This window comes from Chenopodium quinoa, unplaced genomic scaffold (genome assembly GCF_001683475.1).
Source record: "Chenopodium quinoa cultivar QQ74 unplaced genomic scaffold, ASM168347v1, whole genome shotgun sequence".
Lineage (NCBI taxonomy): Eukaryota > Viridiplantae > Streptophyta > Magnoliopsida > Caryophyllales > Amaranthaceae > Chenopodium > Chenopodium quinoa.
Window position 1 is genome coordinate 3239493 of NW_018743292.1, and position 68621 is coordinate 3308113.

General features: G+C 36.1%; 7 protein-coding genes across 8 annotated transcripts; 2 read left to right on the forward strand and 5 right to left on the reverse strand.

The window, feature by feature from the left end:
* Positions 1-4997: 4997 nt before the first annotated feature.
* On the reverse strand, positions 4998-6699 carry LOC110737212 (high affinity nitrate transporter 2.5-like). The gene is made up of 2 exons (XM_021917582.1): positions 5507-6699; positions 4998-5400 (listed from the first exon to the last, which is right to left on the reverse strand). Exons 1-2 carry the CDS (start codon positions 6664-6666, stop codon positions 4998-5000), a joined length of 1563 nt encoding a protein of 520 aa, XP_021773274.1. The 5' UTR covers positions 6667-6699.
* A 5993-nt stretch (positions 6700-12692) lies between these two features.
* Positions 12693-14644, reverse strand: LOC110736429 (high affinity nitrate transporter 2.5-like). The gene is made up of 2 exons (XM_021916648.1): positions 13487-14644; positions 12693-13336 (listed from the first exon to the last, which is right to left on the reverse strand). Exons 1-2 carry the CDS (start codon positions 14641-14643, stop codon positions 12952-12954), a joined length of 1542 nt encoding a protein of 513 aa, XP_021772340.1. The 5' UTR covers position 14644; the 3' UTR covers positions 12693-12951.
* Positions 14645-16500: 1856 nt separating this feature from the next.
* LOC110736426 (GDT1-like protein 3) lies at positions 16501-22717 on the reverse strand. The gene is made up of 9 exons (XM_021916645.1): positions 22206-22717; positions 22036-22104; positions 19658-19777; positions 19375-19473; positions 19140-19212; positions 18400-18485; positions 17727-17810; positions 17481-17540; positions 16501-16929 (listed from the first exon to the last, which is right to left on the reverse strand). The coding sequence occupies exons 1-9, from the start codon at positions 22308-22310 to the stop codon at positions 16741-16743; spliced, it is 885 nt and encodes a 294-aa protein (XP_021772337.1). The 5' UTR covers positions 22311-22717; the 3' UTR covers positions 16501-16740.
* A 5003-nt stretch (positions 22718-27720) lies between these two features.
* LOC110736431 (zinc finger CCCH domain-containing protein ZFN-like) lies at positions 27721-34521 on the forward strand. Its single transcript, XM_021916649.1, has 7 exons — positions 27721-28086; positions 29118-29290; positions 30034-30096; positions 31539-31658; positions 31786-32073; positions 32556-32885; positions 33920-34521. Exons 1-7 carry the CDS (start codon positions 27969-27971, stop codon positions 34196-34198), a joined length of 1371 nt encoding a protein of 456 aa, XP_021772341.1. The 5' UTR covers positions 27721-27968; the 3' UTR covers positions 34199-34521.
* Positions 34522-34810: 289 nt separating this feature from the next.
* Positions 34811-35932, reverse strand: LOC110737213. The gene has a single exon (XM_021917583.1). The coding sequence runs from the start codon at positions 35930-35932 to the stop codon at positions 34811-34813; it is 1122 nt and encodes a 373-aa protein (XP_021773275.1).
* A 7052-nt stretch (positions 35933-42984) lies between these two features.
* Positions 42985-44378, forward strand: LOC110736432. Its single transcript, XM_021916650.1, has 2 exons — positions 42985-43337; positions 43478-44378. Exons 1-2 carry the CDS (start codon positions 43260-43262, stop codon positions 43775-43777), a joined length of 378 nt encoding a protein of 125 aa, XP_021772342.1. The 5' UTR covers positions 42985-43259; the 3' UTR covers positions 43778-44378.
* A 5326-nt stretch (positions 44379-49704) lies between these two features.
* LOC110736433 lies at positions 49705-55420 on the reverse strand. Of its 2 annotated transcripts, XM_021916651.1 has the most exons (15): positions 55195-55420; positions 54953-55069; positions 53628-53750; positions 53429-53488; positions 53254-53349; positions 52924-53004; positions 52712-52830; positions 52468-52569; positions 51783-51899; positions 51470-51526; positions 51276-51342; positions 50895-50948; positions 50718-50807; positions 50503-50535; positions 49705-50153 (listed from the first exon to the last, which is right to left on the reverse strand). In XM_021916651.1, exons 2-15 carry the CDS (start codon positions 54965-54967, stop codon positions 50034-50036), a joined length of 1134 nt encoding a protein of 377 aa, XP_021772343.1. In that variant the 5' UTR covers positions 54968-55069; positions 55195-55420; the 3' UTR covers positions 49705-50033. The 2 variants fall into 2 exon arrangements, with proteins under 2 accessions (XP_021772343.1, XP_021772345.1); XM_021916653.1 differs by lacking the exons at positions 54953-55069; positions 55195-55420 and adding an exon at positions 54365-54872.
* Between the last annotated feature and the right edge of the window lie 13201 nt (positions 55421-68621).

A 68621-nucleotide genomic window follows, 5' to 3' on the forward strand; every position in this document is an offset into this window, starting at 1 on the left:
GGTACGGTATTATGATGTAGTTGTACATTAAACAAATTAATCCCACTGCAAGTCTACATGTGGCGTCATAATTGAAGCAGCAATTCAAACGAATAATGAGTAATTAAATAAGAAAATTCTCGTTATTAGTCGTTTAACGTGAAGTGTTTATGAAGTGCTGGCCACCAAATGCGTTTCCCGCTTTCCGCATATCCTAATTATTTTGTTTTTTTATAATTAAAAAGTACCCCATATTATTATAGTATGGTATGACTCGTATGAACAAGTATCTTACTAACTATAAGTCGAATTTAATTCTAAATGAAAAAATCAATTTGGCTTTCGACCCTTCAAAAAATAAAGAATCGAGAAATTAAAGGTTATATTATAAAAATAATTTTTACCCACCCTAATCTGATCTATGAAGTGTACTAATTTGTACTTCGTATAATCAAATGGAGTTTGAGATACTCCATACAAATACGGGACAAATATTACTTACCAATAAAACAAGTATGTAATAATTTGACTCTATTTTTTTAGTCCGGTTAATTATATTATTATTTTTAATAATATTATTACATCAGTTTAAATCGTTCCGTTCATCCCATTTTAGCTCAATAAAGTAGATAATTACGTATTGTACGAGTGTACGAAGTAATAAATATGTAGGTATAGTAGCTTCGAAAAACATCTTTGTCCACTAAACACCTCTCATAAGTAGGGGTGTTCATAAATCGGTCCGGATCTAAAAAATGGACCGGACTGACTCCGGTACCGGACCGGACCGAATTTATCGGTCCGGTCCTCGGGTCTAGAAATTTATTTTTCTGGTCTTCAGTCTGGTCCGGTCTAAAACCCTCTAAAAACTGATCTTGGACCGGACTGATTTTTTGCTTAAAATTATGTGTGAAACCTTAAATAATGGTTAAGATTAGCCTTTATAAGCTTAGAAAACTTTAATTTTATGAACTTTTTTGTACTAAACATACAAAAAAAAGACGCTAAAATATAGTTTTTCCTTTACTTTTTTCGACTTTTCCATAAAATTATTAAATTTTAGAATTTTTTTTCTAAAAAAAAGTTCTTGATAAGGTCCAAAGCAGTCCGGTCCGGGGTTTGGACCGATTCTTTCTGTCCGGTCTGGGTTCGGTCCCAACTTAGTCGATCTGGTGTTCGCTTCTTAAAATTCTAATTTTCGATCTTTGATCCGGTCCTATTCGGTTTTGGACCGATGAACAACCCTACTCATAAGTAAGTTTATTCATAAAAAAAAAGTAAGTTTGTTTTACACCTCAAGGCTCAAGCTGATTGAAATTGTGTAAGCTAAGATAACATAATTATCTCATTTGTTTCATAGAAAAATTTTATACTACTGTTGTGACAATTTATAAAAGTTTTCATCCGTTGACTAAAAATTACAAAACCACAATTATCTCCCACTAAATTGCAACTACTCTATACCGTACTACGGAGTATAAAGTAAACGTGTACAGTTTACATGGCTTTTTTAACGGCAAGTTAGTCAAATAGATCGAGTTCTTCGTATCAACAATTTGGCAAACTCACTAAATTATACTCGGATTATTCTTCTACCAAGTTACTTAAATATGATTAGATATGCGTATATGAAGGTGATGATAAGGTATCATATGCTTCCATTACTGCGCCCGTTTAATAAGTTAATTTGTTTAGATTAACTTATAAGTATGGTCATTGACTTGTACGAAAGTTTAATTTACTCAATGTTCCATTTTTTTTATAGTTTTGTTGTGATCAAACTCTTTTGTAATAAAAATACTCCGTATTTAGTGGAGTTGATTTAGCTACCACATGCTAATATTCTTTTTAGTAGCTAGCGGATGGTTAATCGAGTGTGCTCGAGCTTGAACGAGTTTTTTTTTATGATTTTTGTTCGAGTTTAGTTCGTTAGGTAACTTAGGTTAAAGAATTGCTTGATCGAGCTCGATCATCAACTTGAGCTTGCTCATTTGTACAATTGTTCTCTCTCTCTAACAAAATTTTCAATTTTGATTTTTTAATACAAAGAAAAAAAAAAACTTTGAGAGAAGGGAAAAGATCGAACGAGCATTAAACAAGTTTAGTTTAGTATTAAATGATTTACTCGTTTAAAATTTGGACTTTACCATTATACAAGCTAGTTTATTGAAGCTATTAGTGAGTTATAACTTATAAATGCATGAGATGTTCACGATTGACACTTATGAGTCAAACGCGACAGTACGGTGAGCTTATATCTCATTTGGCAAGCGAGTCAATATAAAAAATTTATTTGAGCTTGTTCAATTCGATCATTGTTTGAACAAATTTTGACCCAACTTGTTCATGTCCCGTTTGCAAGCCTATCAACTCATTTATTACATCCTTACCTTATTACTACTGCCAACAACATAAAACAATAATATAAAATTAAAAGATTAAAAATAAAGGACTACCACTTAATCATATTAGTCATATATACTCTTTGCAACTAATTAATACTCCGTACTTCTTAAGTTTTAAATGTGGTTAAGCCACAAACCGCACCATACAAAAACCATTTTTGCTATGCGATTTGGAGTTAAGGAATATTGCCATGTTGGTGAGGCCAGCCTAATTAAGGTGGTGGTTTATGGATGGATTACTTCCGGCGGGCTTAATTAATAGAGATCAAAATAAACCGGGTAATTAATAAGGAGTCCTTAACGAATCAAAAAGTCAATGGAAAGAAGGCTAGGGTATGTCAACGAAAGGACATTGCTGAGTCATAACTGATGTGGAAGGCCGCCTGAAGATCTGAAGTCGGCAGGCACCTTAGTTTAAGGAATTTCCGTTATCCTAATAAAAGATCCAGCTACGAGACTGATCGCCGCAGCGTTTATTAGGGAGGTCATTGGATTTGTACTAAACCGGCATCCATGTCGTCTACCTTACATTTTTAGTCTATTAGATTTGATTGCACGCGATGCTTGTTTCATGTTTTAAATATTAAAATACATCATCCGTTTCCTTAACACACTTTGGCTGGTAGCCGCTGATTGATATAACTGGTTGTATTAAGTCATTTGAATAGCTAGTAATATCTGCTAATTTAACTAGCTAATTGTAAATAATTGATTGTGTAAAAGTGTTTGGTAAATAATTGTTATTAATTGTTAGCTATTTTAATGTAATTCATAGCCAAAAAGCTAATTTATCAATAAGCTTTCATATTGAGCTTTTTGAGCCCATTTAGCTCTTTTAATAAACTATTTATCAAACGCCTATCCAAATTAGCTTTTTAAATTGGTCAAACATTTAATAAGAATTAATAAGCTAAAAGCTCTCTAAAAAGATCTTTACACAACGAGGCATTTAACTTTTTTAATATTTACAATGTAGAGTACATGCTAATTTTGATTATAAATTTTGAGTGAAATATGAAAAACAATTAGTACTCTGTATCATGTAAAATATTTTAAATAGATATTAATGTGAGTTTAATAATATTAACTTTTTAGTATTTTTTTAATTATTGTTTATTAGATTTATAAACGGTTAAACTTATGCATTGACATATGTGTTAGATTATAGTGTGTCAGCGGAGGATTGTGTAGTTATGTACACTTTGTTAATTAACAATGTTATGGAGTATATCTTAGATAGTTTAAGTTGATCATCACAATTATGTTCATCATCTTTTCTCCGTGTAGTAATTTATTTCTTTACTTATGTTTAATTACTTTTTTTTAACTAGGTAGAAGTTGAACCCTAGCAGTTAATGTGGATTGAATATACTTTTGTTCCCTAAAATTCTACAAAGGCATATAACTAATCTTATTTCTGGTATTATATAGAGCTGGGATAAATTGACACGACACGACAACACGACATGAACCGAATACGAAAAAAACGGGTTAGTGTCAAGGATTTTCAACATGTTTAATTAAACGGGTCGACACGACACGACACATTTAATTAAATAGGTTGGGTTAGTGTTGAGATTCTTAACACGACATTAACACGACCCAACCCGCCTAACATAAAAAAATCCAATAATTTATGAAATTATTAATAGATATATTGAATAAGGCCAATATTTTTCAATTCAACACGACAACATGACATGAATTGAACACGAAAAGTGTTAAGGGTTTTCGACACGATTAATTAATTGGGTCAACACGACACGACACATTTATTAAATGGGTCGGGTTAGTGTTGACCTTCCCCGACCCATTTAATTTCCGACACGAAAACGAACACGACACGATTATCAGGTCAAGTATCATATAAGAATAATGCCAAGTTCAAAGTTTGTGATAGTATATATAATATATATAGACTTAAAAGCATATACTTAGAGAAGCCATTGATTATTGATCAAAAAAGAAATTCTTAATTTTCATAAAGGGTGCATTTTACTATTGTATTGGTTCATGCTAGTGGAAATAATATTAGTGTTGGTGGTTTTGTTAATATAGCTCATAATTCGTCTGTTTGATTACAAATTACAACCCCCATATAATCGATAATAATGTATTTTTATTGTCGAGGAAAGAGTGGAGTATTGCTTTATGTTCTTTTATGCGTAATTTTGCATGAGAAGTATGAACAGAGACTTAAAGATGAGAACTATCAACAAAAAAATTTTATTTTTCATGAAAGACTATCTCATTCCTGTGAATCTTGAAAAGTCAAAAAAGAATGTATAAACAAGAAGCAGAATGAACATTCTAAGAAGGAAAATGCCGGAGTTCATAAATGAGCTGGTCGCACTCATCCCGGCTTCTTTCGACGACGAATTTCATGCCTAACTTATGAACGAAGGCCTTGTTTATGTTCATGCTCATTTCGTTCCCATTCTTTGAAGCCGCAGTATTAGTCTTCTTCGGTAAAATGTAGTTTAAGAATGGAATTAATTAATTCCTGCGATTGTGAGAAATGTACGGTAGTTATGCCGAGGTGCATGCTACGATCATAATCACATGACATAGGAGCATTACACAACATATGACTAGATTCCGATAAATGCACAATTACACAACATCAGTCGGTTGTGTGATTTCTACTGAAATGGATTGTACTTTAGAGCTTCTCTCATTCCTACTGCCTTCGGCGAACTTCATGCTTCTCTCATTCCTACTGCCTTCGGCGAACTTCATGCTTACTTTATGAAGCCCTTGTTGCTGCTCTTCGGAGTCCCATTCCCTCATGTAGTAGTCCTCCTCTGTAACACCCGGTTTTGGACCAGCCAACATACCACCCCATTGAGGGAAGTATATGGTTGTTAAGCTAAGGGTAGTAACAATGATTATAATACCCATGTATGTTATTCCATCTTCTAGTTTGAATTGTGAACCTCTGAAGAATATTACTTGACATATCACTGCACCCGCGTTTCCACCTGCTCCTGATATGCCCTGTACCACGCCCATTGATCTGAAAAGAATTTTACGATCAAAGTGAGATATGTGAATAATGCAAAAAGTTAATATAAATGGAACAGTTTAAAAAAAAAAAAAAAAGGGGGGAGGAAGTAAAGTACCTTCTAGAGACAAAGGGAACAACTCCGAAACAAAGGCCTTCGGCTGCTTGGACTAGGAAAGAGAAGATCATCATGACTGCAATGGAAGTACTCAACGAGTCGAGTCGTCCCATAATAATGCACATTACACCACTTAGTGTTTGGACAGTCCACCATCCCCATAATCTCCCCCTCATTCCAAACTTTTTCGCCATGAAATCGGAGAACAATCCACCAGATGACCTAGAGAAAATATTAACCATCCCAAAAAGTGCACCAACAATTCCTGCAAGGCTAAGGTTAAGATTGAACCTATCATAGTAGTAGTAAACAACAATGTTGTTCACGGCTAACTCGACTCCGAAACTAAAACCATAACCTATAGCAGTAATCCAACCCCTATAGTTGGTAACCGCATGATATACAATCTTCTTCGCGTTGTCCTTGTGCATTTCACCGGACTTTTGTAGTTGAAGAAAATTTCCATCCGGAAGGTCTTGGCCTAATAGCATGACTGCAAATGCCGCAAACATTTGCATAAAAGCGGGCACGAAAAATGCAACCCTCCAGGCTACAAATGGTGTATTAGCCATAGTATTATTAAGAATTAGATTGTAGAGAAGCGGCATGAGAAGATTAGCCACCCCTCCGCCGAGGTTTCCCCACCCGCCCGACTGGCCGTTAGCAAGGCCAACAACCTTAGGAGAAAACATACAACTCATCCAATATTGTGTAGAAACAAAAGTGGCTAAAGAAAATCCGGTGAAAAACCGCATCATGAAAAAAGTAGCGGGTGAGCTAGCCATAGAAGATAAAAAGACAGCAGGTACTGTTAGAAAACAGACGGTTGCTGAGGCGAGGCGAGGACCGGTTAAGTCACAGGCAGCACCTAAGGCAAGACGGGCAAAAATCGCCCCGGAAACTGAACCAACACCGGCATTGCCAATGTCACTTGCGGTGAGGTTAAGGTTATCACGGATGATAGGTAGCAGGGGCGGAGCTGCGAATGTGCAGATAAAACAAGTGAAATATTGAAACCAGCATAAATGAAATGCTCTCATGTGAGGCTTTTCTACAGAAAATAATGGAAATGTCATGGCTTTATTTTCTGTATCTACTGGAAAACTATATTTTTTTGATACTTCAAGTACACCAATATTTTTCTCATTTTCAGTTACCATGATGATTTACGATATGATCACTAATATCACCTTAATAAAAACAACAATCGAAACCTTAATCTTATAGATGGGAAACGTACACCTTAATATTACAATGTACGAGTATTTCAATTGGCTAGGTTTTTTTTTTTTCTTTTTTTCGCGGTAGAAGGAAAGGAGGTAAGTGAGCTTAAGATGAAATATAAGGTTCATCCAACAAAGCTATATATAGTACTTTGGTAGTTCATGAATTAAGATGTTTTTTTAAGTTGAAAATGAGTACGGAAACTACGGAATTAGTAAATAGTAATATATGTGCAAGTGGTTATAAGTTTAGTTATCTTAATTAGTTCATTTCTGACAGCTTATCAATTTATCATGTGGAGGAATACTATGAATGTGATATGATATGTATAGTTGCATATCACAATGTATTATTAATCACAATATAATGCATGATATATTTGGGTTGTTAGAGGTGAGAATTATTTAATCAATAATTTAATCATACTACAAATATAACGAAACTTCATCAAATTAGAGGACAAATGTTGTGATTAATGTCATACTTGATAGCAAAAGGATCTTAAGTCAAAGATTGAATAAAATAGAACTGTGAAATTCAGCAAGTGGCGCAATTAGTGAAGCATGCAACTAATTAAAGCAACAACCTTGCTTAAATAAAATTAAAAAGCAATTAATTAATAAGAAAGTAAAGATGAAGTGCGGTTATAAAAATGAAAAACTCATGTGAAAACGTTTATGAAGCCGAAACGCTGGCTTGAAATGCGTTGCCCTACATTTGTTCAAAATAAATAAATAAAAAAAAAAAAAAAAAAAAAAAAAGCATTTCCCTACACCTAATTGTACTATACGATTATTTTTTTTACACTTTATTTTTTAAAATATGGTTAGGAAAAGCACCTTATTAAATGAGCCAACAAAATACTCTATACTTCATAATTTATAGTATCTCCTTGATGTATCTACCTCTATATACACCTTGATGCATGTAAGAATCTATCACCCTATACTTCACAAAATCACATCACACAACTGACACAAGTAGTAATGTAAGGGGGTAAAGATTAGGTTAATTAAGATAAGGACCTTAGTTAAATAGAAATTGGCCTGGTATCCTATTTTTTTTTTTTGGCGTTGTTATAACAAAGTGTGAAGCAATTGTTACGTGGGTATAATAACACGATTATTTTATTATTAATTCACAATTTTAATCAACTTTTCACTACTAATATTTTATCTTAACTTCATAACTTTTAAATTTTTTTATTTAAATAAAAAATTTGAGATGTCTTTGTTCCCTCTAGGATTTCTCCTTGGGAGGATTTTTTTTTTTTTTTGTTCCCTCTAGGGTTTCTCCCTTGGGGGATTTTCCTAGCCTCCATTGCTGGGTTTTTTAAATTTTCTTTGAAAGTTTTTCTTCTCTCTTCTCCTTTTTCTCTCCATCTCTACCATCACTTTTCCTTTTGGTATCAGTTGTGAATTTTTGTAGGGACCGGGCTTCCACTGGTGTTCTTACCAGTGGTAAGCCCTAAAAACCTTTAAATTGCTTTTTATAAATAGATCTCATTCTTGAGATGATGATTTTTCTATTGAGTTTATTTTCTTTTAATGTTTGTATGGCGAGAATTAAAGATATAGGATTTCATAATCTTTACAAGAATCCGGAGGACCACATGGGTATTTTCACTCAAACGACTATGCATCAGTGGATTTCAAGCTGAATCAGTGCGAACTCGCATATTGTATTGTTTCGGATGAAGTTTTTTATTAAGGCGATTGTTTATCAAATCTACAATGTATTAAGTTTTAAGGTGTTATGTGCTTATGTTGGAATTCTTGATTTCTTAAGAATTATATGTAAGTGTCGTTTGGCTATATTTTGTAAATAAAATCCCTTTTCTTCTTGAAAAAAAAATGAGATGCAAAAGATAGAGATTGTAACGAGCTACCTCATGACATTAATTTGTTCTCTTCAACTCAAGTTAGTTTAGAAAGTTTTTTTTAGAGAGTATACATAGAATTTTCTCCTCAGTTTAAGGTTCAACTGATCAACCAAAAGCTTAAGCAATTAAGCTTATGGTTGAAATCCAGGATTGGTTTATATACTCTATCAATTTTTAACTATTTTTGTTAAAATTAAATTAGTGATCAACTAATCTACTTGTAGTTTATATACTCTATCAATATTTAATTATTTTTGTTAAAATTAAATTAGTGATCAACTAATCTACTTGTATAGTTGTTGTAGAGTGCTAGTAGTCCTTTATATTAAAAACATGGATGTGTTTTAATTGCATATTGAATTAGAAATCATCGATCATTCAATCACTTACAAATTAAAGTGCCCTTGTGTTATTGATGAATCCAACAACGAACCTTGAAATTGCAATATGCAAATCTGATCTTTGCTAAGCCACTACAAATATTTTTTATATACACCCGTGTTGAAGAATAGACCTCCTTACTATCACCACATTGGTTGAAGAAGAGAGAGTTAATCACTTTATAAGGCTAATTAAGGGGCTACTCCTCCTATTGCCACATGGTCTTGGGATGGAACCTACTTTGTACTTGTGAAGTGGACTCTCTCTCTTGGTTTGCGGGTGCGGCCTAGACCCGTATTTAACATGGTATCAGAGTCAGACCCACGATATGGGACCCTAAATGGCTAAAATTCACTGGACCAAGAGTAGGTCCACGTGAGAAGGAGTGAAGAAGCACTCTAGCCCGAAAAATCACATGAGACAAACTTCAAAAGGGACCTTACATGTGAGGTGGAGTGTTGAAGAATAAACCTCACAAGTATCACCACATGTAAGTGTCCCACATTGGTTGAAGAAGAGAGGGTTAACTCACTTTATAAGGCTAAGGGGCTACTCTTCCTATTGTCATATGGTTTTAGGATGGAACCTCCTTTGGATTCACCTGTATTTAACAACCCGGGAGCACTGTTCACTCAACTAACCTTTGCTCTTCATTTGATGATTAAATGAAAAACAATCATCAAAATGAGGGTGCACCCGAGTGTATATAACAATAACTCCAAGACATAATTATAATCTCTACACATTACAGTAATCTACAATCAAGTTGGTAGAGATAATAAGGATACGTGTCATCGATGTTAGCGAGATTCTTTCTTATCGATCGAGAAGTTGAGCACAATAAACTTTCATGGACAATAATTACGCAGAATATAAATACCCAACAATGCAACTTGCTAAGGTTTTAGGCCAGGTTATCATGCTTTGATTCCTCCGTATTATTACGTTTATTATTTGATAAATTTTTGGTCTTTGACTTCTAAAAATATATTCCCAATTTTTTCAATTTGATAAATCAGAAGCTTCGCGATGTACTTAGTTGTTGAATAGTTGATCAGTCTTTTGTAATGTTGTCATTGTATTTTTCATCGATTGTATGCTATGTCCAATTTTTAAAACTCCGTAATCTATGGAGTTGACCTTGCTTTACGTAACTAACAAAAAATTATACAAATACTATCAAAGTAATAAAGATATTACAATGCGTTTGTAGATCTTAGTTTCAAAAATATAGTTAAAAAAAAGTGTCTTCGATTAATCTTGGATTGGAATTTGGTCATTAGTTTGTCTCGCTAGATAAATTAGTATATATATTTTTCACCCCAAAGGGAACCAGATTAGGGTTTACAACCTTCAGCTTGTGACTTGTGGTTTTAATAGAGGCCAATTTAAATACCAAGATCAGATGCAGTGAACACTAGAATGAAAAAAATTGCCTCTTCATAGTCAATTATAGTGCACGGGTAAAGTTAAATTAAGGAAGGTGTCTTGCTTGAATGTTGAATAATGTTATATCAACATCAGGACCAATAACATTAATCGACATACACTGTTGTATAAGCTCCTTATCGGACCATAACCTAAGCTTACTGGTAATTATCAGTCTTTTTAACCACATACGGGTACCATAACATTTATCCAATTGACAAGCATCACATTCACCCCTAGGTGACATGCATAATTGATTAATTATTGCATATATTAACCGTGCAAGTTTTAGTTTAGATAGATCAAAAACGTATGACAGTCCTAAATACTAGCTCCCTAATCTATACCCACAAATAGAAGCAAATCAAACAAAATTCTTGAGAAATAAAAGGTTGCAATTAAAGTGAGTGCTCCGTAATAACTTACCTTAGTCTTTATTTGAAGGTTTAATAAACTCCAATGTTATGCTTTGCTTCTTGGAAAAAACTGTCTTTATTTCATTACTTCGTATAAATTATTACTCCACTTATTATCTGACTTAGCAACAACAATTAACAATCTCTTTGTAATATTAAAAAATTCAACAATTTTGGTCAATACTTGTACAAAAGCCATCAAGATGATGTTTCTATTTGACCATAGAAAAGCAGTTAGTTAGGTGTACGTAGTACGGAGTAGTTGTGATCAAGTGTCACGACGACCAACACGACTACACGTTGTACTTTGTATTATACGGACTTACAGAATAGTCATTGAAATGACATCTTAGCACATGATTTGTCTTTATTGTTAATTCCGTATTTCGTGGAGATAATCTAGCTTACCACATGATTAATGGCGTTAAACCATTTTACAATTATAATTATAATTTTTTTTTTGGAGAAAAAGCCGAGGTTTAAACAAACATAAGGGATACGGAGTACATACAAAAAGTAAAATCATGGTGAAATTAAACTCATTCAATATATCAATGAAATGCATGAATACAAGTACATTAATTATATGAGATATTAAGCGAAGATAGCTTAATTTCAATATATATAATTAATTTGTGCGTATAAAATGAACATAGCAACACATTGCATGTTTTTTTTTTTTTTTTTTTTTTGAGGAATCACATTGTATGCAATTAAATTTGAAAATAATTAGAGTTTTGTTTTGATAAAGTATATTAAATAATAGAAAGCTATGGTTTAATCGTATACATACACTGATTGAATGACATGCCATTAAAGTAATTATTTTTCCTACAATTTAATCGTTTTGGCCATTTGCTTTTGTACAACATCAAAAAGTTCATGTTGACCAACCCGATTATTTAGTCTTTTATTTTTTTCGCATTAATGTATAATTTTACAAAATACAAATTCCCTTTTGTATTCAATTATTTAATTATTTTGTACAAATATCCGTTCTCGAAGAACAACCTTAAGTCCTTAACTCCAACAACTAACAATTACCCTCGATGTTATATTATGGTTGGTTCTCAATTTCTAACCTTTTTTTTTTTTTTTTTTTTTTGAAAGGTTCTCAATTTCTAACTGAATATTAGCATGTGGTAGGCTAAATAGCTAGATTTACTTTCGGAATATTTCATATGAAACAAAACATGTGAGAATTGTCATTAAACTGAGTAAACTAATTAAACAATAAAAATAACATTAAGAAAAGTCAATGCGCATAAGTTTAATTATCAAAGTTTATAAGGCGAAGGAATCGAAGCATGATATCTTATCACTTTCGCATTACAAAAAATGATGTCTTATCACCTTCAAACCAACTTGATAACAGCATATTCCAAGTATAATTTTTTAAGTCGGCAAAATTATTAATACGAAATACGAGTACTCCGTATTTTTTTTTTTTTTTTTTTTTTTGAAGAATCGTATTTAATAGTCACCCGTTAGAAAAGCCATGCAAATATCACACACGTCACCGTATACTCCGTAGTACGGAATAAAGTAATTGCAAAATATGGGAATATTTTGTCGCATACAAAACCAAGCTCAAAGGTTTGACTTCATGATTATGACCTTTAAGGTCATTTTGGAAAAAAATTTGATTCCTAAATTGAAATTGAAATGCTATTTAGAGCATTTATATTTCAACTTACAACTAATTCAACTCGTCAAATAGTTTTTCTAAAGTAATCTTTAAATAAATCTGAACATTTAAGAGAAATAAAATTTCAACACCATACTATGTTTGGAAATTCTAATGTAGTCATATGACATTTGAATACCACAATTTTTTTTAAATAGACGGTTGAGATTGTTTGTTTTTTAATTTATCTTTAATTAGTAATTTTAATTTATCCTATATTTCAGTTGTTACACATTTTCAGTTCACATTTTTTCAATTTATTTGAAAGACAATCTTGATTTATGCATCCGATCATCTTTTACACCAATTTAACTAAGACTTAGAAGTATATTTGTTATTCCATAGGCACAAATTCTCAAGAAGTTAACAAAAAATCATGTATTACAAACAGATAGCCAATCAAGAGGTAGAAAATTGCTGGAGCTTATTAGACATTGGCTGGCCGTGTGCCCCGTCGAGTGCTACCATCTTCTTCTGATACATAATGTTTTGCTGTAGAACTTCTCTCATTCCTGCTGCCTTCGGCGAATTTCATGCTTACTTTATGAAGGCCTTTTGCCTGCTCATCTGCATCCCATTCCTTCATGTAGTAGTCTTCTTCTGTAACACCTTTTTTTGGACCGACCAACATACCGCCCCATTGTGGGAAATATATGGATGCTAAGCTAAGGGTAGTAACAATGATTATAATACCCATGTATGTTATTCCATCTTCTATTTTGAATTGTGAACCTCTAAAGAAAATTGCTTGACATATTACTGCACCCGCGTTTCCACCTGCTCCTGATATGCCCGAAACTAACCCCAAAGATCTGAAAAAAAACGTACGTATGTACAACTTTTACAAGTTAGTATCTATAACAAGTAAAAATTATAAAAAGTTGATACTTTGAATATGTATGCTAAGACATGTAAAATAGAGAAAAAAACAGAGAAATTATTGAAGTAGTATGATTAATTACCTTCTTGAGACAAAAGGAACAACCCCGAATGTGAGTCCTTCGGAAGCTTGAACAAGAAAGCAAAAGATCAACATGACTGCAATGGTACCGCTTAAAGTGTCAAGGCGTCCCATAATAATGCACATTACACCACTTAGTGTCTGAACACCCCACCACCCCCACAATCTACCTCTCATTCCATACTTTTTCGCCATGAAGTCGGAGAACAATCCACCACATGACCTAGAGAAAATGTTAACAAGGCCAAAGAGGGCACCAACAATTCCTGCAAGGTTAAGGTTTAGATTGAATCGGTCATAAAAGTAGAAAACAATGACATTTGTTACGGCTAGCTCAACTCCGAAACAGAATCCATATCCTATAGCAGTGATGTAACTCCTATAATTGGTGACTGCATGATATATAACCTTCTTAGCATTGTCCTTATGCATTTCACCAGATTTCTGAAGGCGAAGAAAATTTCCATCAGGAAGGTCTTGGCCTAACAGCATTACAGCAAACGTCGAAAACATCTGAAAGAAAGCCGGTATGAAGAATGCAATCCTCCAGGCTGTGAATGCTGTTTCAGGTCCAGTACACTTGAGGATTAAACTGTAAAGAAGTGGCATAACAAGGTTAGCTACCCCTCCGCCAAGGTTTCCCCATCCACCCGACTGCCCATTAGCTATACCAACTACTCTAGGGGAGAACATACAGCTCATCCAATATTGTGTAGACACAAAAGTGGCTAGTGAAAATCCGGTGAAAAACCGCATCAGGAAGTAACTAACAGGTGTGCTAGCCATTGCAGAGAGGTAAACAGCAGGTACAGTGAGTAAACAGGTGACTGCAGAGGCGAGGCGAGGACCTGTCATGTCACAGGCAAAACCTAAGGCAAGACGGGCAAAAATCGCCCCGGAAACAGATGCAATTCCTGCATTACCAATGTCACTGGCTGTAAGATTAAGGTTATCACGGATTATTGGCAACAGGGGCGGAGCTGCGAAAGTGGATAAAAAACAAGTGAAATATTGAAACCAACTCAGATGAAATGCTACCATATGAGGCTTTTCAATTGAAAACAATGGGAAAATTGTGGCCTTGTTTTCTGTATCTACTGGAAGACTAAACTTTTTTGTTTCAAACTTGTAATTTTCTCCAACATTATTGGAAGCCATGTTGTACTTTTCGTACTATTTTTTGTTCTGAAATTAGATTATAATGTGTTAGATGTTGTTTTGTGTTGAACTTTATATTGTAGTTGGTACACTTTCGGGTTGAAGAGGTCATTAGTAGTACGGAGTACTATTTATGTGTTCATATTTCTTTTGTATTGGTTTTGATCATCCTATGACTTGTTCGTGAGTCTTGTTTTGTCGTTTGCTAGCGAGCTCAGCGGAGTCTCTGTCTTTTAGCATGACTCATGAAGCCAAGGTTTCTGTATGATGTTGATTTTTTGTTAGGAATATACTCCGTGCAACTTGTTCGTGCGTCTTGTTTTGTCCTCTGGTAATGAATTTTATGTACTCCGTAACATTTTGTACGAAATTTTATCATGCCATGGATATATTACATTGTAAATTCATTCATTATAATAAAACTTCATTTCTTATTGCCTACCATACGAGTCGTTTAAGTTACAAGAGTGATGATCTACATGATAAGCCTATGACTTCATTGACAGTTCATTGCTATTAACATGGCTCTTTCTTGACAGGAAGTTGAATGAAAATTCTTAGTTTCGCCGAATCACGTTGGTATATGCAGCATATTCTGTTATTAGTTCTTTTGAAGCTTTAAGAAATTATTCTTCTATTCAATCATCTTTCAACAAAGTTAATAAATTTATGTTCATTGACTTCTACAAATGTTCAAATTTATATTTTTATTGGACTATAGAAGGAAGAAAAAATTAAATGTAATGTAGTTGTAATCACGAACCTAATCTCCCGCTTGATATGCCTCATTATACTCAACCAAAATTGATTAACTAGATATTTCCAATTACATCATATTTCAACATTTTTGGAACATATTTGTAGGCCGATTTGTCGTATTAGTGTAGAAAATGGAGGATTTTTGACAAATTCAGGCATCATATTGTCAATGTCATACAAGTACAATAAATATCCAACTTCATAATCATACTGTACTAATCATGAGGAAATCTAGATGCTAATATAATTGATCTTCGCAGTCATTCAAAAACTACTCACATGCATATGTACTTAACTAGAGCTAGCTTATATCATGCTTCAAGTCTTAAGTACTAATTTCACGGCTCGTTTGATATATAAGTGATAATAAACGGTGAAAATAAGAATGAATTTGTATTGTATATGAAATTACATATATCATTTGTATCATTTTCATTCCAGTAATAATGCTAGTCCACCCAAATTTGCTAGTCCACCCAAATTATCTTCATTGTTAATTCATAAAGATATTCATGATCATCCAATAACACTCAAAGGTAACATAAGATTGGAGATGTATGAGATTATAAAACTTTCTTATACAAGTATTTTGTAAAGGGGAGGACTAAAATGTTTATAAAACGCATTTTTATAGCTTTTCTTACATTTGTAGTTGTAGATTTTATTTTATTTTCCCATCGTTATAGTTAATTTATTATTTACCCCTAAAAGGAGAAAACAAATGAAGCATGAACTCAGGTTACTCGATCTATTATTTACCCAGCTTTGCAGGACTATAGATGTTTTCGCGCGCATTCCTTCTCCCACGGCCTGAATTCTTAGCTGAGTATTCAGATAACTTCAGCTACTCAGCAACAGGCCAACGGCTACTGTTTTGAAGGCAAATCTTACACAAGTGTGATAATTGCTGGGAATAATGGATCAGGGTCCAAGATAACTTCTCGCGCTAGCGCCTTATTTGAATTGGAAGGATCAGACGTAATTGCTCTCAACTTTGCAGAGAAAAAGCGTAAACTAAACATGTCGGTAACTTTCAATTCCGAGAGATCCTACATCATGCAAGTATGCAACACTGCATGAGAATAACTAGATTTGAAATTTATGGTAGAAGAAAATGGGAAACTTTCCCTTCCTTTACATGATCAAAAATTTTACACCCCTAACAGACGTTAAAAGGAAAGCTAACATACTAGTATACTAGTATACTACTATATCTTTTTTTTTTAAAAAAGGAAATACTGTAAAGGAGATTCTGAATAGAGAGAAGGAAAGAAAAGAATTTTAGTGACATGATGACATTACATGAATGAGGGTAGCCAACAAATTCATAAGTTTGTACTATAGTGGAGGATAGAAGTATGATGATAAGGAGAATCCTAAAAAGAGGAAGCCACCGACGGTGGCAACTGTGCGTTGCGAGATCCTGGACGCCAACATGCTTCCTCCCACCACAGCTACTGAAGTGCAGACCAAATGGCCCAGTATGGCCCCCACACATACGCCCAACGCGTTTTTGTGTGTGGCCAGCTGTGGGATCAAGATAATATTTTCATTAGAGTTATCAAAGCTGCAAATCAAGACCCAGGACAAAATTTTGTACAAAAGCAATCCATACATATAAAGCAAAACCCATTATAAATTTATAATGCATGCTCCAGCTTTACTACTTTTGGTGAAAATAAGATAGATTGGCCAATTAAGCCAAAAAAAAAAAAAAAAAAAAAAAAAAAAAAAAAAAAAAAAAAAAAACCACAGGGACTCTATCCACATTTACATATTTTCCCTTGGGCTTAAAATCAAGGGCTTGATAACTCGTAAAGAAAACAGCAGGCAACAGTTATTATTAGAAGCAAAACAATGACATGCAAAATTAGCAAGGAAATGAGAAACGATGTAACATATGAATTCATCACAAGACAAATTGAAATTATGAGCTAGTAGCATGATAATATTCCCGTTCACTGAGATTATAGTTGCTGCTTAAAGCAATGCAAGTCATATTGTCATGAATTTAAAAGGCAGAGAGAAAACTTGTAGAAGTGCTTGTGGTTTATATATTCAAAGGAAGTTGAGCTTACAGCAATTGTAGCAATCTGACTACGATCCCCCCATTCAGCCAAGAAGGTGAGAATAAATGACTGCAAAATATGTAAAGCAACAATATCAGATGGATCCGCATTGCAGTAAGACATTTCTAAGAGGTTCAATGACAATTTTGAAATAACATTAACATGACCTTCCTTATAGATATAATGAGGGTTGCATATTTTGTTTTCCAGATACTAGAAGAATTAATTAACTATATAAATCAGTTCCAAGCATACCTCCAAGAATATAGGAGTTAAAAATCTTGATAAGAAACGGCGTATGGATGTTTTGCCTTGTCCTCCCTCAAGCTTCTCTTCAACCTGGAAAAAAATATATATATAAATAAAAATAAAATTAAACCAGATACTAAGTAAAAGAATTTTAATAAATACGGAGGCATCCCAAATCTGTAAGCAGAAATTACATAGCTACTCAAGCAAGAGCCAGCCTCGGGGTTTCATATATTACAAGGGCACCACAGAGGGGGATATAATGTTCCAGGCATGCAGCCATGAATTGTCCTTGCTCCCAATAAAGTCAGGCAAGATAGGAAAATTTCTCTAAACAATTAATCCATGAAGGACAGGTATCAATTATAAAAGCCTTACAAAATAAAGAAAGACAGAACACTATAAACATTAGAGCCACTCATTGCAACACACTAAGCAGTCATGTCAAGAAGTCTTATTGATCGATACATAGACAGTAAACAAAACCCGTCTCATAACCCAAAGAAAAAATAAAATGAATTTCAATTATAAGGATAATATATGTTCAATGGCATGCCACATGGTGCTCCCAGAAAAAAAAAAAAAAAAAAAAAAAAATTAAAGGCAACCAACAATAAAGAAGCATCCACATGCACCAAAATGCGAAGAAGTTAAAGTAGAAAGAGGAACAATAACATACCTCTTCCATTTCCTTCTTCTGTGATGCTTTAGGATCAGACTTCCAAGCAATGTAAAGCAGACGCAAACCAAAAAATAGATAAAGAACTGCATGGACAAAAGGAAATATACATTGTAAAGAAATAAATATAGCATAACCCAATAAAACCCACACGGCCACACCATCTACCAGAATTCCCTCAGTCCCACCAGACTCCCCTGTATTCTTGATAATCATACATCAGTACTAGTCCTCATTCAGGCCAACAAACGTAATAAGTTGATAGGAAAAATGATCAAGCAACATGAAACAGCAGTCATTAACTAGGGATTTTTAATTGTTTTGAGTGTGTGTGTGTGGGTGGGTGGGGGAATTGTTAATTGTTAGCTAATACTTGATTGTATTGGTCGATTTGACCAGCTCACAGTACTGCTTTAGGGTATTGAATAAACTGAGAAAAAGTGCATAGCTCTAGACAAACTGCAAATCAACCCCAACAAGTGCACTAATGCACTATTGAACATCTGTGTTAGTTAAATATGCATTAAAAGAAATAGCTAATGAGATACCAACAACGCAGAAAATAAGATATTTGAACATTTCTGGGTTCAGAGATAAATAATAACACATCCATTCCCACACACAATAAAATTAAATTAAATAAAATATGCATGAAATAGTAGTATAACAATCTAAAAGAAGGCTAACCGTTCCCCACACACAACAAAGAACACATCATTAACAACATATACAAGATATACCTGTAGCTGCACTGTTTGTATGCTTCCTTGATATCAAATTTGGAACTATCCTACCAAGTCCAGTAGAGAGAACCTATTGACAAAATCGCATCAATGAGCCTCACCAAAGCACAACACATTATCTTCCATAATTGCAAATGCATGTGGTTGCAGAAAATCACATGGAAGTACAAGAAGATAAAGAGAAAATTCTTGCTAAATAAAGAAAAAAAACCAAAAAAAAAAAAAAACTTACTGTCATCACAACCAAGGCACTGAGAGCTCCAGATAATACAATGGACTTTGGATGACGCATTGCCATTAAAGCTGCTATGATAAATGTCTCATCTCCGATCTATCACAAAAGCATCAGCTATTAAGCCCTATATAATTACATATGCATGAATCTAGCAGGAGTGGACACTGAAAGATAAGATGGAGAGAACTAAGAGTAAATAGTAACAATAGGTGGTGATGATACGTTATGATTTGATGTACAACCATCTGAATATTATTACAGTAGTGGCCAGAGAACAAACCTCGCTCACAAGTATCATACATAAACTTGCAAAGAAGGCATCAAAAACTCCTAAACCAGAGTCCAAATTTATGCCCAAATGTATGGAATCAGCATCTTTTCCCAGGTGCTCCAGCACAATCTGCAACAATAATCCATATTTGTAACCTTGAGATGTATTCATATTAGAGGTATTAATACATATCTACACAAACACCAAAGACTCACCCACCAACACATATTAATGATAAAGCCAACATTGTGTATTATCGTACGCATAATAGAGCAAGACATCCACACAGATATCATTGATAATATAAGAACAGAAATGGGAAAATAACTACTGTAAGATGAAGGAAATAAGACCAAAAACAAAAAAAGATTGATTTAACTATAAATACAAGCCTGATACACCATATAAGAAACCAGCAAAATGGGAAGTCTAAATTCCAGAGTCCGTGAAATAGAGAGGTGAGATCAGAGGAGGGAACCTGCCCAGATAACTAAATTCATCCACTGTCCCTCACACTATAGCACATTTCCTGATTTTGTCAGCTTAAATTGTTTAAATCTCACCATTGTCATTCATACTCAAAAAAAAAAAAAAATTAAAAAAAAAAGGCATGAATTACACATACATTAGTAACCAAGATATATCTGAATTTGCATTACATGCTGCTGCATGAAGTGGTGGCAGCCTTCTAAATTGTCACCATCCCTGGAAGGGATCAAACACAGAGATATCACTTGTAGCCTCTTGGGCCAATTGCCACTAGAAAAACTGCAAGATTCTATACTGCATGAGTTCAAAACTTCACAAATGTATAGTGGCTATCACCATTGGAGTCTTTTGGAAGAACTTCACAACAAACTCTCAGCTTGGGTAGCACCAATGCGCTTGTATCTGCCATTCTTTACATACTAACTTCCTCATGCTTGTCTTCCAAAACGACTCCAATGGTAATATTCACGATATATTCTAGCTAATCTTTGAACTCGGCAACATAAAAACAACTGCAGTTTTTTATGACAAGTGAACTAGATCCAAAAAGACAATTAGACTATGCATATATCCCAGCCATGGATAATGAAAAATCAAAAGGCAATACACCACTCCATGAAGCAACAAGCAGCAATTATTATGACTTCTTAACTTCAGTATCAAAAGATTTTAGCAACAGTTGACAAATAGTTGGAATGTTAGATAGCTCTTCGGGTGTATTTGCAATAATAGCACAAACTTTGATATGTCTTATGTCAGTAAAACCCTTCACTAAAATAATAAATAAATAAATAAATAACTCTTTATGATGCAAGATTTCAAAACCTTGCAGCTTTAAGGTAGGCCACTACCAAGTTTGATTGAAAGAGCTTCAATCATCGAACTCTCATATCATTGTCGCCCTATTGACCATAATATCTTACCCTTCAAAAGGACAAAAGTCATGCCCCACCAGTCCACCACAAATTGCTACTAAAATTTGCACTCTGAAGCAATAAAGTAATTGCATTATTTGACAATGACTGATAAAAGATGCCAGAAATTGACAAAGTTTTATATAATTCTTCCCAAGCGTGGATAATGAAAGATCAAAGATGCTCCTTATGAAAGAGCATGCATTCATAATTAACAAGTTACATTTTCAAAACTGAAACACATAGGTCTAATGTAGATGATGATTGACAATTTATATGCCTATTCAGGTATTTGTAATGAGCCAACAGCAATGTATAAATGCTTTCAGGTCTTCTATGAGTTCTATCCCTATGCTAAAAGCCTAATATGCAAGAACTATAATGATACAAAAGAGTTGAAAACCTTGTGTCCATATAACCACTGCCACAGTCTACAAACAAGACTCATCTTCTTCTATGTTGCCTCATTGAGCTTTTAGTGCACTACATAGGCTAAAGGCAAATGCACATTTGCAAACTTGTGGTATGCCTGTCACTTGCATGGGCATGGTACATAGATCAGTGAATTAAGCATCCCTTCATAATTAACTATCGGTGAATAAACCGCCCCTTCCAAAATAGCTATCACTGAATAAACCGTCCCTTCCTAAATAACTATCGTTGCATCTCAGAGACTCGGATAACTCATTCATCACAAATACTGTTCTTGGTTTGGGCCATGTAATCAAAATTCAGCAGCAATACTTAAAAAGTAGTATTAAACTGTTCATCATTATCAGACTATTAATGCATTTACAGAAAAATTAGAACCCAATTTTAAAAGGATTAATTAATTAAAATAAATCAATGCATCAAATTTCCATGTATAAACCAATCCCATCAAGATCAATGAAATGAACAAAAATTATCAGAACTTCGAGTACCAAATCACACTAAATTCGTTCAAATCACTCAAATCTAGTCAAATTAATGCATTCCTCAAACCTTACTACGCCGTCCCAAATCCTTTACTGATCCCCCAACCCTCTCATTCTGATCATCATCACCACTTTCCTGCACAATTTTAAAAAAAATTCATAAGATCTCAAACTTCCCAGAAAAATTTAAAAAAAAAAATAACATTGAATTACTTCACAGATCAAGAAATTAATTACCTGAGCTGAGATAGCAGAAGCAAGCAGCAACCCAATGACAAAAATCGACAGAACAGCAAATCGGAAAGTAAACAAACTATTTCTATGGTTTAATCGGCAACCCATTTTCCCCAAATCTACAAAAGGAAAAGGAAAATTGGGGGAAATTGAAAATGATTAGAATCAGATCTTCAAGGATCTTCGTTAAAAATGTGAAATTAAAAGGAATATCCCTAGAATCGTAACATAAAAGAGGAAAGAATCAAAGAATTAGAATTTGATATTGCGTAAATTGAGCGTAAAGGGGAGATGAAAAGAAGATCGAAGGATTAAAGAAAATGAAATTTGGGTGGAGTTACAAAACCACTTTCTCACTTTAATTTCTGGGTTGAATTAAAAAACGAGGAGAGAGAAAGAGAGAGAGATTAAGCCATGGCCGACAATTGAGTTAACTCGGCGCTTTGACACAGTTGTATACTCCGTATCACAAGATTTGCAAGCTCACCAACCCACCAAGTTGCACTACACTACAGTACGGAGTATTTTAGAAGCATCATCAGTTGACTCGGTTTATCACTGTTAAATAAATCAAATTATCAAGAGTGAGAGATATCTCGAGTGGGTAGAGCTTCTCTCTCGATTTTAGGAGATTCTGCAATTGATTCTCAACCCTGTCCTTGTGCCTCTCTATCTAAACACCAAAAAGAAAAACAAATTAAATTATTAACATGAGGTTGAGGTGATAGAGTAGTGGCATCGCTCCCACCTGTATCCTTGAGGTCTAGGGATCAAACCTATTACTCATCAAATGATAATGCTTACAAGTATTTATTATGAACAAAGTATCAAATCTCATTGCAATTTCTAAAGCATCTTAATAGAGGTATGAATTAAAGAAGAGTTGTTACAAGGACTAATACATACTATCAATAACTAAATGACTTACATTAGCAACCCAGTCTGCCGCTCTATTTGCCTCTCGATAAATATGTCGAATGCTCCATTTGTCGAATTTGCTATTAATTTTACTTTTACGTATTGGATACTAAGTGTATGGGATAGCAAAGGGTTCACAAAGAAACTAATCTTTAGCCCATTGGATCCTAATATAGCTTCACACCTTGTCTGAAATACAAAGCCATAATTTCTTTAATTTGTTTGTAAAGTTTTATAAAAAAGGAAAAATAAAAATTAATAATCCCACATTTTCTTCATCTTCAAAAAACAATTCCACCTTTTGATTATTCCAAAACAATCCCACCGTTCACCCTAATCTTCTTCTAACAATCCCTATGACCTTTAACCGGTTAAACAAGTTAATTTTTTTTAATTTTTTTTTTTCTGAGTATCTCTCCTCCCTTGCCACCAGACCACCAGTCCACCACCTAGCACCACCCCACTTGCCCCCTGTTTATAAAGCTTCATAAAAATAGTCATAAAAGGGCAGGTAAATTATACAGTGTAGGTTAAAAGCTTACTCTCTCTCTTAAGTCTCCAACTTCATCATTGGTCAAAAAATAGAAAGGGACGGAAAGGCTTTTAGATTAGGCTACCCGTACTCATCAATTAGCTACGGACTAGATCATAATTAGTGTTAATTTTGTCATTACCGATTTGATTAATTCATGCAATTATGATTTTTCTCAAAAAAAAAAAAAATCATGCAATTATGATTAGAACAAGAGTATATGGTTGTTGATTCTTGTCCACTTGTCAATTTGTCGTAGTAAAATAGGGATTGAAGCTAAGGGATATCCACTAAAGAAAATATTATTCTCTCTTCTTTTTTTTTTTTTTTTTTTGTGCTTTTTATATGTGAATTGTGTCGAACCCATATGTCTTGTGCCACGAAACATGGTCAACAGTTGCTCACTAAGTACGTATTGTGTTAGAAATTTCAAAACACAACGGCTCAAGCATGGCTGAGAATATGTGTCACCTAATCTCATGTGATGCCTAATTTCTTTCACTTATTTCATTGTTGACGTGTGGCATTCTACAAATTAGAACCTCTTTAATTTGTCTTTTTAAATTGGCCTAGACTGCAAGCATGTATAATGTCTAGTGTTGTGCTTTGCTACCTTGTGTTGTGTCATAGGCCTACTCAACTCAATATAGTGTCATCTTTAATCTGAATGGAGGTACGAATTATAATGAAATAAACTATCCAAAAACTTTTTATTGCCTTAAAACGTACAATGTTAACCGAGTGAATAGAGATTAAAAAAGAAAAACTTTACCTATGTAATATATAATAAATTGCAAAAGTGAAATAATTCTTTGCTTTTTTATTCATTCTAGTTTTTTTAAAGAAATTTTATGTGTTTGTCAATGTAGCAAATATGTGTGGTGTATAGGGTATTTAATTACACTTTCAATTTCAAACAATACTTCCCCGCTCCCCTTTTTGTTATACTTATTAAATGTTGCAAATTCACAAACCAAGACAAATGATTGAAATTGATTAAAAAATTAATCTTCTTTTTCTCTATATTTATATTCCCCTTTTATCTTATTTAACTTTGCTAATTAACAAATTATACTCTTTTAAATTTATTTATATTTAAATTCACTCGTATAATCCCATGTTTATGAAACCGCGCGTAACTGCTAATAATTATTCTTTAGTTTCTGACTTTGTGAGCTGTGCAAATTCTTTGATTGCCGTGTGAAAAGCTATATGGTTGTTCGTTTTGAAAAGAGTTCCAAAAGTAGCATTGATATATGCATGGAATATATTCGATCTCCGACTATATGTATTATCTGATTATCACGAGTTATCACCATGATATCACATTGTTACTCGATCAAGGTGCCATCACGACAATGACGTTGGTGAATATTAATTAGGTTGTTGGAATGAAACAACTTTATACGGTCTGGTCGGCCGGTAGTTGAATGATCAAAAATGATTTTGAAAACAAATATGGTCATATGAGCCATAATATCAAATTTGTTGATTTCCTTTTTTTCCCCTTTCTTTTGGAAATGTATTGGACTCATGAATATTATATATTTCCATTTCAAGATCACTACACTCTCACTAGATTAGTGATTGTTATGCAACGTGTAAAGTGTTAGTGGTAACTTTCTCATTTCGAAAGGTAATTATAACACACATCAACTTTTTTTTTTTCTTTATTGCTAAGTACAAGTACTAACATTTGTTTGTAAGTATAGAGATAATGAATGATTTATCTAGAGAAAATTCAATTTAATTAGTAAGTCACCTAATCATAATTTTTATTTAACCAAAGATTGAACTACTATATATTCTGGAATGAAACCAACATTATTAAGCCAAACAAAGCTATTTAATGCAATCAAAACAATGAGAACTTACATTTTTCCTGATAAAAAGTTCATTACCTTCTGTTAAAATGTCACTCTCAAAATCTGATAAATACAGTCAATGATTTTATTAGCCAAGTAAAATTATAAATTTATCAGTTCTAGAACTTTTAGTAACCCATAACATTTAGACACATTAATACATAATCTTATGACAAAATAAAATAAAATTAAAAAAAAAAAGAAAAAAAAAAAGAGTAGATTTTGCGAATGAGGTTCGATATCCCCGGTACCTTATATTCTCTATTTTTATTTTTAAATAAAAAATATTACAATTGTCCACGTGTTCTACTTAAGCATGATTTAGTGTAAAACGTCAACCTTAAAAAGTAATAAAAGTACTGTATTATACGCAAAGTGTCGTTAATCAAATTAAGTCACCTCTACGTTTGTTTTAAAGAGGACCTTTTGTCTCCCAAACACACGCTTTTGATCGTATCTATTCTATTTCAGCGTCAAGCTTAGTTTCTCTTGACACCAGTATTATTGTGTGGAACTAATTAACGTAGCTCAACTTTTTTTTTTTTTTTACCGACTTATCTTATTATGACGAAGATTACTATAATAAGGCTTTGTTCTCATCTCCTTATTTTTACTTAATACGGAGTATAAGATAAAATTTGTGATAATAAGTTTAGAAAAGTTAATACAATGAGCTACTAACTTCAGATAAATAAGTTTACAATTATTCGGATAGGAAAGTACTTTATCTGTTTTAAAAAAAATTGTAACACTAATTTGTTCATAGCTAGCTCGATTACAGATAAAGAGTACACTTAGTTGAAGGAAAAGAACCTATGTCTAAATCAAATAAATGAAATATTGAAGGAAATACATTGCGACTATATACGAGTGGAATTGAAGTGGTACAACTTTTATAGTAGAATGAAAGTGACTATTATCATAACTTGCCATCAAATACAATGCTTGTTTTACCTCTTGACATCGGTGATTGAAAAGGACCTAGTAGTCAAAGAAACATAAATCTATCTTACTCTCGATCATTCATCAAGTGATTGTAATGGTATATAACTTCTTGCACTTCAAACTTTTGCTTGCTTGACTTGATTTTTGACTAACAATATATGGTTTAATTTTTCATGGAAAAAAAAACTCCTTATATTCTGTGGATGTAATACAAAAATACATTTCCATTATTGAGTATGTTTTTTTTTTTTTTTTTGAGGTAGGATTCACTAGGAATTCTTTTTTGACAAATTGTAGCCATTGCATAACAGCATAAGTGCTATGTAGCTGAGTAACTTCCAACTTTAGACTCAATTTACTAATTTTATACATCATTAATCTTTAAAAATGTCATAATGGTAAAACAGTAAGTTATAGATCAAACATGGATCCGTAATGTTATGTTGTGCTACCTTTTAGATTCATTAAGCAATAAATAGCCAAATAGGAGAAAGGTTTCTCATCCATTATTCCTTCCTCATTTTAAACTTAATTTAATATCAAAAAGTACAAATCTCAAAACAATAATGACAGTAGTATCAGATAGTATATCTTACCTAAAACGCAGTTTCACAAAATAATCAAGTGTACGCCCAATTGCTACAAACACGAGTAATACAATAACAACTACTTTACACATCCAATACATGACACAAAACACAACACAACCTACATTACCATTCTACCAAAACACAAAACAAAATCCAATTATGAGATTTGTACTTTTTAATATTAAATTAAGTTATAGTTATACGAAACATAACCAACCTTAAATAGTTATACGAGCAATAATCATTCATTTACCCACCATATTAACCAACGAGTGACTTTATCATAAACCCTCACTAAAATACTTCCTTTTTTAGGAAGTGTATTCACTATTCTACAACCTTTGTGTTACACGAGTAAAAAAAACAAGTGCACAAATAATTTAAAAAAGGGGATGTCGACCGTCAACCAAACGCGTCCTTACAAAAAAAGTACACTCTACCCTATACAATTACGCAGCGCGTAGATTACACTCCTACACTCACGCGCGTCAAATAACCGTTTTTTACACAGGTAAAAAACACCAAAAATTTAATTTCTTCCCAAAAAATAAATAAAAATAATAATAAAAAAAGGAAAATAGAAAATATAGTTGTATAGGAAAAAAAGTGGTTGGTTTTTATTCTCCCTCTTTTTTTTTCCTACACTCTGTATTTTGTGGAGGAGAGAGAACTAGATTTTTCCCCCACTTTCCTTTTTTCCCAAACAACTTTCTCTCTCTTCTTTTTCTTCCCTTTTTTTAATTTTATTTTATATTTTTTGGGGTTTTAATTACTCCGTATTAAATAATTTGACATTTATACGTTAATAAAATAATGAGATTTTGTATTGAAAAAGAAGGAAGAAGTAAATAGCAGTAGTGTTGTTGATGATTATGAAGATGATGATGAAGAATTGAATGGAGTTAGTGTTAAAACGATGGCGTTTCGAGAAGTTAGTGTTGTTGTTGATGATGATGATGATGGAGCTGTAATCCCCATTTCTAGACCTTCTGCTGTTGCTGTTAATTCTGGATCATCCTCTCTTTTAGATGAAGGTTTTTTTTTTTTTTTTTTATAATTCTTTTAATATATTATTTTTTCTGGGAGTTTGTCAAATGCTGTATTATATTATTGGTGATTGTTATTTATAATTGTTCTTTAATTTATGGGAAATCTTCATATGTATTTTCTGGGGTTTTTTTATTTTTATTTTTTTCATTTGGTTTTGATCGGATTATTTTAGTGTGAAACCCCTTTTTTTCATGGGGTTTAATTTTTTTAAAAAAATGTGAAATTGAGAATTTTGGTTCCTTGTTATAGCTCTTACATAATTCAATTATTGGGTTAATCGGCATTTTTATTTTTATATTTATAATTTTTATTTTTATTTATTTGATAAGTAGTTTGGGGAATCGGGTTTGATCGGTAGTGAAATTGGGTAAATGGGTTTAATAATGTATGTTTTCCAAAATTGAATAATTGGGAAAAATGATTGGAAAAATGGGCATTTTTATTTTTTTTGCTTTATTTAATTTTTGGGGGTTGCGGAGAATTGAAGCCACTTGATATGCTTTATGGAATATGAGTCACTAAAATTGTAGTACTTTTGATAAATGTGGATGACATTTTGATAACATAACATTTCTTGGTTTGTAAATGTAAATGGGTTTGTCCTTTTTGATCATAACTATTTATCGACCTTAATCAACAATTGCTATGGATATTAGTGTTGGGCGCGAATTACTCCGTATAATCCTATAAACGTAATAGAATTAACTATTAAAACTTGATTTGTTTGTGTTGGATACTTCGGATGTGTCCGATTTTTCATGATTAGCTCGAGTGTTACGGATTTTGACAGTGTATGTCTTCTCATGATGGTTTAAAGGTGGAATGTTTGTTTAGGATTCCATGTGAAATATGTGCATTGAGTGTTGCTTTCATTGTCCCCCATTCGCAATATGGGATTTAGGTTCTGTTTATAGCTTAGATTTGCGAATGTTTTTACTAAAGTAACTTGTTTCTTGTTGTCAAATTGCAAAAGAGTTGTGTTGTATTTCTTATATGAATAACATTAATATTTCAGATTCAATGTGGCCTGTAAATATGCGATCTTCTGAAGCATTGGATACTGGAATTTATCCTCCTGGTCCTTATCCTGAGCGTGAAGGGGAACCAGATTGTTCCTTTTATCTCAGAACAGGACTTTGTAGATTTGGTTCGACATGCCGCTTCAATCATCCTTCTAATAGAAAGCTAGTAAGTTCTGGCACCCACTGTGTAGAAACATAACATGCTAATTGCAAATCTTTGACTGTACTTGTCTCTTACTTTCTGCAGTCTTCAGATTCTTGTTGCTCCGTTTTGTTTATATCATAGGCATGCTAGCATGTAGGTTAATGAAAAAAGGTTATCAACAAGAATGCAAGAATAACTTTATGAAGATTTCTGTGTAGATACTGCTGGGACAAAATCATGATGCTTAAAGTCAGGGGTTAGATTTGGTTTCCTTAACTAGAGACTTAAGGGTTTGTTTCATCATCATCGTGTCAATGTTGTTGCATACAAATGCTTTGGGATGTAAACTCTTTCATAAGAAGTTGTTTTTTTCAGCAACATTTAAAATTTCTGAATCATTTCCTCCACCTCATACTCTTACAAGCCAATTTTTCTCTTCTACCACATTTTTTTTTGTTTCTATTTGATATGATTTGACACTGCTATCTGGATTGCCAAATCTCCACTTCAACTTTGTCCCGAAAGTAAGTGTCTTACCTCTCAATGGAATATCATTATGAGGAAAATGAGCAGAATAAGTTTTCATTACAAGAGCTATTCAAATTGGTGCTTAAATAGGGTTGTGTACAGTAATTCCCTTACATCCCAAAGTTGGAAGTGTTTACTGTTTAGTACTTTTGTTTTGATATTTTCTTTTTTCATAAATGTCTTACTCTTGAAAGGATGTGTGTTTGATGAATTTGATAGATATTATTGTACAACAGGCTCTCGCCACTGCAAGAATGAAGGGGGAGTTTCCAGAAAGGACCGGTCAACCTGAATGCCAGGCATGAATATATCTTCCATTTGTTCTACGCTATTTATTCATTTATAATTTTGAAAAGGTAATGATGCTCTGGAAATCCCTTGGGGATTTTCATTTTTACTGATTGACCTCTCATTAGATTCTGGCGAGTGGTGGTTTGTGTAGAGTTATTATTATCGTTACATGTAATAGAAATGTGAAATTCCAAACGTAGCTTGAAATGCCAATGCTTATTCAATCAATCTGTCAGCAACGCTGTTAGGCATATCTACCTCTTGGTGATCATTTGGAAGCCGTGTCAACTCAGGGTCCTACACTGCTCGCTACATTATTTGTTTGGCTATCCAATAAATATTCTGGAATGGAAATTTAACTTTAACCTGGATTGCATGTGTGTTGCAGCTAGCTATCTCAATAAGTGACATTGTATTCAGGATAGACTTTAGTTCTAGATTAATTTGGTAGTTGCACTTTGTAGTGAAATTAATTTTTAGTTGCTGATGAAGAATCTTGATTAAGGAGCTCATATGCTCAGGACTGATGACATACAGCCAACTTTAACAATTCCCTTAACTTAGAAGAATTCTCACTTGTCCAAAAAAAAGGTGCATATGGTGAATCAAAAGGATAAAAAAATAAAGATTTAATGTGTGAAATATATGAATACTTGGAGGTCTCCAGATGTGAGATCTAGGCTGGACAGTGGACACTAGGAGGTCCCAAGAAACTGACATGAGTATTTGTTTGGCATGATCTTTGCTCATTGGAATGGATTGGAGAGTTCAATATGAGATTGTTAGATTGGTTATTTGAGTGATTAGTCTGTTTGTGTTTTACGTGATCCTTTTTTTTTTCCAAAAAACCATGGATAAATTTGGGTTAGTGGGTTACTGAACATTTCACCAATTAGTGTATACATATTGTTGACATGTTTCTCCTTGGCATGTAATACTCAAAACAAGTTGCCTGACACAACATTATGTGCCATTTTGTTCACCTGAAAAACTTAGATAGATGCAATCTTTGAGCCCCACAGTTATATGCTGTAGCTTGCTTTCAGATCTTGTCTCGATTAAGGATGTGTAAGAAAGGGGATGATTTCTGTAAGCTGTCCTTCATGCTGTCTTTCCAATAAATGAATCACAGGAATATTTCAAGCGTAAAATTTCCCTTTTCTTGAAAAGTCAAGCATTATGTATGATATCTTGATGGCAGCAGAGAAGATAATGAACTGAGAAAGTGCTAGTATGATCGTGGATTATTGTGGTGGAAAATTTTGAAGTCCAAGCTAATGTGAAAACTACTGTTGAATAACACTTTTGTGCCTCCTCTCTCCGCTCTCCTCTCTCTTTCTTGTTCACAGAGCACTCTCAATAAGCCCTTGGGCATTTTGTGTGTAGTCTTTTCTATTGTTATTTTTTTTTTCTTCTTATATAATTTTTATGTGCTGCTTCAACTTCTCAGTACTACTTGAAGACTGGAACATGCAAGTTTGGAGCAACGTGCAAATTTAATCATCCTAAAGACAAAGCTGGGATTGCTGGAAGAGTACCTGTAAATGTCTTAGGATACCCACTTCGCCCGGTAGAATTTATTGCTTGGACTCATGGTCTTGATTTTATTTTATTTCCATTTTTAAAAACTGATTTATAAGATCTGAAACATACTAAAATCAGTTTTTTTTTTTTCTTTTTTTTTTTTTGTTCAACAGAATGAACCTGAGTGTGCATACTATTTAAGAACCGGACAATGTAAATTTGGGAGTACATGCAAGTTCCACCACCCTCAGCCATCTGCTTCTTTCCGTGGTTCTTCTGTGTATCCACCTGTTCAGTCTCCGACAACTCCTGGTCAGCATTCATATCCAGGAGGATTAACAAATTGGTCTTTGTCTAGAGCCTCAATTATTCCTAGTCCACGTTGGCAAGGTCCTTCAAGTTACACACCTTTGATCCTTCCACAAGGAGTGGTTTCAGTTCCAGGATGGAATGCCTATATGGTAATCTTTGCTACTAGCCTTTTTCAACTATTTGGTGATTAAGAAATAATTATAATAGTAAGATTCAAACCTTTTTTTTTTTTTTTTTTTAAATAGCTGGCATTTTAATGGAAAAAGGTTGTCAAAATGAGTAAGACTTTGCTCTATTTGACTTTTGTTGTCTTAAGATTCCCAACTTTTCTTATTTGAACTTATTTTGTCTGAGTTTATTTGAAATTTGATTTTATATTGTTTGATTAAGTCAAATAAGTCAAACAGAGGTAGGCTTAACCAGTGATGGACCAGCATGTTGTTGGGGTCTGAGTAGGAGCATCCTTTGCCATTCTTCATAAGTATTATGTTATTTAGCCTTTGATGCATAGTTAAGCTTCTAGATTATCTATTGTCTACAAGTGTCAGCTGCCAATATCATTTTTAATTTTGATGAAAGCATGAAACTTTATATTAGTTGTATTAATTCACACGTCTTCTTTGTTACTTAGGGTCAGATGGGTTCAGTTTCGTCTCCTGAAGGACAGCAGCAGACATCAGGAAACAGTCCTGGCTATGGGACTGCACGCCAGAGTGAATCTGTAGTTGCTGCCTCTCAGGGGGCATATTCTTCGTATCGCTCTGGATCTATCCCTATGGGTTACTATGCGCTTCAGAGAGACAATGTTTTCCCTGAGAGGCCTGGACAACCTGAATGTCAATACTACATGAAGACTGGTGATTGTAAGTTTGGCGCAGTTTGTCGGTTTCATCATCCCAGAGAAAGACTAGTTCCAGCTCCCGACTGCCTCTTGAGTGCTTTGGGCTTGCCATTGCGCCCGGTAGTTGCACTTCCCCTTTAAAGTTTCTTTTGAAATATTATTTTAAATATTTTTTTTTAATTATTATAAAATTTACCTTTGTTGCTTCGTGTTCAATACTATGCTGTAGGCCTGTAGCCCTATGTTACTTGATTCCTTCATTTGACCTTAAGAATCTTTGACACTCTGAGTCTTCGACACTACTATGCTGTAGGCTTGTAGCCCTATGTTACTTGATTCCTTCATTTGACCTCAAATATCTTTGACACTCCGAGTTTTCGACATGGGTATTCTCATTTCTTTTTTTATCTGAAACATGGAGTTATCTCTAAAAAGTAAATCCGACCCTGGAAATTTACCCATGTGTGATTTGAGCTCTCGAATCCTAGTAACATGATTGTATTCTGTATCTGTTGTCCTCAAATTTATTGACATTCACACTATTTAGATATCCACCATTGAGATTTTTTCTTGCTTTCCCCTGTTTTTGTGGTGGCGGAGGGGAGATGGGGTAGTAATCACTCTCAGATAGGGTTTAAACACTGACTGTTGTAAAACCTTTAAATGATATTTGATTAGGCTGTGTGTTGTGACTTGTGAGTGGCCACTAATGTTATCAGTCTTTTATATTTGCAAGCAGAAACATAAGTGTTTTTTTTCAGTTAAAAAATTATAACCTATCGACATTTTAACTCTTATTACTCTATAGACTGAAGGATATATTTCTTTCTAGAAATTTTGTTTGTTGATTGTCTTGTTGGTATTTCAAGATGATCCATGTTCATAATTCGTGAATACTAGTTATATTGTATTAGTTTCCTTATGTGTACAATGAGATCATAAGGTTTAAAGTTCCTTAATTATATGTAGTGAAAGTCATGTCCATTGCAGAGAAAGAGTACAACTGACTAGTTTCTCTCCTTTGGCATTTGACAAAACTTGTTTAAGTTGTTTATTTTACTGCCCCTGTGGAATTATCAACATCTATCAAATGCCCTCTTTCTGAATGCTCCTGCATTGCTAATCGTATTTCATGTCTATTTTTTTTGTCACAGGGAGAACCTTTGTGCATATTTTATTCTCGTTATGGTATATGCAAATTCGGTCCAAACTGCAAGTTTGATCATCCAATGGGAATTTTTGCATACAATGTCTCTCCTACATCTACTGATGCCTCTGCTATGCGGCGTTATCTGGGATCATCATCAGCAGCAGGCTTAACATTGACATCAGAAGGGCTGGTTGAATCAGGCACAGGGAAGAACCGGAGGCTCTCTTTGTCAGAAACGAGGGATTTGCAGTCCGGTGATGATGATGTCGAAACTGATAGATAAAGCTTAAGCTTCCTCCTAAATAGAAGCTTGATGGGTTGACTCCCCTTTTTGCAATCTTTTGCGGCATTAAGAGGAGCTTACCTGTAAATTCATTTTCCGATTGCTGAAGATGTACAGCTTTCCCTTCATGTTTAAGTTGATTATATACTTACAAATTATCTGGAAAAAAAAAAAGGATGTATTACAGCCGAGAGTTTTGGCCGCCCTTCCCCTACTCCTTCATGTGCTGTAAATCTGAAATTATTGTCACATTTGGTGAAATCATTGTGAACAATTGATCACCTTCTCTGTTATGAAAAACCTTTGAAATTATCCTTGCAGAATTTCTGAGTTTTAATTTTATCATTATTTTTTTTAAAGAAAGCAGGATTTAAGCTACCTTACTGTCAATTGCTTATCGTAATACAGATAAGGAATAGATATTAGAACAAAAGAGATATTGCATTACACATAATAAGTTTCAATTTACGCATATGCTTCAGGGGAAATATTAGCTAGACAATGAAATCAAATCTTTGGAAAATTTCCATATCTAACCACAAATTAAAAGTTCACTGATAATGCAAAACACAGCAACTTTTTAAATCCTAGATAAAGAATTGCAAGATTAAACTACCTAATCTTAATAGGTTTTTGTCCAACTATGGAGCAAGGGCGAAGAGTTGTGGAGAAGGAATTAAATCTTAGTTTTAAGCTAGAACTATGTCCATACTCGTAAATTTTGTCTAACTTGCCGTAATTTTTGCCCACCAAATAATACCGATAAATATTGCCATCTAAATCAGCAAAAATCAAATGCTTCTCCAAGATAGTAAAGTTGTTTGTCCATCTTGAATCTTCAATGCACAAATCATCTTCAATGTGTATGCTCGACAACCAACGCCAAGAACTCGATTTCTTTTCTTTAGATGATGTTGCCTTGTGCTCAAGCACCCATATTGTGATCAACTTATCGAAACACTTGACCAAACAAATGGAATCAAACCAAGAGTGGCCTTCCTTCCGCTCCCATCCAAACACACGAAAGCAACAAATATCTAAATAACCTTCATGGTTTTCGGGCAATGCTATATCCCTTGGAGTCCTATTTTCGACATCATAATGAAATACATGAGGACTACAACCTTCTGATAGGATATACAAACCATCCTCACAACAAGCTTGATAATCAAATTTCAACTCTCCTTTTTTTGTGTCAATGTTTTTGTCTATGAGAATCCACTCGCCTTCCTCTAACATGTACACATCATACCCGCTACCCCAATTTTCCAAATCACTTTCGTTAAACAACAAGAGAGTATAATCCAAAGGAAAATTTGTACTTTTCTTACCAAAAACATTACCACATACCAATGCAACTTTTAATTCCCCATTGTCTTGAAGTCTCTTAGCCAATTCCTCACTAGGCAACTTCAAAGGCAACCAAGTCCTCGTCGAGGGGTTGCACAAGAATAATTCTGTTGGTTCACTAGAATCAATTGTTCTACATAGAATTAACCCATTGTTTGATGCTAAGATACGTCCTTTTTTCGCTAAAAACATGATGGAATCTTTAGGAACACCATTGTAGGAATGGTTTTCAGGTAAGAAGCAAATGCGTAATTTTTGAACTCTTTCTCTTAAACTTGAATCTTCTTGAATGATCAAAGACTCTTCCGCTTTCATGCACGAGTTGTGGCTTTGTTTCTTTGCAAAATGTGTTTCGGAAAGGTACTCTAGTGATGACTTTGCCATGGTTGATAATCTATATAAGGGTTTTGTGGATAACCATGACATAATCTCGTATATTTCTCCATTGAAAGACATGTTTATTATTTGTGGCTATGTATGATGTATGTTTTTTTTTTTTTTTTGAACAACAAAATCAAATACTGTATAGCTTATAGTATACAATATTGACTTATTTGTTATGACTCTATAATCTAATGGTTTACCTTGGAAGACAAGGTTTTGACTTTTTTTTTTTTTTTTTGGACAAATCAATGTATTAAACCTCTCTCTCTCTTTTTTTTTTCTTTCTTTTTCTAGTTCCCCAGCTAGGATGATTAATTGTGAAGCATATTGCATGCATGGAGTATTTATAAATGTACAATGTGGGTAAGCATATTCAATTCCGTAGTGTAGTTAGTTTAGGATTTTAGTTACAATTAAACCTCTTAGAATTAGGAAAAGGGTTTAGGAAAGTTTTCCTAAAATAAAAGCCAGTAAGTTAAAAATACATCAAATTATAATAAATACTTTGAGATAAACAAAAGAGTTTGATCTATATTACGAGTAGTATATTACACCACTTATTTCGATAATCATCAAGTTTCGTTATCCGTTCTTTCTTTTTTTTTTTTTTTTTTTTTTTAAAAACTTTGTAAATCATATGGGAGACTTTGAGGTGCCTACGAGTGAAGCGCTAGCGATGAGGCACGCGATGCAAATTTCGAGCTCGAGCAGACAACAACAGCTTATTTCAGCACTTGGAGATGGCTAAAGCTCCCTGCTCAGTGTTAAGTAGTACGGAGTATTATTAAGGATATACTCCACATTGCAAGTTCCTGTCAATTTGTTTCTTAAGGCTGCCCATATATACTCTAGCAAAGTTGAGTGAGTACATCTTCTTGATAATTATAGAGTTTGGCTTGAGGAATAACCTCATGAATATTGGCTTCGTTTGCGTCAAACAAAAATTAAAAAAGAATACAAGTCAACGTTTATCTTTAACTTTTGGGTTTGATGAAATTCTTGTTGCTAATCTGTGGTGGAATGTGATTCGTTGAAATGTACTAACTCAAAAAAAATTCATATGTTAGAAATTCATATGGGCAGACGTATTGAATTTCAAATTGTAAGTTTGGATCACTATCTAGCTCATTTATTGATCACTAATAAAAGCTCTAATTTTATGTTTAATATGTGTTTGGAATATATGTTTCGGCTCAAAAAAATCAAAAATTCAATCTTGTCAATGTCCTTGGTGTATTATAACGAATTAATATGTCTGGCTGATTAAAAAAAGGGTTCTATTCCTTTGCCTCGACGTTGCCTTAAACTCAAATGTTTTGTCCAACTCATTTAGGCTATTGATATTCCACCAATTGGAATGGCTTTCCCTTGAAAAATACAATTTCATACTCAGAAAGTCAGAATGATGTATGAGTGATTAGATGTATGTCTCTCAAGCCATAATTGGCTAGTCCAATATCCAAGTGCAGCCCTTTCATATGAAAACTTCTCATGCTAAGATCATAGTTCTATTTATTTTGCTAAGAATTAGGCACAAAAATTCTTGGGTTCTAGATTCTTTTGTATTTCTTAGAAGTTTACTTGTATAAAGACATACCTTAAACATCGGAATTTCAAAAAAATATGGTAATATTCAATCCAAATTGTCAACTAATTTGGACAAACTAAAAAAATGTTAAAGAACAGATAATTGACATATTACTTGTGACAATGTGACAAGGTGTTGATTACGTCAAATAATAACACTCTTGTAAGGTCTTTCAAATGGAAAGGACATCTCACAACAATTTCAATTGAATTGGAAAATTTTGCGCAACAAATAAACTCCAAATTAACTTAGGCCCTGCTCTTTTGAGCTGTTTTGCGCTACTCTGCTTAAAAATTATAATTAATAATAATAATAATAATTAATATTTAATAATAATAAAAAAAATTATTAATATTTAATAATAATAACTAATATTTATAGATAATAATAATTAATATTTAATAATCATAATAATTAATATTTTATAATGATAACAATGATAATAATTAATATATAATAATAATTGATAATAATAACTAATATTTAATGATAATAATTAATATTTTATATTATTTAACACATTTTCTAATGTTACATAAAGAGTAAAAAAAAGCTAAAAAAAATCAAATAATAATAATAATAATAATAATAATAATAATAACAATAATAATAATAAAATAATGCGATAATAATAATAATAATAATAATAATAATAGTAGTAATATTAATAATAATGCGATGATAATAATAATAATAAAAAAAAAATAATGCGATAATAATAATAATAACAATAATAATAATAATGTGATAATAATAATAATAATAATAAATAATTAATGATAATATGCGTTAATAATAATAATAATAATAATAATAATAATAATAATAAAATCTTTTTTGCTCTGCTCTACTGAAATCTGCTCTGTTTTATCTTGCCCAGAAGCTAAAAAGAATAGGGCCTTATTATATGATAGTAGAGGTGTCCACCGTGCGAGTCGTGCGAGCTGGGTTAGGGTTAGGTGGGTCGCGGGTTGGGGTTTCATGACACACGGCACGACACACGTAGGGTAGGGTGGGCCGGGTCGTGGGTTGGGTCGGAGAAGTTGGACACACCAGGGTTAGGTTCGTGGGTTAGACGAGTCGTGGGTGGGTCGAGCTGGGTTTGTGGGTTAGACGGATCGTGGGTGGGTCGAGCTGGGTTTGTGGGTTAGACGGGTCATGGGTGGGTCGAGCTAGGTTCGTGGGTTAGACGGGTCAAGGTGGGTTAGTGAGTTAGGGTGGGTCGAAGGGTGGGTTAGTGGGTTAGGGTCGGGTGGGTTTGTGGGTTAGGTGGGTTAGGGTCGGGTGGGTTAGTGGGTTAGGGTCGGGTGGGTTTGTGGGTTAGGTGGGTTAGGGTCGGGTGGGTTTGTGGGTTAGGTGGGTTAGGGTCGGGTGGGTTAGTGGGTTAGGGTCGGGTGGGTTTGTGGGTTAGGTGGGTTAGGGTCGGGTGGGTTTGTGGGTTAGGGTCGGGTGGGTTCGTGGGTTAGGGTCGGGTGGGTTGTGTGGTGTTTTAATTTTTACAAAATTAACAATTTGATGGCTTGCTCTTAATTAAGATGCCTACGTATCCTTATATTATAAAATAAGGAATCAAAGCCAGCGTAGTTCTTATATTGTACTTCTTTTGAAATTTGGGGGGGGGGGCTTGGACCTATCTTTAGAAAACTAAAATTTAATTTTGCAATTAAATTGTAATTTTCGAAAAATAAGTTGCCTACGTATCCCGAAAGAATCAAAGCCCATGTAGTTCTTAGCGTACCTGATTTAGACTTTTCTAGCCACCCATGTTTGTTGCATCATCATCCCCGGAAGCTGCATCATCCGTTGACGACTCCAATATCATCACAGGATCATCTTCATCGTCTTCGTCTTCCTTTAAACCTTGAGTTCTTCTTTCAGCTTGATCCCAATCTTTCTTACAAACACAAATTTGAATGCTTTCCGGAGTTAAGCGAGATCTTTTTTCATCTAACACTCTTCTACCTGCACTAAAAGCAGACTCGGAAGCAACAGATGAAGCGGGAACTGCAAGTATATCTTTTGCAATTCTCGCCAATATAGGAAAACTTTTTTTATGTTCTTGCCACCATTTTATAATTTGAAAGTTGTTGTTGGTCTCATGTTGATATGACAAATAATCATTAATAGCAAGTGTTGAAGAAGATGATGATGAGAATGATGTAGATGCTTTGTGTTTTTTTTCATAACTTTATCAAGAAAACCAAAACTAGAATCGGAAGTGCTAGTAGTAGTTGGTGTTGCCAAATCAAAACCATAAATAGATGCATAATGATCATAAAGGTCTCCCAAAACAGATTTGCATTTGTTAATATATTCACTAACATCATAATCGATACTTAAACTTGTATAATAAAATTCTAAAAGATTTTCCAAACCTTCAGCTTTGACACCGGGGTCAAGAATAGCAGCAATTCCATAAATGATTGGAAATTCACTAAAATAAGTATGCCACTTACGTTTCATGCTATCAAGAACGGGACGAAGTCCATCAATCTTCATATGCTCTTCGATGGTGTGAACAACTTTAACACACTCAATTATGACTAAATGAACGTTAGGCTCATAAATATAAGAGAAAATATGAGTTGCACTATCAAAAGCATTTAAAACATCACGAACAAAAGAAGCATTAGTCCAATGACTTTCGGTTATTAACTCAGTAGGATCAACACGAGTCTCATTGTAAAGTTGGGTCAAAATATCACGATACTTTATAGCATCACTCAACAACTTGAAAGTAGAATTCCAACGGGTAGGGGTATCAATAGACCATTGTCTTTTCTTAAGACCTCTCTCTTTACACATAGCTATGTACTTTCTTCTAACTGACTGAGTAATCCTAATCCATTTTATAACTGTTCTAATTGGGTTTAGCAATGGTTGCAACTCAGCGAGACCCTCTTGAACAGACAAATTCAAAATATGAGCACAACATCTAACATGCAAGAGACTACCACCCAACAACAAATTCAACTCGGAGTCATTTTTCAAATAGTCAATACACTTTGTGTTTGCAGTTGCATTATCAAGAGACAAAGAAAAAACTTTATTATTCAAGTGAAATTCTTTTAAACAATCCAAAATACGAACTTTGATGTTAAAACCGGTATGCCTTTCTTCCATAGCTTGAAAACATAGTATACGTTTTTGAATAAACCAATCATCATCCACCCAATGAGCAGTAATGCAAAGAAAAGGTTCGCCAAAACTAGAAGTCCATGTATCACTTGTAAAACTAACACGACCATCAAAAGTACGAAATAATTCAATCAAACCACTCCTATACTTATAATAAGAAGTTTGTGTATAACGTCTTAGGGTATTTCGGGGGACACGAGTAAATGCAGGTTGTAATGCAACTTTATTAAAATGCTCAACGTTTGCATTTTCACCGTAACTAAAAGGGTATTCATTAGCAATAACTAAAGTACTCATTTCATCAATCATTCTATCTTTATTATAAATGAAAGGTGTACCTCCGCCGGGTTGGTTCATGTATCCACCCAATTGTGTTTGGACGCCACCCCCCGAAGGACGGGGGCCATTTTCGAACAAGTCGTGTTTATTTTGCAAATGCCGACTCAAGGTTCCGGTTCCATCTCCCGTTTTCCAATTATATGACTTGACATTTGCACCTAGCGCCTTGCAAACTAGGCATGTACACGTGAACCTCTTTGGTTGACCAGGTTGCCATCCCGGGGGTGTGACCTCAACTCGTTCAAAATGTTTCCACACCCAAGAAAAATGTGCTCGACCTCTACTTTCACCGCCACCACCTTTCATAAATCAAATTATTAAAATTAATTTTTAAATGCTATTCATGAAAATAAGCTTTTAAATTTTAAATATTTTAATTATACTTATTTAAACGCATTTTTCATGGTAATTAACTAATTGTAAATCATAGAAAATTGGAAACTAAACTAACTTTATAATCATTAATAATAGTTTTTTTAAATATTCATAACAATAAAAATTTAATTAGAAATTACCTTGAGATGAAGGTTGAGATGTTGGTTGCGATGGAGGTGGCATAGTTGAACTTGATGATTGGTGGGACTCGTGGGAGAAATGTTGTGGTGGAGACGTTTGAATATTTTGCCTATCTCCTAAACCATAATCTCCATATTCATTGACAAATTGGTTTAAATTTTCCGTATTAATTTCATACGAAAAATTTGCACCACCACTCCTTTGGTTACCACTTCGACCACCACTTTGACTCCTTCCCATTCCTCCTCTTGAGCTCATTTTTTTTTTGTATGATTACTAATTATAATATGGAGAAGAACTTTTTTTTTTTAGAATCTTAAGAATACTAATAATAATATTAAGGAGATTTTTTTTAACAAAAATATAACTCTATATAACACTTGAGAATTTGAGAACAATAAGAATTTTTAAGTAAGAGAGAAAGAAAGCTTGAATTTGTGTGGAAATTTGAGTGAAATGGAATTGGTATTTATAGGAAAAATAGAATGGATGATCATACACTTAAAAAACTAGCCGTTAGATACAAAAAACTAGCCGTTAGATACAAAAAACTAGCCGTTTTTTTTTTTAAAATGGATGTTAGGCCGTGCGAATTGTGCGGGCTGTGCGGGCCGTGCGGGTTGTGCGGGCCGTGCGGGTCGTGCGAATTGTGCGGGTTGTGCGGGCCGTGCGGGTTGTGCCGGCCGTGCGGGTTGGGTGGGTCATGCGTGCGGGTTGGGTGGGTCATGCGTGCGGGTTAGGTGGGTTGGCTCGTGCGGGTTGGGTGGGTCATTCGTGCGGGTGGGCCGTGCGGGCTGGGTTGTGCCAGGTGGGTCGGGTTAGGTGGGTTCACGGGCTAGGTGTGTCGAATTAAATGAGTCAAAACGGGTTGTGCGATTTGGGTCGAATCAAACGGGTTAAACTGAGTTGGGTTGAAATGGGTTGTGTCGAAAATTTTGGACCCACGACACAACCCAGATTAAATCCGAGCTGTGCCGGGCTGTGCCGGATTGAAACCGGGTCGGACCCACGTGACCCACCAGCCGTGCGAGTTAGGGTGGGCTGGGTCCAACCCGGCCCACTGGCCACCTCTATATGATAGACTTAATCAAGATTTGATTTGATAAGATTTGATATATGCTCCTCAAATCACATTCTTAATGTGTTATAAATCCATGACCAATAATGCTTAAAGTAGGGTCCAAATGTCAAACTAGAACAAAAAGAGAAAAGAGGAGGTAGATAATAAAATAATCATTAAACACCTCTCTCATATTGACACGTGTCATAATAATAGGTAATGCAAGAATATGGTGCTCCAAATAATGATATTGATAATCATAAATCCACACAGTTGTACTGTAGGACATGATTACCCCACAATTTTATTGAAAATTCCACACATCTCCCTCATGTTTTTATTTATTTTTAAATTTCACTCGTATTATTTAAATTTTTAAATTTTTTCTATTTGAAAATAATTTTCACTACAAAATTCACTCAGTCACACTCACAGAGTGTACTTCTCATTCCGCTGTACACACTCTCAAGGCTCAACCTCTTGAGATCATCACCATTAAAACCCCCAACTCCCCCAAAATATAAAACCCTAATTTGTCAAACAATTTATTAGATTCATGTGAATTCACTGCCCAACTTCCACCAATTCAATTCATAAACCTTTAAAACCCAATTATATCTTTCCTTAAACTTTCTCTCTCCAACCCCTTCAAAAACCCTCATTTTTAGATCTGATCAGCAACAAAAATGGCAACTTTTACTACTTTGATTGTTTTCTCTTTAACACTGCTGTTCTTCAATTCCGACAATTTCAAGCTTACCCATGTAAGTTTTCTTGTAAACCCACTTGTAACTTGAGTTTAATTTTTCAGGGTATTTCTCCAATTTTGATTCCCACTTGTAATTTGAGTTTAATTTTTCTGGGGTTTTCTCAAAATTTAATTTTTTTTCTTGCTATTTTTTAGGCAAATGAATTGTGTACCTCTTCAAATTCTGGGAATATGACAAATGCAATTGAAGAACAGGGGATGAAATTATACCCATTGATTGATAAAGATAGAGAGGAGAAGATGATGGTGATGAATGAAACAAGAAGAAAACTTGGAAGTTTCCAGATTTGTGCGCCTTGCACTTGTTGTGGAGCTAAAGGTTATTGCTTACCTTCACCTTGTTGCTATGCTATCAATTGCAACATACCAAATAGGCCCTTTGGATTTTGTTCTTTCACTCCTAAGGTTTGTAATTGCTTTGGTTGCCATATTTAAAACCCCTAAGGGTTAACCCGACTCAAATCGGAATTAGTCGGAGTCTAGTAGGCTCCGGATTAATTTATATAATTAAAAGAAAAAAAAAATTACTCCTTAATTTTGGAGGGTCTAAATATGAATCCTGTTGGAAAGTGTGAATGGGAAAAATATCTGTGTTCTAGCTATGTCTTTTTTTTAAAAAAAACCAATTAATGTTTATTATGCTCATTGTTATACTGGGACAGCTATTTCCAGGTAAGGTTTTGCTACTTCTTATGATTTTTGTCAGTCTGTCTGATCAATTTCTTGGGAATTGGTGAAAAAAAATTTGACCCTTAAGAAAGTTAGATTTTTTTTCTTAAAAAAAAAAAAAAAAAAAAAAAAGTAGCAAAAGTTTGCTTGGAAAAAGCAATGACCCAAAGATTTAGCCGTAGATTAGTTTTATATTAGTAGTAATTGATTAAGGTGCATAGTGGAGATAGTGATTAATGTAATTGTGGATACAAGTTTATGATATTTGTTTATGTATTGTTTCTTATTACTTTGATGTTAGAATCTTTGTAGTGGACTAAAAAGAAGATTGATTGTAATTATATATAGTCCCATTAGTTGACCTTTATTCTCTGCTTCTCCCCTTTGTTCAATTTTGTTTCTTCTTTTTGTACATTGTTGTCTTTTATAACAAGGTTTTGTCCCACTAGATTATGAAGAAAGTGAGCTTATAGCTTAAAGAACAATCTTTAGATTGTTAAGAAAGTACTTCAGCTTGTCGCGCTCTAAAGAAAGATGTAAATCGTCTCCTAGCCAAGGACGAAACATTATAAGGACGAAATAATGTGTAATTTTATCATGAACTCCAAACTTGACAAAACTTTAGGTTAGGTGTACAATGAAACCTTTAAACAAATTATATAATGCTTTAATCACAAAAGATAAAAACAAAACATCAACAACAAGATTGAGGAGTCAACTTTATTTTTTATAATTGTCAAATTGAGGGGACAAGTATTGATATGGTATTAAAGATGTTTTGTTTTATTTGTACTCTTGTAAATTATCCAATTGCTTGGAAAAAGTATTGCTTGGAGATGTTCAATGCTTTGCCTGGTAACCGTAGTACGAGTGGTATGGTGCGAGTATATGGTAATAAACAGAGTACAAACATTCATTTCAGCAAAATATGTTCATATGCTAGATCTTTATGAGTAGGTCATTAATGTCAAATCTAAGTGTAAAATTCTCTTACTTGTATTCTTTTCTTCCAATGTAAGAAAAATGAAAAAAAGGTTCTATATATGGACATCGGGACGTGTTATTGACTTGTTACCGGTTGCTCTTTTTGTTCGAAGTAGTTTTATGTTGAAAGTGTCCGATTCCAAAACATAAAGCTTACCTCGGTGCAGAGGTAAGAACTTGTCCCTTGGCAACCTATGGGATCAAGTTCTATTAGGGACGCTTTGAGAGTGGAATTTCCTTACCTTCTCTTCGCTTCTCTTTATGTCCCACTCTCACGATGCTCGATGGGTATAGTGTTTGTCCAATTATTGTGGTATATGTTTATGATGGTGACTAGAGTCAATGTGGTTGCATGAAGTACTAGTGTAGGTGATGGCATTTATGGTTGGATGGGTGGTTCGAGGGAGGGGGGTTTGGGCTTCAAATGACCATACTAAACTAATGTTTCTTTTAATTACATACATTGACTTAGTTTTGGGCTCTGTGCTTTAAATGATTATATTTATCAAAGAACTCATATTTCAACAAGAGTTTTAATTAATGCAGACTTATTTATAACTTTTATGTTTTTCATGCATGAAAAATTATGTACGCAGTATTTTCCAAAAAAAAAAAAAAAAGAAGTATTTTAATTAGGATATACATATACTACTAGTCTACTAGTCCATATGATACTTGGACTCTTGGAGCATAGGATTAGTGTATATATGTTATTTTCATGAACTGAAATTAACTGAACTTATTATATCTTAAATAAATAAAAATAAGGTGAATAAATTAGGCCCAAAGTCATCATCACTTTTCCATACGAAGTACTACAATTTTATTTCCTGAACATGGTTAGACAACCTATAATCCTTGTTGATGAATCTATATCTGTTTTTGGTCCAATTTTGATCTATTTGGGCCATGGGATGGCCCATGACAAAGTTCTTATTTAATTTTTCATTGTTCACAACTCACAAGGATTGTGACATTCAACTCACTATTTAAGTGTTCTAAGGGCAGCCTTAAGGGTGAACAAAAAAATAGTTCACAATGAGTGAACAAGTGAATGGGTGGCTTAATGGTGATCTCTATAATTGTTCATAGTGAATGGTTGTGGGATCGATTGCTGCTGCAAGCATTTGGACGAATTTATGGATTGTGGGCCCCACCCATTTTTATTTTTTTCAGGAAAAAAATAGAAAGCAGCGGCTGGGAGCGCGCCACTTGGCCCAGCCGCTGCTTGACACGTGTCACTGTTTTAAATAAATTCGTTGTAATTTTGCAACGGATATATTTTACAAAACACAAATAAAAAAAAAAAAAAATTACCAACGGCTCTATTTTTTTCCCCTCTATAAATAGACACCCATATTGCTATACTTTCTTCAACTTTGAAAACCCATTTCTTTCTACTATATTTTTCTCTTCAAAAATCCCCTCTATAATTACCAATATTATTATTATTATTATTATTATTATTATTATTATTATTATTATTATTATTATTATTATTATTATCTTTATTATTATTATTTCCTTTATTATTATTATCGTTATTATTATTATTTTTATTATTATTGTCGTTATTATTATTATTATTAAATTTTTATTTTTTCCAAATATAAATTATAATTATGGATGCTAATACCAACCCCAAAACAAATAGAAAGAAGAAAAAAAATTTGGGTCAAAATATGATCCTTCAAGCTCGTTTTGCCATTATTAAAAAGCCGTCTTTGGCGTGGGATACCGACATACTCCACAATATCATGCTCGCCTGCATCATAATACATAATATGATCGTTGAAGATGAACGAGAGACGTATCAAAATAACGTTAATACCAATGAGTTTATGAATGCTGGAAGCAACGCTAATGAGGACACTACCGAGTACCGTACTGATCGTATTGTGGATATCGGCTTATACTTGTCTCGTAGAACAGAGATTGAGGATCAACAGACTCATTTGCAGCTAAAAAACGACTTGGTCGAACATATATGGAATAAATTTGGTAACAACGAAAACTTAGGCAACTAGGTTTACAACAAATGGTTATCCCTAAGGACATCTTACAAAACGATGTGTAGTTGTTTTTTTTTTTTAAAATAAAATGTACTAGATTATAGTTGTAGAACTGTAATCACGATTTGTACCTCTTTTTTTTTTGTTAATTAAAATTAGCTGCGTTGTTGTTTAAAAAATATTAATCACAAGAATTAGTTTTTTAAAAAGCTGATAAAAAATGCGATAATTTCTTAATTAGTAATCACGATTAAAATATTAAATACGTCAATTAATTACATTGACATCGGGTTAATAAATTATAATTATGAAACAAAAAAAGATTATATTTACAAAAATAAAATAAGGTGGGGTAGGGAGTATTGATGATGAACCATTGTTTAGTGTTCATTGTTAAGAGTGAATATTGTAAATGGTTTGTTGGGTTGATGTGGATGAGAGAGAAATGGTGATAGTGACCCATGGACCATTTATTACTTCAATAAATATCCATTTTGCTTTAAACAATGGCAAAAAATAAACATCATTTACTTATTTTTCCCTAGGGTGAAGAGATGCTTGAAAATCGTACATTAAAGAATGGTCGATAAAAGATCGATTTTAATTTTTAACCTTGAATTATGGAATGAAGTCAACCAATTAAGGCCAGAAAAATGACAATTCATTCAAAACCATTTAACTTTTAATCACTTTCAATTCGACATATAAATAGTTTTAGCTTTAGACATCAAAGTGACATTATTTTTTCAAAGTAACAATACATCAAAGACTATGCGAAATAATTAGAGATTTAAAAAGAGGTTATCTATCATTTTTAGTGTTCCACCATAAATGATCTCATCATCTATAAATCTATAATTATGCCAAATTATTTAAATTTGATATGATCTATATTTTATGTGTCTAATAGAAAAAGAGGTGCACTATATAATATAGACATCATATGATCTCAAGATTCTCAACCCTCTAGCTAAGAATGAACTACTCAACGGCGATCCCAAATGTTTAGGTAGTAATTTCATTGATTTCTAGCATAATATTGCCAAAAATTTGTCACGAATTTTTTATTTTAAAGGAAAAGGAAATTTCTTCATACAATTGAAGAGTGCAATTGTTTTACTAAGCTAAAGTGGGGACTAAAAAAAAGATAGTCGCCAAACTCCAAAATATTAATCGGTGGAGTGGGTAGTGAGTTAAATGAGTTTGTTGAAAAATTAAAGTATTAGAAATATCCAACTTTCCCTTTTTCTTGTGCTATTTCGTTAGCTCTTCATTAATGTACTTCGTACTTTTATAACGAACGAAACATAACATATGAATACATTATCCTTCATTCATTTTTTAAAAAATGTTTTGAGTATTATTCATTACCACATAAATTATTTAAATTAATATTTATATGGTGTTTGATCCATTCGAAAATAATATTGTATAGTATATCATCTTATCCACGTCGAAAAAATTGTTCATAAGATATGCTTTGCAAGTGGCAAGAAGGCTTGGGTTTGCTCGAATTGAAGTGGAGAGCGATGCACTTAATGTTGTTCATGCTGTGAAAGATGGCGAACTGTGGAATGACTCCTACTTCGTATTCACTTAGTTTATGACGATATTAGAAATTATAGCATGTTGTTTGATGTGTGTACTTTTGCTCATATTAAAAGATCATGTTAACGGTGGCTCATCTAATGGCAAGGTGGGAAATCGGTGAGAATTATGAGCTTGTTCATTTAGGACCTTTCCCCCAAAGCATTATTTCTTTGGCGGATTTAGATCTCATTCAGTTATATAACAGTGCTATCTTTTAAGAAAAAAACCCTTGCAACACACGATAAACATTTATTGTACATTTGTAAAAGATGATATTAAATAGTTCGTATAATTATTAGATGATATAATAATTATACGAACTATTTTCGTGTTTCAATTCTCATCTTTTAAGGCGAACAAATAAAATTTAATAAAATATCATACTCCATATCATCATATCATAAGGAGTGTAGTACAAGCTGTTGTTTATTGACTTTTTTCTGGCAATTGGGACTCTTCATTAATGTACGAGTAGTCTATAGTTCTATACTTCTATACCAACATAAAGTCCATAAAATGCACATAAATTTACCTGATGAAGTCAATATTGTTCAGTTTAATTTACTTTAGTTTGACCATTCAGTGATCTGTTATGGTTGGATATAGTCATCAATAAACCATCAAAATTCTAGATGTGCTTTAATTGGCTGACCAACTTAACTCTCTAGCTCTTTATAGTTTTTCATTCCTAACCTTTTGCAGGAACTGTTCAACAGTTCAAAATATATATATATATATATATTTTTTTTTTCTTATAATCATATTCCTACTGGAGAATAAAAAAAACCCGAGCAAAAATGAAAACATAAAAGTCTTCTTGATACATCAAATGCCAAAACCGTTAATATATCAAAAACTTATCTTTTTATGAGATTCTCGCAGTTATTGATATAACTATGAAAATGTCATGTCGACTAAATATTATTGTTGATTTATTTACAGTTACTTTTTGTTTATCAAGGGGAAAAATACGCAACTAAAAAAAAAGAAAATTAAATACTGTGTACTTGGTTTAATAAACAACTTGGATGCAATTAAAATTTTATTGAACTGAAAACCCAAATGACAAAAATGTAGAAGCCACTAGGTCAATACAACATGATCAAAAATCCAAAATACACAACTTTTCTTTGGCATGATAGAATCATATCATGTATAGAGTTATAGACTATAGTTGTATACTTTATAATTCGTATATATATACGAAGTATTTACAACCCAGGCCAAGTATGGTACATAACTCAAACCCAGACAAGCTTACAAATCATGAAATGTATTTTGACTATTGTTATACATTGTATACAACTCTTCTGTACAAAAATGTTCTTTCATAGTTCGGTATTTAGCAGACTTCATTTCTGTGAATGCTATCTATGAACAACTAATATCTCCTTAATCTGTGTATATATAAAAAGCCTTTTGGTGTTGTGTACCTGTTACCGAGAGATTGGTTTTAATGGTTGTGGATAGGGATTTGTCCAGCATTCATCGGTTAGGACAGCTTTATCCCATCGCCTTCTGAAGACCTTGTATTCGTTATAAGATTGTCTCCTCACCTGAGAAGTATTGAAGAGTTCATTAAGCATCTAAAACTGCACTACAACTTTTGCTGCGAGAAAACAAACCAACCACACTGTATTTTTCGAGCTGTCAAAACTTTATGAATAGTTGTGTTACTCAAAACTCTTTATTTCGACATGTTACAGATGCTCAGACAACCAGAAAGATATCATAATGTTTTTAATCTACATACTATTCTAGTCCCTCAATGTAGAAAACTACAGCTATACTAGTCATGCTGCATGTTATCGCGATACTGCTATAAATTAGCAGAGATTCATCAATCATATAATATTATATATTGGTAAGTAGATAGATAGTAAAGCATTCATCCAGAAGACTTACTTCAACCCGCTTGTCAAGCACGTGGAGTTGGGGCTGCATGAGAAAAACGGCAAAATGGTTAGATACATTAAGTGACCCTTCCCAACAAGATTAGAAAACTAGTTCTGCAGCTCCACATAGTTTTGCATGAAAATACTAATCAACTAGACAATTACTTCACAACCCGAGGGATGAAGTCATGAAGAATAGGTTATTGTGAATACACTATTGCTCACCTTTTTTCCTAGCGGCTCCCCTAGTGTAGGCAGGCCATAATGTATCACATACTCAGCATCTACAACCCCAATTTTTTTGGTTCGATCTCCCTGTGAATAGCAAATAAAAAACCTATAATTATACCGAGGAAAATGCACAAAATAAAGTGCGACAAATAATGAACACCAAAGACTTGCCTGTGCACAATATCCCAGCTGCATGTCCAAACCCCAAGCATGGATCAAGTCATTCTGCAAAACACATTGGATTAAAACATGAACAATGCCAAAGCATGTTTTGTGAAGGAAAATTCAATACCTCTACACACAGCAGGCAAGTTTATAAACTAATTAATTATACTGCATTACTGCCTCATTAACTTTTCTTTAATAGCACATTGATAAGATTGGAAATACAAACACTTCAACAAAACTTTGTGATGAGATTTCAAAAGCAATATTATATCATGTATAATTAGGAGATAGTGAGATACCCTAAATTCCTTGGGTAAAAAAAAAGAGAGAGAGAGATCCCATAAATTCTAGAGATATTAGCTGCAGATCATAGGAAAGACAAACCTGAATCATGTACCATACACAACGCCATGCTGCTCGAGAGAACACTGGAGCCATGACTTCTATCCACCTGCAACACATCAAAAGTCTTATTCGGCTCTTTACTCCCTGAATATATTATATAGTTTAAGGAGTGCCACGATAATTATTCTAGCTAGCTAGTTTCTCTTATCCTTTTAAGGTAGAGAAATAATTACCCTGTACAAGGAGGACCAGAACTGTCTTCATCGCATTCATTATGCTTGTATGTTCTCCTACAAAGCATATAATAGCTTCAAGTTATCTTACAACCAAAAAAAAAAAAAAAAAAAAAAAAAAACCCCGCTTTGCAATGTATGTTCATTTGTCAGCTCAAAACATAGCAGATCCAGAGTTGATTAAGCAGAGAGTGAAGTAATGTAGAATTGATGCAAAAGAGTTGGAAATGTATCAGATTAATTGTGCAGGCAGAAACGTAAGCGACCAAAGCTATGACTGCACATCAAGATGCCAAAGTAACACAAAAATTACCTGTGAACTTTTCCTCTCCTTCCCCGAGATGTAATCTGGTGATGCACCTCTGATCTGTTACCATCAAGTGCTGGCTGGGAGATTTCAAGACCCTCCTCTTTAACGATAGATACATACCTACATTAAATATATAAAGGCATTAAAAGCAACCCAATAAGGATTAAATGGTGTCAATCTAAAAACTTAGCAAATGCAAAACGGATGGAAAAAAAAATATACACAGCAAAGGGAAGCATGGCAAAATTTTGCATTATTACATCATATTCTAACAAGTAGATATGCGGCTTGACAAGGAAAATTAAATGCATGCACTTAACCTTAAATGCACATCAAGCTTGTGTTTCTATGACAACATTGACAAGATTGACAACCTACAAGATGATCATAAGGCTGTTATCAACTTCTTCAAATTAGCAGCTTATGTCTCACGTCTCACCCAAATTCGAAAACCAAAGATTTTTGATTAAGTGGTAGGAAATGACTTTAATCATCTTGCAGAAGAATGAAACTACTTACTACTGTATTTGACATTTTTGATGTAATAACTTTGGCTCATAGTCTAACAAATAAGCATAAAATTATAATTCACTCAATCACAGAATCATAATAATCATCTAAATGAGATTTCATCATAAAAAATTAGTACATGCTTTACACATGTGCAGGAATGCAGGATGGTACACACCTTAAAGGATCAAAATAGTCTACTCCAATATCTTCATCCCAGAGAAAAACATATTCATAGGCAGCAACTACATCTGGGTGCATGAATCGCTTTGCAAACCACCTATATCACCATAAAAGACCTGAGCCAAGTCAGGATATAAGCAATTAATCTGATATTAAAGACAATGAACATTATCCATGCCAAAAAGAAGCTAAAGGGTAGCTATCACATTAAAACAAGCATGATACGACAAGGGTGATACCATTTAGTTTGATTGATTGCAGATATGTGTATGACCCGATCATTCCACGTAAAATCCTTCCATTGATCAAGTTTACCATCGTAATGGAAAAGCATCACAGAAAAACCCCTCGAGAGAAACTGAAATACCACATGAAAAGAAGTAGTATGTTATGGGCGACACCTATGCTAGAGCAGTAAGCCAGCAAGAGCACGGTTGCAGATGATAATTACCTTTCTAACCATTGCATTCACAAGTTGTTTTTGCTTAATCCCAACAGCAACTGCCAGCAAACTCAGTGATGAGTTACTTTTCTGTTCAAGCAAACTTAGAATTGATCAAATATTCCACAAAAAAGAGTGAGCATAGTGAAAAATACACCATGATTGGAATGATAAAAGCTTTCAGCTAAATAAGTAAAACTCTAAATTGCTAGCTGTTAGCTGACAGTTGCCTAAATTGGCTGAATAAGACTTCAACCCTTGTTACTTGGTTGACAGTTAGTGAAATAGCCTCACTAACTAAACATGCATATGAAAAAAAGGAAAGGAAACATAATTTACCTCTGGAAGGCCCCATAGTGGTCGCATTTCCAAGTTAGAATTCTTCGCAACAATACCTTGAGGCAATGACTCGCTTCCACGAGGTCTGCACTGATTCTAAAATATGAAGGAAAAAAAAAATAATAAGATAAAAGGCACACAGTCTATTATTATCTGGATAGGAAGGAAAACAGACCTCACATCTATTGCCAAGCAATAGGTCCATACTTCCAGCTAGCCCCATTTTTGGAGTATCCTGCACAGGAAGACAAGGTTATTCAGGTGTTGCTAGTCTTGCTACACATTGTTGGTTGCAAAAATCAAAAGAAAGCCGAAATTTATCTCTAGGAAGTTCAACTTATAAAAACATGTAGTATTTGGTGGACAGATCATACCTGTCTGTAAACTGGTAGAATAAAAACACTCCCTATCAAGTAAATTAGGACAACTGCAGCAGCTGCTTGAAAAATACTGCAAATACATGACCTTCGGCTTTTTGTATCAGGAAACATTGCAATCTGCATTTATCATAATATCATCAATCTCATGTAAAGGAAGAAAGCTAGTATGAATGTCCTGGTGCAGACTCAGAAGAATTTATTATTCCACCCTTAGCATACAAAGATTACAAACATACTAAGATACAACAACATTTTTTATCGTTTCACAATGAATCCTATTTTACCCACGACGAGTACACAATCCAAACAGACCAAACTTTATAATATCAAATCAGGCTCTAGAAGAAAGAATATAGCTTATTTTCCCTATTTTAACGATAACTAAGGTTTAGGATTTACATGTATTGCTGAAGAAGTGTCAAAGACTTCTTCAGCAATGATGTCCACATGCCACTGAGGTTAGCTACTTCATAACATATATCTCATTGGGATAATTCACAATAAGGAAGTTCTTCTCCTAAAACATACGGAGTACTACATAAGGCCGACAAGGGCAAATTATAAGATGCGCCTAAGATTAAGCGCTCCTAGATGATGTAGCAACAATGCAAAAGGGAGAAAGGGGGTCAATCATCTAGGAGGTGCTATAGAAGATGAGAGCATAACTATATCAGTCCTAACTCCTAAGACATGTGGCACTAATCACTCTGAAACAAGCATAGGCATCATACCAATCACAGGATTCGCAGCTCACAAATAACCATGAGCTATAGGTCCTCATATGCATCAAGGTGCTCATTATATTCGCATTTTCGCAGAAACTACAGCTGAACATCACAGAAAAACAATAGATTGTCTACTTGTCTGATTACAAACGAAGCTGATTTTCTAGCATGATCAGTTGAACTTTGACTTAGTCTCATAAGCAAAACTCATTCTTGCAGCATCATAAACTAATAAACCCTATCTAGTACTCAATAAACATCCTTCATCAATCGAAATTAGAGGCAGTTAATCATCAAAACAGAATTCTGCAACCTGATTAACCAAAATTTTCACTTTTCAGACAATTTTAACAAAGTAATAGACATTGTTTTGACATTTTCAAAGTAGAAATGAATAAAAAAAAAAAAAAGTATTCATCATCAAACAACTACAAATTATAAATTGTAAAAAAAAAACCTGGTAATAATATAATCATCAATTACATAACAAGCAATATAAACATGTTAATAAACAATTAAAATATCATTCCTTACATATATTATTAAATTAAATTTAAAAAAACCAATAATAGAATAATGTAGAAAAGTACTTACGTTTTTGGCAGCCATTTTTGTCTTTTTAACGAATTTCAAACTGTCAACATCTTTTTCAATAATATTACTACAAAACCTTCAAATTCTAGCTCCTCTCTTCCAATAGGAAAAATGACCCTGAAATTTAAGCATAATTTCATCAATAATTATCCCATTAACATAAAAAAAATTAAAGAAAAATACTACCTTTATAAAAAAAATATTTATCAAAATTCAGAAAAAGATTATAACTTTATACTCACCTGTTTATATGATTTGAAATTGGAATCCCGAGGGATTCGGTTTAATTTCTTTCTGGTGTATATAGATATCAAATTTTCAATAAATAAGATTGAACGCATAAAAATTATTGAGAAAATTCGACAAAATCAAAAAAGATTTAGAGAGATAAAGACAGAGAGGAGAGAGAAAATGTGAAGCGAATAGCAAGGGGCGCACGGTCTTTAGCATTAATGCCAAAATTAGTATGTACTTCGTAATTTAACTAAGTTAAAAGACAAAGATTAAGTAGAGGTGTGAATTCAGGTAAACGATCGAGTTTGGGTTGGGTTTGTGGGGTCGGGTCAATTCGGGTTAGGTCATATCGGGTTAACACCGTAATCTATGCGGGTCAGGATCGGGTCGGGTCATACTTGAGTCGGGTCGTACATCTTATCGGGTTTGGTTGGATTACATTCGGGTCGGTTGAATAATCGGTCGGGTTTAATTCGGGTTTTCACGGGTTAACACGAGTTAGGGTCATTCTCGGGTTCGAGTCGGGTTTGGTTCAAGTCAATAATTTGTGGGTTATAATCAGGTCGGGTCATTCTCGGGTTCGGTTCAAGTCAATAATTTGCGGGTTATAATCAAGTCGGGTCTCGGGTGCGAGTCGGGTTCGTTTCAAATCAATAATTTGCGGGTTATAATCAGGTCGGGTCATTTCTAAGTTGAGTCATTCTCGGGTTCAAGTCGTGTTTGGTTCAAGTCAATAATTTGCGGGTTATAATCAGGTCGGGTCATTCTCGGGTTCGAGTCATTTTCGGGTTCAAGTCAGCAAGTCAATAATTTGCGGGTTATAATCAGGTCCGGTCATTTCCAAGTTGGGTCATGTTCGGGTTCAGGTATCAAATATTAGGTTAATCTGGGTTGCAGGTTGATTTTAGGTCCGGTCATATCGGGTTCGGGTACATTTTTTGAGTCGGTTTGTTAACAGTTTATGTAATGACGTTCACATTTAATCATTATCAATTTCTTCATTTATTGTAAGAGAAGTAATTTCGGAGAAGTTTAAATTCGAGCTAATAAGTTCACGTAAGTTTAGATAAGATATATATACATTATAAGTTCATATTAATTCCAGTAAGATAGGTTTAGTTTAGATTTTTAGAAGATAAGTTCAAATCCTATTCTGATCTATTCACATTGTTTCCACTCATTTTAGGGATAACAATTTCAGATAAGTTCATGTTCGATATGACATGTTCATTAAGTTTAGATAAAACACAATAATTATAAGTTATAAATTCGAATAAAATAGGTATAGTTTGAATAAGTTAAAATAAGTTCAGTCCCTATTGTATTCACAATGCTTCTACTCATTTTAGGGAAAACAATTTTAGATAAGTTCATATTTGAGTTAATAAGTTCAAATGAGTTTAGATAAGACAAAACAAATTCCAACTTAAATAAGATATCCGAGTTACTTTACTTGAAATTATCTAAACTTTTTTTTTTCTAAACTTATTTTATTTGAAATCATCTAAACTTTTTTTATTTTTTATAAGTTCATATCCGAGTTAAGGTTTTTTTTAATGGCAATATATATTTTTTTTTGAAACATTTGAATGGCATGATTTAAAACGTTTAAATAAGATTAAATAGCCAAGTGAATAATAAAATTAGAAAAAAAAAGACCAATAAAAGGAGCTTAAATAGTTATATGGTAGTTTCTTCAAAAAAAAAATAGTTATATGAAAGTTGAAAATAAATTAAGAAAAAAAAAACCCCAATTTGGGTTGAATTTGGGTCGGGTCAGTAACAAGTCGTGTTAATTTTAGGTCGGTTTAGCAACAAATGGGGTTGAATTTCGGGTCGGGTTAGTAATAGGTCAGGTAAAATTTGGGTCAGGTTAGTAATAGGTTGAGTTAAATTCGGGTCGATTTAGTAACAGGTCGGGTTGAATTCGGGTCCGGTTAGTAACAGGTCGGGTTAAATTCGGGTTTTGACGGGTTAAAACGGATTTGGGTCAATCTCGGTTCAGGTCGGGTTTGGTTCAGGTCAATAATTTGCGGGTCATATTCAGGTTGGGTCATCTCCAAGTCGGTTCATTTTCGGGTTTGGGTCTCAAATACTTGGGTTAACTTGGGTTTAGGGTTGGTTTCAGGTTAGGTCATCATTTTTCCGGGTTCAAATGGATCGCTTAATAATCAGGTTCAGATCGGTATTTCGGGTCGGGTTAGCTTTTGACAGCTCTAAGATTAAGGGGTAAAAATCGATTTCATTTTATACGAGCTCCCTAACTTACATGGAAGGTGATTAAGGATTTTGCTCCTACCAATCGGAATGCGCCACGTGGACCAATCAGGTCCTGCCAAGTGTCCCCCAGTTGGAACAGTCAGGGCTTCCCACGTGGCACGCGCTTATTCGTCCACCTTGGACCTGTTATGTCAAGACATGTGGCATACTCCATGCCTAATGGAGAAACCGGCCACCCAGGCCCAACTTCCGAGGGAAGCCCAATCGGCCCTAGGTTTACCTAAACCTAGGATGGGCACGTTTTCCAAGGTTATAAATACCTCCCTTAATCCTCATTAAGGGGGAGGAGAGAAACATTACGGAAAAAACACATTAATTACACACAGTAATAACCGGCTGATCTCGCTAACAAAGCAGATTACCTACATTAAACACTCTCACCTAGAGAGACCAAATCACTTTAATTTCCGTATTAATTACTCCTTAATCAGGTACTAACTTGACCGTTGGAGGCGGAGCTCCCAGGAGTCTCCGTTATTTTGCAGGTACAGACGTCCGGTTCCAGTCTCGGAATTGTAACTCTCCCGCAGGACATCAGAAAACCCCGAAACATCTGGCGCCGTCTGTGGGGAGAGTACTTCTGAGATGGCATCCAAGTCTGTACCGACTCCTGAAGAGAGGCGTCCCCTAGACGACCCTCAAGTTCAGTCGGACCATGATACCGAAAGTGAATTTGAAGTTGAAGCTCATACAGCTTCAGACGGGACCCTAAGGGCCCGTCATACCCGTCATACCGAAAGGAGGGAACGGGAGCATCTTCAAACAGGAAGCGAGCCAGCAGGCGCACCGCCTGTTCGGCAACAGCCGACTGATGGGTCTGCTCCCATCACAAGGAACGAACTCATGACCTTCATGAGGGACTTCAAGGGAGAGATTCAAGAATTGATCAACAAGAAGCCGCCTGCTCCAGTCAAGGAGCAGTCGGCCAAGAAACCCTCCATTTCACTGAAGAGGAAGCCAGTTCAAGGGCGAGAGGCGACTCCTCATCCTAAATCTAGGAAGCGGGAGCCACCTGCCCTTGATTTCACAAAATTCCGTTATCCTACAGGAAATAGGAAACCTGTTCGTCATATTCAGGCGGACGGGTCGAAGCAAACATTCACAGATGCTCGGCTACTGCTAGAGCAGAAGAAGAGTGACCGATTGTCAGAGTCGGCCTCTACTTCAAACTTTCAAGACAGTTTGCGAAATGCCTCGATGACGCATACTCAGTCGTACCATGAGAGTCAGTCAGGCGGCACCTCCCGTCAGTCCGGCTTTCATAGTGACCAGGCGGTCCCAAACTTACCATTTGTGCCGCAACAACAGTATTTTTTGCATCCACCTCCGTTTGGTGGACCTGCAGCAAAAAACGTCCAACCTATGGACTGGCAGCTACGGTTGTTTAGACTTGGTGAACAGCCGTCGGCCTTCTCCAAGGAAATTACTGAAGCCGCTCAGCCGGCCAAAGTGAAAAATGTACTAGTAGGTGCCTATGACGGCACTACTAACCCAGAAGACCATCTGATGGCATTCACCAACCTGATGTACCTTCAAGGGTTGGATGATCCCACTTGGTGCAAGTGTTTCCCAGCGACTCTCAAAGGAATCGCACAACAATGGTTCGGCAACCTGCCGACTGGTTGTGTAAATAGCTTCAGGACGCTTGCTTACTTATTTACCTCCAACTTCGCCATGAACATCCCTGCGAAGAAAACGACCCTTGATTTGGGAACAATTCATCAGGGCGAGAAGGAGGGGCTTCGTTCTTACATCAGGCGGTTTAACCTGATGAGAATACAGATTCAAGGGTTACCGGATGAGGTAGCTTATACTGACTTTTTCAGAGGTCTCAAAGACGGGTCTACCTTCAAATTTGATTTGGTTCGAAAAAGGGTGGCGACTCTTCAAGAGGCCTTGATTGAAGCAGAAGCCTATATACAGGCGACTGATCTTTGTACGATAAAACAGTCGGACGGGAAAAGGTTCGACAAAAGAGAAGGACGACAGAAACAGTCGTCAAACAAAGATGAGAAAAGAAAAGAGGTCTGGGCGGCTGATTTCTCTAAACAGTCGGCCCAGAAAAAGAAAAAAGAATTCAAACCATACTCCCCAAAGTATGCGTTTAACAAGGATAACCAGTTTATCCTAAAAGAAATCAAGGGACGGATCTCAATTGAGAAGCCGGTCCCCATGAAGGGTTCTGCAAACAACCGGAACCAAGATAAATTCTGTGCTTATCATGATGATGTTGGTCATCACACCAATGACTGCATCAGTCTCATGCGGTACCTAGACCGCCTGGCTGAGCAAGGTGATCTTGACACTTATGTCAAGAAATCCGCGGGGAACACTTCCTCAAAAAAGCAGTCGGCCAAAAAGAATCAACAGGCCGACAGCTCCGATACAGATGATGCAGTCGTCTACACTATTGCAGGCGGCTTCTCAGGAGGCGGCCCCACTATTAGGGGCAACAAAGACAATATCAGGCGGTTAGATGTAAATTCCGTTCACCAAGAACGGCCGTCCAAATATTCATTTCCTGAGATTGTCATCACTGAAGAAGATCTAGGAGGGGTAAGGGGGCCGCATGACGACCCTCTCGTTATTGAATGTAAAGTGGCCAACCAGAGAGTTGGCCGAATCCTCATAGATACCGGAAGCTCCTCAGATCTCATCAGTAGCAAATGTCTGTCGAAACTAAAATATCAGACTGATTGCATACATCCGGCCTCCCACCCTTTAGTAGGGTTTGGAGGAGGAGTCGTCCACCCACTGGGACGAGTAGATTTACCCATCCGCCTGGGCGAAAAAGGGGAAGGACGACACATGGTAGTCCGGTTCCTGGTAATATAGGAACTCTCGGCCTACAACATGATTCTGGGTCGACCTACCCTGAATAATTCCAAGGCTGTTATAATCCCATCTCTTATGTTGCTCAAGTTTGAGAGGGATAATGGAACAGTCGGCTCCCTAAGGGGAGATCAGAGGATGGCCCGAGAGTGCTATCTCTCGGATGTCAAGCCCACTGTTATGGCTACTGGGTCAAGCGGTGAAAAAACAGACCTTGACAAGGAGAGTGCGCCTGTTCAAGAAGCAGGCGGCAAAAAGAGAAAGGCATCCCAGACAGGGGCCGCAAGAAAAGAAAGAAAATAGCAATCATTGGCAGAGGAGCGGCCGGATGAGTTTCGCCCTCAGCCGGCTGGTGAGCATGCGGACCTGATCTTAGACGACTCACGTCCTGACCGAACAGTCAAAGTTGGGACGACTGCTCTGAGAAACCTTGGTGACAACTTTCACAAACTATTGAAAGAATACAAGGACATCTTTGCATTCGAAGTCCATGAAATGCCAGGCGAAAAAGAAGCCGGTACGGCAGAAGAAGCAGAACCATGGCGAAAAAAGAAGTCAGGCGGCAGCCGCCGAAGTTAAAAAATTACTTGATGCAGGGTTCATTCGGCAATGTTACTTCCCAGACTGGGTTGCAAATGTGGTGCTTGTTAAAAAGCCGAATGGCACCTGGCGAATGTGTGTAGACTACACAGACTTAAACAAGGCGTGCCCCAAAGACAGTTACCCTCTGCCTAAAATTGATAACCTGGTCGACTCAACAGCCGGCCATGCCTTGATGAGTTTTATGGACGCCTATTCTGGTTTCCATCAAATTCCTTTATGGAAGAAAGATCAGGAGAAGACGGCCTTCGTCACTGATCAGGGGTTATACTGTTACACGGTCATGCCGTTTGGTCTTAAGAATGCCCCGGCTACCTTCCAACGAATGATAAACACTGTGTTCTTTGATCAGATTGGGAGAAACGTCGAGGCATACATTGATGATATGATTGTCAAGACTAAACTTCAGAAAGATCATCTGTCGGACCTCCGAGAAACTTTCGCCACACTCAGGCGGCACCATGTCATGCTCAATCCCAAGAAATGTGTATTTGGAGTTGAGTCTGGGAAATTTCTCGGATTCCTTATCAATCAGAGAGGAATAGAGGCGAACCATGAGAAGGTACAGGCGGTCATTGACATGCAGTCGCCTCGTACCATCCGAGAGGTTCAGAAGTTAACAGGTTGTCTGGCGGCCTTGGGAAGATTTCTAAGCCGATCAGGCGACAAATGCCTATACTTTTTCCAGGTAATTAAGAAAAAGGCAAGGTTTGAATGGGGGCTGGATGCTGAGGCCGCCTTCCAGAAATTAAAAGTTCACTTGCATTCCTTGCCGAGGCTGGTCAGCCCTTTGCCCAAAGAGGTACTCTACATGTACCTGGCCGTCTCTGATCATGCGTTAAGCGCTGTTCTCCTTGCTGAAAGAGACGGCTGTCAGCTCCCGGTCTACTTTGTCAGTCACGTACTGAAAAATGCCGAGTTGAGGTATCCCCTAGTGGAGAAATTTGGTCTTGCACTCTTCATGGCTGTTAAAAAATTGAAGCCCTACTTTTTGGCACATGCAGTCGTCGTGTATACAGACCAACCTATCAAGCGGCCACTTACCATCATGGAGTCGTCAGGCCGAATGATCAAATGGGTCATAGAAATACAGAGCCTCGAAGTTACATTCGAGCCTAGAAAAGTAGTGAAGGGGCAAGCCTTTGCTGATTTTATTGTAGAGATGACTCGTCCTCCTGACTCTCAAGTTCCAGACCAAGTATGGAAGGTATATGTAGACGGAAGCTCTACTTCAAATGGTTGTGGAGCAGGCGTCATATGTCAGTCGCCAGAGGGCGACAGGTACGAGTATGCTCTACGCTTCAGTTTTCAGGCTTCAAACAATGAGGCAGAATATGAAGCTTTACTAGCCGGGATCCGCATGTGCAAGGCGGCAGGGGCAAGAAAAATAGACGCCTGTTCCGATTCACAATTGATAGTGAGTCAGTACAATGGCGAATACGAAGCAAACCATCCGGCCATGATCAAGTATTTACAGGCGGTCCGACAAGCAGTCGGCTCCCTTGAGGATTTCCATCTGATCCAAGTGCCGAGATCAGAAAACAACCAGGCGGATGCACTGTCAAAATTAGCATCATCCGCCTCCTCTGATACTCCTCGAACTGTTTTTTGGGAAGTAATGGAGAAGAGAAGCATCGAGGAAAACCCTATTGGAATCCTAGACAGAAGCTCAACCTGGATGGATTCAATCAGGGCATATCTGACAAACGGTACACTGCCGGATGATCCTCAACTGGCGGCAGCACTGAAAAAACGAGCCACCTGTTTTGAAATGATAAAGGGAGAACTTCACAAAAAGGGGTACCTTCAACCCTTCTTAAAGTGTGTTACTCCAGAAAAGGGACGAGAGATACTAGACGATCTTCACTCTGGTTACTGTGCTTCTCATATAGGCGGTAGGACGCTTGCTCAAAGGGCAAGGCGGCAGGGCTACTTTTGGCCTACTCTGGAAGCAGATGCAATGGAAATGGTGAAAAAATGTGACAAGTGCCAAAGGTTTGGCAAACTAATTCACCGTCCGGCTACTGACCTCACTACCATTCACAGCCCACTACCGTTTGCTAAGTGGGGCATGGACATTCTGGGTCCATATACGCCTGCTACAGGCGGAAGGAGGTACATACTTTTTGCCGTCGACTACTTCACTAAATGGGTAGAGGCGGAGGCTGTAAAGGGAATCAAGACGAAAGATGTAATTTCATTCATTTGGAGAAATGTCATCACTCGGTTCGGGGTTCCCATGTCTATGGTTTTTGATAATGGTCCCCAATTTGAGACGCCTGTTCTCAAAAGCTGGTTGGGTGACCAAGGAATTGCAAATTACTTTGCATCTGTCGGCCGTCCACAAGCAAACGGCCAGGTAGAAGCCTTTAATAAAATCATCTCAGGCGGTCTCAAGAAAAAGATTGAACGAGCAGGCGGCCTATGGGCGGATGAACTACCACATGTTCTCTGGGCCATTAGGACGACTGAAAAAGGGGCGACTGGAGAAACTCCATTCCTCCTAACTTACGGTGCGGAAGCTGTTCTTCCAATAGAACACTACGAGCCGACTCTTCGAGTAATGCTATATGACGAAGAGGCAAACTGGGAAGCCATGCGCCTGGCATTAGACTCACTTCCTGAAAAGAGGGGCAATGCTGTCTTGCGCCATGAGATCTATCGCCTGAGAATGACTAGATCATACAACAAAAAAGTACACAGGCGTCCACTCAAAGTAGGGGACTTTGTACTTAGAAAAATGGAAGCAGTTGGTAGGGCTAATGAGTCTGGCAAACTAACTCCCAACTGGGAAGGACCCTACCGAATCTATGAGGAAGTCAGGGACGGTACCTACCGTCTGGAAACACCAGACGGACAACCGTTGCCTCGAACTTGGAATGTAGATAATCTTAAGAAATATTTCTTTTGAATGATGTAAATAGTCAAGAGCTACTTAATAAAAGTTTGCACTTACTATTCAATTTCGTACTAAGAGGGGCACGCCTACTAACAAATAGTCGGCTACTCTCCATGTCTAATTTTTACTTACTTAAAGAGGGGCATGCCGTCTGTACCTTTACAGTCGGCTACTCTCCATTGAGTTTCTCTATTTTTAGAGGGGCATGCCGTCTGTACCTTTACAGTCGGCCACTCTCCATTGAGTATTTTACTCTATTTAGGGGCATGTCGTCTGGACATATAGTCGGCTACTCTCCATAAGAAGATGGCCGACTGGTTCCAAACACATAGCCACCCCCCTAATACTTAGCTAAAAAGATTGGGGCCTGGTCGACCCTGTGCCTAACAGGCGGCTACCCTCCTTTTACTTAGCACCTACGTTCACCAAGAACTTACCAAGGCCACAGGCCGAATGATCAGACAAGGCACCAAGCCAACTGATCAAATTTACAAAACTAATACGACCTGTCCCAACATCATAGCAGGCGTCCGGCGGCATCCCTCCGGATGAAATTCGTCGCAGAGAGCAGCTCCCTTTTGGGTGGAACATTGTTCTATAAACTAATTACACGGCACCTATACGACTGTCCCCAAGGGCAACCACGTAGTCGTTTTTGAGACAAGGATAACTCTATCACTAACCAAACCATTGGTAGCAGTTGACATCTGAGTTAGATGACCGCCTGTATTACTTGGGACAAATGCAGGGGGTACCTCTTGAGTTAATAGCCAACAAACATTGGCGAATCAAGGGGTCTAGCCGGCCTCCGCCGCCTGGTACCTCTACTTCTCAAGCAAGAGTGACGGCGATTGAGTAACTCCAATGTTAACTCATAGTCACTCCCTCAAATTTGGTATGGAACCTAAAAGGTTTGAGTAGACCGCCTGTTTTTTGGCAAACAGGGGCACTCAAACCCCTATTCCTACTAGGTAACCTATTGAGTTAATAGCCAACAAACATTGGCGAATCAAGGGGATCAGCCGGCCTCCGCCGCCTGGAACCTCTACTACTCAATCTAGTGTGACGGAGACTAAGTAACTCCTATGTTAACTTATAGTCACTCCCTCAAACTTAGTATGGAGCCTAAAAGGTATGAGTCGTCCGCTTGTTTTTATCAAACAGGGACTCTCAACCACTACTCCTGCTAAGTTAACAAATTACGAGTTAAAAGCCAACAAATATTGAATAAAGGGAAACAACCGGTACCCGCCGCTTGTTATCTCAACTACTCAGTTTCTTGGCGACTAGGTAACACTCATGTTTACTTGGTCAGACCACTTTCCTACTTGGTTAAATTTACAAAAGACAGGATCGCCTGCCTAAAAAGGATCCAGTCTTTAAAATAGTTCGAATACCGATTGGATAAATGGCCGACTGATCGTCTATCCTGGAAACAGACAACCAGTCGTCCAGGGGCATAGGCGGCGTGACTAACTTTCCGTACCTGTCTGCAACTATCGGCCGTGTAAAACAGTCGGTCTAGTGAACAATTGGATATTGGAATATTCAATACTTAGACAAATTTGAGGCAAAACAAAAATTCATTAAAAATAAGCCGGTCATTAAAGACTAGCAAAATATTCAAAGCCCCGGCCCCCTGGCCGGGTAAATACAAAGCAAACGGCACGCAGGCCGTGGAAAGAATACATAAAGCTTAAGAAGGGGGCAGTTCAGTATTAGCAGCTGCCGCCTGGTCAGCACTCTTCTTGCTGGACTCGGCTTCAGCTGCATCCTTTTTTGATGCCTTACCCCCAAGCGGCACAAGCGCCACTACCGGCTCCTCCTCCTCCAACGCTTCCTCCAATGCCTCTTCTTCAGCAGCCGCCAGGATCTCTTGATTATATGTATCCGAACACTGGCGGTACGTTCTTTCCCAAGAGGCAAAGTCGGCACTGGGGAAGAGGCGGCCCCAAGTCATACGCTGGATTTGAGCGGAGTCTTCCATCATCTCCCGAACCAGCTCTTTCTTCTCTTGCTCGGCCTTTTCCGAGAGCTCTTGGGTAAGACTCTTCTCCTGGGTCACCAGGCGTTCCTTTACGCTGGCCAAGGATTTCTCCATGGCTTCGTAAGAGTACATTTTCAGGCGAAGAGGTTTCAGCTCGGCCTTGAGATTTGTGATGGTCGCCTCCAGCTCGTCATTCTTCTTCTGGGCCGCCTCTAACTGAGCCCGAACAGCGGCGGTAGCCTGCGCCTGATAATAAAGAATATCAATGGTCAGAACTTCATTTTGGGCAATTTGAAACATTGCCTTATCACAGTCAGAGGCGGCCATAGCTTTTGCAGCCTTTACCTCTTTGTTCTTCCGATCAAGCGGCTTGCGAAGGCCGTTCACTCGGAGCAGGGCCTAAGTACAAAGAAACAGGCGTCAGTTCCCAAACAAAAAATAAAATAGGCGTCCAGAAATTCAAATACTCAAAAATATGCTAAGTATACCTCAGCAAGGACCCCTGCAATCCCGTCAAGGTCAAGGGTGCCGACACCCCTGACCGCCTCCCTTTCAGCTGGAGGAACTGCCCTGATCATAGACTTGGCCATCTCTACCAAGTCAGGCTCCTGGGGGCCGGCTGCATCAAGCATAAATAAACGGATTAGACTTAGTAAAAAAGGGAGCAAGTCTAAAATTTACAAGGACAACTTCATACCTCTAGGCGGCCCAGTTGGAGTTTTAGAAGAAGTGGCCGGCTGCTTCTCAGCCGCCACCTGTTTCCTGGCAGAACCAGGAGAGCTCCCAACAGTTGTCTTCCGGGCCTTGGGGTCCGGCTGTTGGGAAGATGAAGCTCTTGGAGCACCCGTCTAAAACAGAAGAAAAAAGTCAGTATATGCATAAACACTCCAAAAAGAGGGTGAAAGGTTCGGAGCTCACCAAGGGTGCCCCCTTTTTGGGGGAGTCGGTTGAAGCTTGTTGCATAATAGAGGCCCGCAACATGGCCGCCGCAGTCTTGGAGGCGGTGATTTTGCTCATGGCGTCAACTGCAAAAACAAACAGCAAAGTTAATACAAGATAAACAACAAATGTATGGAACAACAGAGTATTCGACAGGCCGACTACCTCTTGAGCACCGACTGCTGAGGCCGCAGGCGGCCAAAAAGTACTCGTCATAGAGCCACTTGAAGCTCGGGACGCAGTGCAGGGGTACTTGCTCTCGTACCCCTGAAGTAGAGTCGACCCTCGACTCTACTTTAAAGAGTCCTTTATCAAGGATCTCTTTCTTAGCCTTGGGGGGAACAGGCGGCATGCTACGGCCGCCTGCAAGAAGGGGCGGATTCCTGTTCCACCTATTGAAGCGCTTGTTCAGCTCAATGTCTGAACTCTCAATGATGAGGAAGGTGCTCCGCCAGTCCTTCCACTTGTTTGCTTTACCTCTTGTCATGAGGTAGCCCCTGTGGCTTGTCAATTGATACCAGCCGGTACCGCCTGTCTTAGGGGTCCGGCTGAGATAGTTCATATGGGCAAAAGCCTCGAAGCTCGGCTCTACCCCGTGCAGTTCGCACCCGGCCACATAGCCGAGTACATTGACCCAGGATTTTGGGGCTAACTGCCATAACCCCAACTCATACCCATCCAAAATCCGCTGAACAGCCGGATGTAATGGGAAGCGAAGCCCTGCCTTGATGGTCGCCTCGTAGCAGCCAAAGCAGGCGCTATCATAACTGGAACCAGCCGGCCAGACGACTGTGTCTTCTGGATCCGGCACAAACACTAGAAAATCGGGGCCCATGGTGTGGTTTGCAATAAAGCTCTCCACTTTCTCTTGCATGGCTGTGATTCGGCCCCGAGGTACCGTGCAGTAGTAGGGGGTATTTAGCTCTCGGTAAGAGGCGGATGGTTCCGCCCAATTGTCCCCCTTCTCAACTGCGTGAGAAAGTCTCGCCTCTTGCAGGCGGCTGTTTTTCTCTTCTGTACCCAAAGAAGCATGGCCAGAAGAGCTTGACTCGGAATCGTCCTCCGACGAGTCCGAGGAGGACGACTCCTCCCCTCTCCCGGAGGGGCCCGCCTCCTCTCTTTGAAAAGGAGCATATTTGTTAACTGTTAAATGGGAAGGGGTCACTATGACTCCCCCCACAGAATTGCCGGCATCCAGGCCGCCTTGTTTCACTTCCACATCTGGCGCCTGGTCAGATGTTTCACTAAGCGGCACCCTGTGGGAGGAGCCGTCTGAATTTGAGATCCTAGCTGTCTTTTTCGTTCTGGCCATCCTGCTCTGCATAGACACAGATACAGTCGGGCTTTGTATAAAGGGCAAAGATGGGTCCGAAAAAGGGCAGGCGGCACTCCTAGTCCTAGATTCAGCCGTCCCCGGTGACCGGCTGATCACTAATCTAGGTCGTGTCGTGTGCTTCCGTGGTGCCATTTCAGAAAATAAAAAGAAAATTAAGAGTAAGAGAACTGAGTTACCTGAACGAGTGACGGTTGATGAAGTTCTGAAAATCCTGTGCAGTCGGCTTGTCAGAACAGGCGGTAGGCAGAAAAGGTCCAAAATGTCAGAGCAAGTTCAGGGGTCCGAATGTTCTCAAAAAGTTCTCAAAGTGTGAAAATGACTCAAGACAACTCTCCCTTATATAGGCGAAGTGAGAAGGCGAAGGGTCACTTTCAGAATTCAAAATTTGGGCGGGAAAATCTCTCGTCCTTTCGCCGACTGACACCTGTAGCAGGCCGTCGCCTGTTACAGTGCGACACCTGTCACAGGTAACACATGACCAATCACGTGCCACCTGTGAGGGGCAAATGATTAGGGGATTTTGCTCCTACCAATCGGAATGCGCCACGTGGACCAATCAGGT

Coding starts and splice junctions, on each gene's coding strand:
- LOC110736426 (XM_021916645.1), bottom strand. CDS start 22,310: ATGGGTTGCCGATTAAACCATAGAAATAGTTTGTTTACTTTCCGATTT. Junction 19,474..19,657: donor GTATGATACTTGTGAGCGAG/GTTTGTTCTCTG, acceptor CTTTTGTGATAG/ATCGGAGATGAGACATTTAT. Junction 16,930..17,480: donor GTCAGATTGCTACAATTGCT/GTAAGCTCAACT, acceptor TTGATCCCACAG/CTGGCCACACACAAAAACGC.
- LOC110736433 (XM_021916651.1), bottom strand. Junction 53,489..53,627: donor TTCTACCAGTTTACAGACAG/GTATGATCTGTC, acceptor CTTCCTGTGCAG/GATACTCCAAAAATGGGGCT. Junction 50,536..50,717: donor GGGAGCCGCTAGGAAAAAAG/GTGAGCAATAGT, acceptor TTTCTCATGCAG/CCCCAACTCCACGTGCTTGA.
- LOC110736429 (XM_021916648.1), bottom strand. CDS start 14,643: ATGGCTTCCAATAATGTTGGAGAAAATTACAAGTTTGAAACAAAAAAG. Junction 13,337..13,486: donor GTTCCTTTTGTCTCAAGAAG/GTAATTAATCAT, acceptor GTTTTTTTTCAG/ATCTTTGGGGTTAGTTTCGG.
- LOC110736431 (XM_021916649.1), top strand. CDS start 27,969: ATGGCGTTTCGAGAAGTTAGTGTTGTTGTTGATGATGATGATGATGGA. Junction 30,097..31,538: donor CCGGTCAACCTGAATGCCAG/GCATGAATATAT, acceptor TCAACTTCTCAG/TACTACTTGAAGACTGGAAC. Junction 32,074..32,555: donor CAGGATGGAATGCCTATATG/GTAATCTTTGCT, acceptor TTTGTTACTTAG/GGTCAGATGGGTTCAGTTTC.
- LOC110737212 (XM_021917582.1), bottom strand. CDS start 6,666: ATGGTAACTGAAAATGAGAAAAATATTGGTGTACTTGAAGTATCAAAA. Junction 5,401..5,506: donor GTTCCCTTTGTCTCTAGAAG/GTACTTTACTTC, acceptor AATTCTTTTCAG/ATCAATGGGCGTGGTACAGG.
- LOC110736432 (XM_021916650.1), top strand. CDS start 43,260: ATGGCAACTTTTACTACTTTGATTGTTTTCTCTTTAACACTGCTGTTC. Junction 43,338..43,477: donor ACAATTTCAAGCTTACCCAT/GTAAGTTTTCTT, acceptor GCTATTTTTTAG/GCAAATGAATTGTGTACCTC.
- LOC110737213 (XM_021917583.1), bottom strand. CDS start 35,932: ATGGCAAAGTCATCACTAGAGTACCTTTCCGAAACACATTTTGCAAAG.